The following is a 72,089-nucleotide window of genomic DNA, read 5'->3' on the forward strand; positions in this document are numbered from 1 at the left end:
ATTTTTGCATCGTGTGTGAACAGCCGCCGCTGTGATGTTCCTGAAACGATTGAACATTTCTTCATGAATTGTAAAGACTCAGCTCTGTTCTGACATGTCTTGCAACGCACCTTTAAAAAAAAACGAATTTATTTGATTTCCCATACCATTCGATACTTCGCCGCAGGGCAACGTGTAGATGAACCTCTTGATATGTTTTTTTTTTTACTGATTGGACTACGCGGTTAATGTAAAACTAGAATGATGGACCGGGATGGTGAATCGGTTGTTTCGACGAAACCTTCATTCTGCCAAATGATTCTTCATCTGAGGGAACTGTGTGAACAGAACGATTTTAGACCGTAGTGGCACTCCCTCTTAGTGACGTGCTCAGCCTTACTTCCTGTCTAGTGCTCTGGTCATCTGTCTTTTTGAGATGTCTTTCATGGCCTTCCGGAAAGTTTTTGTAAATAGTTCATGTAAATACAACATAATTTCAGTGTAATAAATGCCATGTTTGAAAGAAGTAGAAGTGCGTGTCGCTGCACCTTCGGAAGAAATTTTATTTTCCTTTGGCACCACGGTGACGTCATCTGGATTTTTTCACACTACTTTTGCGGTCAACGACGACAACGCCGGGTTTCTTTGCTGGCGACCCATGTAATGCTTTCGCATTGATAACGGCACAAGGGGGCGCACAAACAAAATAAAATAAAACCCGCTGTTCGTGGTCGAAGTAAATAGGTATAAATTGGATGCCTCGGGCGAAGCGTGTTTGCTCACTGGACAAGGAATCTGGGTTCCAAACTTACCAAGGAGCAGTGGAAGCGCTGTACGAAAGAGGCGCATGAAGAGAAGGCTGTCGCTGGGGCAGATAAACGCTATCGAATTCATTCCTTCACCACGGGCGAAGGTGACAAGTCTGGCAATATTGGCGTATCGAACTTTATCTCTCCGCAGTCACCGTCAGTTTGGTGGCTCTCAAGCACTGTCCACCTCAATTCTGCGCTCACCTGCATGAGGGTTGAGCACAACCCAAGCGGGCTCTCTTTAGAAGTTTGCCCGAAGACAGCCGCTACATTTCGGCCGGCCAAAAAATTTCGTATAGTCGTACACAATTGAAGCCTGAAGTCAAGCTCCATCCTATTACGTGACCATGAGCCCTTTTTTCCTTTGCGATGCGCAAATAGTCCCTCAATAAAGGGTTCGTTGTCATCTGAAAAGAAGGCCTTCACCATGGTGATAAAATTATAAGTGCGAAAAATTACAATACTTATCTAAGAGATTAAAACACTAGAACGTTGATCTCGTTGACTGCTGGGCTACTGATGTGTTACTGCTGTGCTGTGCTGTGCTGTGCTGTGCTGTGTGTGTGTGTGTGTGCTGTGCTGCGCTATGCTGTGCCGATGTTATTGGTCAGTGGAGTAAAGCAGCTCACTTCTGTGCGTGGATTATTTCTGGTAGCTGGCGGTTTTCTCTGTTCAGCTTGCGCTTTTAATACACTGTACAGCGCACGGTTACCGCAGCCTTGGCAGCGAAATCCGCGTCGTGCCTCGGCATGCGAGACCTTCGACGCGTGCTCGTTCGTTGAAAAATGCTCGTGCTCGACGCGACACCCTCCCGCTATCTCCCGTGTCATCGAATCCGGTCGGTCACCGCTGGGAGGCAGGGCGCCCCACCCTACATTTGTGCCGGGTGCAGCGCGCCGTATCGCGTAGGCAGAGACAAACCGCTGAAAACACGGCATTCCCGCGGCGCTTACCCGCGGCTGCTAGCGGTTATCCATGCCTGTCACCTGGGTTGCTGGGTGGCCTGCAAGCGCCGAGCTGCGTTTGCTCAGCGCCGGGCCGCCCGCCGAAACCTCGGACAGATTGCGGGCAAGAGTAACGGGGGGGTTATTCCTGGAGCGCGCGTTCGCGATCGGCTTAAATCAGCGGGGAACGAAAGGAGGCGGAAACACTTTACCACACGACTTGTGGTAACGAAACCACCCTCCCAGCAACACGTGTTAAGCAGCGATAAAAGCAAACACGGAAGCAAAAATATCGATTGCGAAGGAGTGGACGCTATACATGAAGGAGAAACAGCCTGCAGAGAAAACGTTACGGATATTTCACACAGACTATCCCATAAAAGTATCGCGCACGAAAAGCAACGTAACAAGTAAATGTATAAGGTGCAAGCATGTTGCATGAGGAAAGTATTTGAGGGAAAAATTAGCGCTAAAAACCAATACAGATGAGCGTGAGAAATGGTTTAGTCACTACGCAGAGAGACAGAAATTAATGACAAGCTTCGAACACGTTTGGTTTAGTTTGGTTTGGTTTGGTTTAACGTTCCATAGCGACTGAGGCTATGAGGAACGCCTTAGTGAAGGGCTCCGGAAATTTCGACCACCTGGGGTAACGGAGTGGATTCCAAGAGAAGGCAAGCCTAGCAGAAGGTGGCAGAAAGTTACGTGGCTGAATGAAATTAAGAAGTTTGCAGGAATAGGGTGGGCGCAGCTGGCAAAGGACAGGGTTAATTGAAGACATGGGAGAGGCCTTTGCCCTGCAGTGGGTGTAATCAGGCTGATGATGATGATGATGGTGGCGGTGGTGGTGGTGGTAATGATGATGATGAGGATGATGATGAATGAAATTTCAATTAACCCTTTCCTTTTCCAGCTGCGTCCAACCTATGCCTGCGAACTTCTTAATCTCCTCTGTCCACCTAACTTTCTGTCGCCCCCTGCTACGCTTGCCTTCTCTCAGAATCCACTCCGTTACCCTTAAGGACCAGCGGTTATCTTGCCTTCGCATTACATGCCCTGCCCAAGCCCATTTCTCCCTCTTGATTTCGACTAGGATGTCATTAACACGCGTTTGTTCCCTCGCCCACTCTGCCCGCTTCCGGTCTCCTAACGTTGCACCTACCATTTTTCTTTCCATGGCTCGCTGCGTTGTCCTTAACTTACGCTGAACTCTTTCCGTTTCTGCCCCGTAGGTAAGTACTGGTAAGATACAGCTGTTCTACACTTTTCTCTTGAGGGATATTGGTAAACTGCCATTAATAATCTGAGACAACCTGCCATATACGCTCCACCCTATTCTTATTCTTCTAGTTATTTCTCATTGATCCGGATCAGTGGTCACGACCTGCCCTAATTATATATATATTCCTTTACCACTTCCAGCACCTCGCTACCAAGTGTGAACTGTTGTTCCCTTGCTAGTCTGTTGAACATTACTTCGGTTTTCTGGATGTTAATTTTAAGACCTACCGTTCTGCTCTGCCTGTCTAAATCATCGATCATGCTTTGCAATTCATATTCATTCTTCTTGCTTGAAACTTATACATTACTTCCATCAAGATCGCTCGCAACAAAATGAAGCTAATAAATGTGCTGTGTACGCAGTGACGTCTAGTCCGTGACGTCAGATTTAATTTCTCTAATATAAACTCTCATAAATGTTGCGGGGAATACTTGGAACGCTATGCTAATAACACGAAAATAAATAACTTTTTAAATTCTGAAACTATAAAAAGTTACGTGTTTTATTGCACAAAGAGCCTCAAAGTTTTGAATGGTCTTAAAAACTTGGGTGTGCAAAAAAAAATCATTGTTTCTTCTTAGAAAAAAGCTATTTCTTGGAAGTTTTAGAAAAGCTTTGTTTTTTCGAAATATTTCTTGAATACGCTACAAATAACAAACATGTAAGCTAAAGGAAATGCACTTCATAATTACAGGCACATAAAGAGCAAGCGTGGAATTGTAATGCTCAATAATAATTGCAAAATACAAAAAGGGTCCGCCTAAAAGTGAGTTTGGCACTCTCGTTAAGAAAAGTTGCTCATTCCACTCTTCCATCACGTACCTAAAGTCGCCGGTTACTAGCGAAGTCACCAATTACTTCAGAACCTAAACATTTTTCTTGGGCTCGTTAACCGATGACCTAGCAAGTCGGAAAGTGCAGCGGTAGCTTTGAAATAGCACGTGGTATGCATGAGTCAGAGACCCGTGTTGAACTGGCACGTTGCATGCGATAATAGTAAGACTTCAGGCAGCGTCAGTTCTTTACAATCGGTGCTCCCTCCGTCTTCGAACGCTTTTACATTCGTACGCACACTCCCCGCAGAGTAGTAGACGCTTACGTACGCTTGTGCCCACTGATGCATGCTGCCGGACGTCCAGCCTTGTGGAGCAGTTCTCCATCACTGACGAGTTTCTGGCATACGTCCACATCCAAATTACGTGGGCTAGTCCCCGAGTTTTATTGACCGCACCGTCCACGAGCCAGCATTGGTTGACAGCTGACGCACGAGTGTGAGCACACCTGCGGCCTTGGCGGTGAAGAGAGCGGAACAATGCACGGCCAGACGAGTCTCTTTGTTGGCGCTGCTAATGGAGATGGAGCATCGCTGGGGGAGCGAGAGACACGTGACCCCCCGCCCCTCTCTCCACTTGATGACGCTCGGCGGGCCGAGCGCTGCAGCTTGGCGGGCCGGGACTGAGCTGCTGGAAGCACTAATCGATGCGCGAATCACACTGCGCGTGCGCCAGATATCGGTCGAGAGCTGACTTCTGAAGAAGCCACAGAAGCTGCAACTTTTATGGTGATGGTAGTAGGAAGAGTTGCGAACAGCTACGCGACGCGGTCGCATCATCAAATGCTTAAGAGAGCACGTTTAACAACAAAAAGAAATATACACATTAGCAACTATTTCTCCGTAATCTGTAATTTCTCGGGCGAAAACAGGCGGTAAAGTAAAACAGCATTCATCCTCCCAGTGGTACATGTGGAGGACCGCTTGAGATGAGTAAGCTCATTCTGGCACTTGTTGGTTAGTGACAATAGACAGATAACAGGGGCCAAAAGAGAAAAGAAAGAAAATACACGCTCACAAATTGGTCTGCACTGGACGCCGATAAACTAAAAACTGCAATATTTTGTAAAAAAAAAAGGCTCCGCGCTCGCTCTATCCGATCTGCTTACTTCACAGTGCTTAAACAATAAGCCTTATAATACACGCGCTGGGTTAGTGAATTCGCTGGAACTTGTCTAAGCAACCCTGAGTTTTTAATCTATCAGCGTCAAACTCACTCGCGCGCGCGCGCACGTGTGTGTGTGTGTGTGTGTGTGTGTGTGTGTGTGTGTGTGTGTGTGTGTGTGTGTGTGTGTGTGTGTGTGTGTGTGTGTGTGTGTGTGTGTGTGTGTGTGTGTGTGTGTGTGTGTGTGTGTGTGTGTGTGTGTGTGTGTGTGTGTGTGTGTGTGTGTGTGTGTGTGTGTGTGTGTGTGCGTGCGTGTGTGTGTGTGTGCGCGTGTGTGTGTGTGTGTGTGTGTGCGCGCGCGCGTGTGTGTGTGTGTGTGTGTGTGTGTGTGTGTGTGTGTGTGTGTGTGTGTGTGTGTGTGTGTGTGTGTGTGTGTGTGTGTGTGTGTGTGTGTGTGTGTGTGTGTGTGTGTGTGTGTGTGTGTGTGTGTGTGTGTGTGTGTGTGTGTGTGTGTGTGTGTGTGTGTGTGTGTGTGTGTGTGTGTGTGTGTTTGCTTTGCCTTCTTTCCTGAGGGGTGCGAGGTTAATAACTGTTCTTGGTGCTTAAACGTACAGCAGGCGTTAACTACTAACGGCGGGCAGGTTGGCTAAGAAAGCAGCAGAACCATGACTAATGACCCTAAAATTGCCGTACGACTAATGGCCCCAAAATAGTCGCTATGTCTTCGAAGTGCCCCACAGACATTCCTTTTCCGCAACAGCGAACACCTATCTTTACCTTTTCTTTCAGGGCATCTCCCTGTCTGTGGCAGTTGAGAGAACAGTACAGCAGGTGTTGGTCGTTTAGTTAGGTCGAAAAGAGAAATAAAAAGCTGTTACTCAGCGTTACCGGTACGAGAAATGCACCCCAGCGGGTGGCTTGAAGCGATACTTTGCACGGCGCGAATAATTCTGCTGAATTTATAACTACACATCCTATGGAAGTGAGCGAAGCGGCTTCATTGCTAGTGCTCTCTTAGTGCATGACATAGCATGACATGGCTTATAATGCGACGTTCATCGCTCCGAAACTGGACGCTATGAGAGATGGCGAAGCGGAGGACTGCGAATTTGTATCGACACGCACACCGCTCAGCACACGGGCGTTTGTGTCCTTCCCTTCCATCGGCATGCAGCCGCTGCGATTGCAGTTCAACCCCACTGCCTCATCCTCAGCAGTGGAACGCCTCAGACGCTGTACCAACCACTGTACCAAATTGTATACCAACTGTACCAACTTCAGTGTACCGAGCACTGACGGTTGTTACACTTAACTCACATCACAGTAGTATCGTCAGACTAACTTGAAGCCCCTATATATTTTTGCGGACTTAGATTTGCGACAGCACTACATTTTGGTGAAGGGATCCTAAGACTCGAGGCTACTATGGCTGTCATAATATCTTTGCAGGCCATGCGTTCAAGGACTTTTTTTTCTTGCAACGGCAGAGGACCCTTCTTACACTAATGAGCTGCTAGCTGAGAATGTTGACGATGGTGTTGATGATAATTAGGGAAAGGGTAGTTTAGTGCTCTATCCATGTATAGCAGTGATGGAGGACAAGTGGGGCGCAAATTGAGAAATACACCTTCCCTAAGACTGCGTTACATGACAATACTCCAAAGAAAATGGTGCACAGTTTGCTCGCTTGCTCAGTTAATTCATTCATTCATTCACTTCCATGAAGTGGAAATGCGCCAGCGGTACACATAACCATTTCACCGCGGGCACACACCGGTTTTCCCCAGGGGTTCCGTCGCCCTCGCCAGTGAAAATAACTGCTTATTATACCAGTTATTTTTCTTTTTTTCCGACTACGAGAAGAAGCGACCTCATGCCCTCACGAAAGTCTGATTCCCAGTTTAAGACGAGTAGGTATAGATTGCGACGATTGAAATCCTATTTGGCACAAATCCATCCACAAGGTGCCAGCTTTGGTTGCGTGAGGCGGTGGTACGCATTTCTGGTAGGAAACTGAAAATGAGAAGACGCTGAGAGATGAATAGGAGCTGGCAACTAGTTAACGATATAGATGCATCTGCAGGGATTATGGCCTGTGTGGACATTTAGCGTTTTTTTTTTCTCTAGAAGCAGCCGCGCTGTCTGCTTGCTCACAAATGAGCATAGAGTCGCGTTAAAATGACAGCCTCCACAATGCAACCAACCTGATGCTTGCAACGTGAACCACCCGTCGGCACTCAAACTGTTGTTAACTGCTGATGATGGCGAAATGCGAGTCCAGCCACTCACATTTCCAAACACCTTTCACTGATGGTACCTCCAGAGGGCGGAGAGACATTGGAACCCTGGTGCAGAGGCCGAAACATAGTGTTGAGTGTATATCATGCCGCGTATTCGAGGCCCTTGTCTCTGAAACCGGAAGTATCTTTCAGTCGCGGGCTCCAGAACCAACACCTGCAGCAGAAACACTACGCGCATGTTAATTATCATCCCTCCTGTACCCTCCATCATTTCTGTCTGGGCAGACACAGGGACGTAGGGCGGACACCTCGACCAGAATAGCCACGAGGCGGAGAAGCTTAGCGTCTCCATGGTATTAGTGTTCCTACCAGCGTTACCAGTGGCGCCGGAACGCCCGCACCTCTCTCCTCCGTTCCCACCGGAGCTTCAGCCATGCGGGACGTGCTCGGCATCCACGCATCTGCGCGTGTGCCTCCTTCACGTGACCCGCTCGCCCGACTCGGCGTGCGCGGAGCGGCGGCGGCGGCGGCCTGATTTCACTTTTCGCGCAATTTGCTCGCGCAACGCTGCCCCGTAAATGCTCGTTCGGCCATTACGCACGCGCTCACACGCTCGAGCACCTATACAAAGGCAATACGGAAGTCCCTTCCCCCGCCACCCTCTTCGAGAGGCGGCGAAAGCGAAAGGCAGCGCTTTGTGCCCTTCCGCCGGTTATGAATGCGACGGGTGCACCAAAGGAAAGCCCGGTGCGCGCATGGGGGGCCCATTCTATACACGCTAAGCGTTCTTTTCACCAGTGTCCATCGGCCAGAAGTAGCCCTCGGTGCAGCGCATTTATACAGGACACCTTTCGTCCGCACGGGCATCATCTCCCTTGACCGCCTCTTTTTCCGTATAAACAGGACCTTCGGGCATCGCAGCGGGAGGCGGGTGCCTCTTATGGCTCGCCAGGAACGGAAAACAGGGCTGTTTTGATAACCCACCGTGCTGCTGCGTAGCCGCCCAGGTCGTTCGGCTACTGAGCCAGATCCGCAGGCAGAATCCCGCTAAGCAGTACTTCGCCAAGGGTCAAATGCCAAAAAAGGGCCTCGCGTTGTGCGAACAGTTCTTGGCAGGCTGAGGAACCTTTCCTCTTGGACGTGCGACGAAACCGCCGGGAACCTTGATTCCCACTGTCCTCGGTTCGGCAACGAATTACCGCTTTTCGGTGCAGCACTGCGCTGATTGAACTTTCGGCCCTTGACGGAAACTAGGATTCTGAGACGGCGACTTCATCTTCCATTGGACCGTATACAATAAGGGCGAAAGCTCCTACATAATCTCCACAGTCATTTACCTGGTCACCCTGCAACGACTTTCTCGTTTCCTCCTACTACCACATCGTCTTCGATATCTTGTGCGGAGTAATTTATCAACCTGTACGAAGAGGAATTAGGCACTAACATTAAGATGGCTGTTAAAATTAGCCACGTCATACATGGTACTACGCTAAATGTATTATTCCTCGCGGCCACATCAGGCAATGCGCCGCGGTTCATTAGAATGACGGAAAGCATAAGCCACCAGAGCTTGTCGAATATGGCCACCTCCTTGGAAGCGTGCTCAAGAGAGTAGCAGCGTTCGGTCATTTGTTTTCAGACAGGTGCGCATGAAAAGCCAGTTTAATACTTATATTCATCGAAGAATAGAGTCGCAGTTTCGGAACGCCTGTCTGCCGCTTCAGTAGGTTTACGAGTGGCCCATAAAGTTTAAATGCGAAGCTTCAAAGCTGGCTGTCGCAAGATGATCCTGATTTCCGCGTGCTGAGACTACGCGGGTCGTTTTACTTCTATGGAAGCAACGATCCATGACAGATGATCGACAACTAGACGGGAGGGAGAGCTGAGTACAGATTAGTCATGACCCACCGCACCAGATCATTTGCGATGACTTGCACCGTCATGAAGTTTACGCTAGATGCGCATGGAAGCAGCTGCCTCTCGAATTGAAGCAACGCCGTGTGGACGCATGCTTGGCGCTATTACGGAGTTTGGAGCCGAAGGAGATGGCTTCCTACAGCGTATAATCCCCGAAGACGAATGCTGGGTGTATTACTTCTAAACAGGGAATAATAGAGTCATCAAGGACTGAGAGCATTTGTCATCGTCAAAACAAAAGAAGATTCGAAGGTCGTCAGTCGACACATACACCTTTTTCCAGCAGTGTGGCCCTCTAGCGGCCCCTAGTGCCAATTACAAACTTTCCCTGCGTAAAAGAGATGCAAGGGGGCGTAGTCGTTATTAATGCCGATGCAACGGCTTCTTGGGATCTCTTTAACGCAATAGTTCTGAACAGTGCTGGACTCTTCTATTCAGGGCTAATTTCCACGCACACCTACCACGCAGTACCTTGTCAGCGCTGTGCTTTGTCTGTTTAATTCCCTACTCAGTGACACTTGCAGAGCCGACCGCATGTCTCGCCTGGAGCTGGTGCGTGCAGGACCCATGAGCGCATCTGCGTGGGCTTAGAAGATGCTAGCACTGCACCCAATTATTATACCGCAATTCGTCGCGTCGGAAAAGAGGTACTTCATGGCAACGAATGTCAACGCCACAGCACGCATCTTTAGGCATCGCTGATGCGACGCAGTCGTTTAGCATCGTATATTGGAGAGGAAGTTGGAATCTATTTTGTAGCAGTTCTGATACTTTTTTTGCTCTTCAGTGCTTAAAGCTAGCAGCTTGCCACTCATTCACGATTTCCGCCAGGTGTGCGACACGTTTTAAGCTCCACCATGAGATGCAGCAACACGGCGCAAGCACGACGGCACCCTAAACAACTAGCCATCTGAGCCTATGTATGGCCGTCAAACAAGCAGTGGGGCTATGTGGCTGTACTGGCTGCATTTGACGAGTACGCAGCAGGATATTTCGGTTCTGAGACCGCGTGACAGGACGGAATGACATCTGTAGCCAGGCTCATTACAGGCTAGCAGCAAAGCGACTCCTGTTTTTCTTTTTTTCTTATTTTAATAGAGCTACTATAGTAATACGGCGGTAATCCCTGTCCGTAATCCATCGCAGGGACGTCTGCAGCGTGCAAGTACCCTTTTGTGTTGCCACACTGCAGACGAGAGCGAATGCAGAATGAACCGACACATCCAATCGTGCTCGAGGCCGTAGTAGTTTCCTCCTCTGCGCTCTCTCCTTCTTTCGTCGCCATTCTCTCACCTTCACCCATCCCCTCACGGCCTGATAGAGGTGTCCACGCCGTTTACGGGACAATAAGCGGGTATTTTCATTTTTTTTACAACATATCTTCAGTAATCGCTCAGGTATTTTACTTTTCGAACCGAACAAAAACACAATACTAGCAATATATTTCGTGACCGCTGGCTTCTCTAGTATAACAATAGCAAATATTTAACCAAGCTGCCTCAGCAGGTGGCACTCCAACATGGCTTAAGTATATCATTTCTAGCCGGTCGGCATCAGTGGCAAATAGTTCTTTGTAAAACGGAGATGCCAGGGGAAACAAGCCAAAAGGTTGATGGAAGATAACGAGGGATTATAGGATGATGATGACGATGATACTTCTATGTGTTAAGTATCTGTCAAGGTGCAGTGGTAACTGCACCAAATTGTTACAGACATCGTCCACAAGCCACGTGGCGAGTATCACTACGCAGCTCTGATGGGGTAGTCACTAAACATGAGCCTAAAATTTATTAATCGGAAAGAAAGTAGACGCAAAAGGTTCCCCAAAGAAAATGCAGCAATACTACAGCACCAGTTGTCGCCGCGTACTCTGCGCCACGCCCCACAAGCCTTCCAACCGCTTTCTGTTCATGTGAATTCTGAGAAAAAGCTGCATGATCTTTCCGAGAGCAGTCCTTTCTGTAGACGGCTTGCAACAACCGATGCACCCGTTGGTTGAAACAGGCACACCAATTGAACCGTGAGGCAGCAACGAAAAAACAACAATAAAATGGTAGCGCCCAAATTGTACGCGCTTCACCTATATTCCCCACGGAGCCAACAGCGTCCAACTATAGGCCAAAGCATCATAAGCACAATGCATTTTTTCCTCGGCGGTAATTACGAGACACGACTATTCCTCTATGCCATTCTCTAGATCCATCGGCGCTTTTTAACGTGCCGACATGCGCCTTTCAATGGACTTGAAAATGTATGTATCTGATCAGGAGAGCAACTGCCGGGCCAGTTGGTGATGCATGTTGTTTATGAGGAAGCGCAAAAAAATGGACGAGGGACGGAGTAGGGCACACAAAAAGCGCTCGTGAACGTGTTTTTGTGTCGCCTATATATTCCGTCCCTCGTCCGTTTTTTTTTTTTTGCGCCTCCTCGTAAACAATATGTAACTGAGGTGTCTTGGGTGTGAAACACTATTTTCGTGCTCCTGAAAGCACCTGGACCTGGCTTTCGATCGCAGCTTGAATCGTTCTTCCGTTACCTGAATACGCATATCGGGGTTTTCGCCCTGGACATCAAGGCGGGTTTCCGTAACGTTTCTGTCCTCACCGAAGTTTTCTTTATTTTCCTTTAGCGTTTCGCATTTGTTTGGTACTAATGGCTGCATCAATGTACTTTTTGTTTCTTTTGCATAGGGCGAAAATGTTTTCTAGTCATGTTCCATAAATTATTTGTATTTCGTCCCCTCACCTGTTTCATTTCGTTTCTCTATTCTGCCTGCTATCCTTTATTTCCGCTGCCCCAGCTCAGGTGCTTCAGTATCGATGGCAGATGCGGGGGCTAGCAAAAATCTTTTCCTTCATTTTTATTATTATTTTAATAAAAACCACTTACTACTACTACTACATTTCGTATTCTTTTACTTTGCACTTGAGAGCTAGGATTGCATGTGCGATTGCCACTCTTATTGCGTGCAGCCGAAAAGTTCGTGCTTGTGTTTATTTCCTTAATCGACACCGAAGCAGTGGCCAAGTGCGTGGTTGAGCATCCGCCTCGCATGCGGGAGGTGCGGGGTTCGATCCCCAGTGCCACCGGGTACCCACCGGAGATACAGTAGGTACAAGCTTTCCCTTGGCCTGGTGCTCGGCTTATCTGGGGCGAAATGCTTGGAAAATGGTTCTTTGACCCCACCTTGAGTAGTCGAAAACACCTTGTGCTATGGCACTCTTTGACCCTAGCGCCAAGAGAATCCATAATCATCATAACTATTTCCTTAATCACGTTTACTGCCATAATGCTATGTTGCTGCTTCTTGTACCATGCTTATCTCCCGACCATATTCATTTATTGGATCGGCAGTATCTGCAATGAATAAAGAAATCTGGGGTGGCGGGCGCATCAAGTTTCTGCTAAAAATTTTTTGCGTGCCTTTCCGTGCGTAATTTATGCTTTAATGAAATTGATTAAAACTAAATACGTGACGTACAGACCTGAAAGCAGGGCAAACCCCATTTTCCTGCCTGTACCCTCTCTACAAATCCAAAATCCCTTCTGTCCGTAATCTACGGCGGACTGCGTCGAGCGTTAACACCAAGCACCTGAGTGTTCCAAGCCAGCACAGTTTTTCTTTTACTCGGAGACTTGGCATGCGGCATATGTTGAATTACCTGTGTAATATAGGCATACTATTGTTACCGCATAATATAAGCAGCAGTGAAGGTTAATGTCGTGCACGAGCCTGAGCACGTTCCAGCGTTTCCTACACTCCCGACACCAAGAGGTTCGCGTGAGTAACGTCTCGCCTACCGCGCCCTGCACTTAGCTATAAGCAGCGGCGTACAGAATGGTACAACCCGGCTGTAACCGTAACCACCGCCATCATCGCGCCCTGCTCATCGGTGCGCATTAACCGCTCTCCAGGCAGATATCATGACGCGCGAATATACGCCTCCGTCGCGGTCGTGCCGGGATTCTCAGCTCGTAATTGCCGCATCCGAGTGCGCGTGCTCGCGACGGCGGGGAGACCAACAGGCTGAAGAAACGAGCGGAAGACGATGAGGCAGACGAGTTGCGCACGCCGTCACGAGGAGTGGTGACGCCCCCCCCCCCCCCCCCCCCCCCCCCCCCCACTCTCTATCTTTTCAATTGCGCTGTTTTGTACAGAAAGACGACCACGATGCCCGTCTGCTCATATACAATGCCTCTAAATGCTGTTTTGATGTGGAAACCTTACGGCTTGCACTGAGAATGCTCTCGCCTGCGCATGCGCAGACTTAACGACAACGCACGGCGCAACTCCCTGAACGAAACGCGTCGAGTTTCATTTTTTCTCTCTCTTTTTTTTGTTAGCTGCTTCTTTGGAATCGTTTCCGTTTTCAATTTGGCGTTCTCGAAAGTATCACCACATTGCAGACGGGCGTCAAGATTGCGCCATGCGATAGGCTCGCTGGTATACGCCTAGTACGACGAACCTGGCTGATTCATAAAATCATCTTTTTTCAGTTATTCAAGCATCTTACTCATCTCTCATTTCATAGGTTCTATGCTCCTGGGCAATAAATATCGCTAAAAAAGACCTAAATAAATCAAGATAAATTTAGTTTTTTTTTTATTACGCTCCTTTTGATTTCATTTCTCCTTGCTGGTTAGTGTTACAAACAGGCCTCTGAAAGCTCACCAGTACTCGCGCTTGATGCTGTTACCTTGAACGATTTGTAGTGTCTTTTAGTGTCTATTTAGTGCGAGATCACTATCGGTTTCCTAACGAGGAAGACGCCGATGTGTTGTGAAGCCTCTGAACTTAGTCACGTCATGCAGGAAATGGCAGAAAATAAAGGGGACTTTGAATGAGGCTGACCTCGGGCAACCTGGAGAAATAAAATAAATGACAGAGAACTTTTGTCTAAATTTTATAAACGGGCGAAAGCAGAATTGCATGAACTATAATGACCACGATGCAGACTGTGAATTCACTGTCTGTGTCTTCGCTGAAGATGGTTACTAGCGCTAAATAGTCATATACGACACACGACACCCCACAAGTCAACCCTGCCGATGTAACTATAGTGTGCTGAAGCTGGGCTGTACTATAAAGCGGTTACTCTAAGCACCTGGCTACATACCATCACGACTTGTTACAGAATGTCAGAAAGTATACGGTGCAATACCAAGCGCCTTGACAAGTGCGTCGGAAATTTCGGGTACCGTTCAATCGCAATTTCGCTAATGCTTTATTCGCGTAAATAAAGCGAAAATGGCTATGTTCTTCACGGCGCCTGGACTTGTTTCAAGTCCAACATTCTCGAACAAAAATTTTGAAAACTGGAAAATTGTAATACACTCTTTCCTAGTACTGAAGGTAATGGTGCATTCTTCTGATATGTGGCGCACTATTTCTTTTAAATATTTTCATCGATCGCATCAAACAGTTAAACCTGCCATAAAAAACCAATGGGGAACGCTTTTGGCGATAGCAAAAACGTTAATACAAAAAAAAAGTTGAAGACTGCCCTCGGGAGACCTGCGGAAGTATTGATTGTTATAGTGAAATCTTACATTATATGAAAAAAAAAGATGGAATTCATCAACCGCTTGCGGCTCATAAATGCTTTTGTCCAGAATTGTTGGATATGATCATAATTGTTTTACACTGACATCGAGTGTGATGCTTTCACCTTTTTCATCAGGTTTGCTTGCGGTTGCACTTTGCTCATAGTCTTCTTTCTTCAATTTCTCTTTCTTTCGACTTCGTTGCGAGCGTAAGGCCTCATTTCTTTCAGCGCAGCTTCATTATTCATGATAAAACCGCGAGCTCCTCTTTCTTTCTTTTTCCGCTTATTGCCTATGGCTTCCTGCGCACCGAAGCGCTTCCATCCCGTGTTACGTCATGGGCCCGTTCCGAGAGAGAAACAAACCAATCAAGTTGCGCCTTTGCCATTTCCTCGTTCATGTGCTTACGTAAGATTTTTTGGAGCAGCTTCCAGCAGCGACCGGGTGGCGGTACAAACCTTGCCCTGAGCTAACGCACGCCGGAAACTTTTCCACGCTTCATCCGCCGTCATTCGGCGGATTCCAAACCGTTGCGCCACACCGCAGCGACAGTAGGCCTCCAGGCTGCTCATCGCTGCTGGGTCGGTCGTCTCGCCGGGCGCTCTATTCTTTGTGTTTTCCACTCAAAGGATTGCGTACAGCATATTCGTCTGATTAGTGTCTTCGCCGCGAAGCCTAATTCATGAAGCGCAAGCGTAAGAAACCTTGGGCTAAGCCAGCCATGTAAACAAAACGTAAAAACATCCAATAAGGCTAATTAATATATACTGTGTCAGGAAATCGTGGCTAAAACCAAAGTCCTTCAATACTCCGCTGTTGACGGAATCTGAATATACTTACGAATGCGCCATGTCTGCAAAAAATAGAGCATATTGAAAACTTTCCTCTTCTTTCGCACCGACTGTGTGGCCTGCTCGTGCCCCCCCCCCCCCCCCCCCTCTGCCACCGGATACGGGCCGGTGTAGTTTCGGCTACTAGGCTTTGTTCCGGTGCAACGCCAGCGGTGGGGATGGGCTTGCCGGGGCCCGTCCTCTGGGGATGCAAAACCCCATGGGAGTGGCAGCGACTCCCAAGCGACTGAGTGGGCCAGTCGCGCACGTGAGGTCCGATGCCTGTGCGGAGGCAGGCCTGGTTTTATAACCAGGTTGGACTCACGGAATTGGGCTCGAAAAGTGCTCGAAAATCAAAAGGCCTCTGCACGCGGGGGCGTGCGTGGCTACCGGCTGGCGCGTCGGTTTCTGGCCATGGAGAGGCCAGGTCCGCGCGGGGGTTTCCAGCAGAAGGGCTCCTTGGGAGCGATGTCCTCGGGGAAGCAGCCAGGGATGGCTGACAGCGGGGCCGTGAGGCTAGAGCGCGGAACGCCGAGGAAGGGGGGGCCCCAGTACGACCGATGCGAAAACCGTCGATGTTGTGGAGTAGCGGTGGAGTAGGCCCGGGTTATCTCACTCTCGGCCAGGTTCTTGGCTTGTGGCCCGGTCAGCCCAGCCCTGAACACTCCCTCCTCAGTAGGTGTGGAGCAAGCTAGGGGAGGAAATAAGTGCAAGGCTGGTTGGTTGGAAGCACAGGTGGGTCCCCGGGAGTCTAATTCCATTGGCTGGATCCACCACACATACTTCCGGAGTCTGAAAAACCGCGAAAAACACTTGACGGTTAGTAGCTGGGCAGCGATTCGCAAGTCCGAACCGGACCCCTAAATGTCGTGGAGGAGCCCGAGGCAGCTGCCCCGGGTTAGGATTTCCTGTCTCCGAGTCGAAGCTATTGCGTCGTTGGGTGGTCGGGCATCCCGTGAGTGGAGCCGCACCATTGGTCAACATCGACGCCCTCCCTGCCCTGGCCAGACAGGAGTCGAGCAATGATAAAATGAGGGTCAATGTCTCGCTGTCCCCATTCCCATCACATTACCCATAACCCTTCCCTCAGTCCCATTCCCACAACCTACGTCCCACCCCCTCCGCTACGTCCCAGGGGAGATCAGGGGAGTCTCCCACGGCCCGCTCCCCCGGCTGTGGGTCGCTTAGTAGCATTACCCCATTTTTTTATTTTCCCACCTACGGGTGGCAAAAGCACAACATTGCCTTCGGGCCTTTTCATTTATATTACGATTGGGTTAAGCCTGTTATACTTAAGTGGCACAGGCAGGGGCCTATTGGTTTACATTCCTTTTCTGGTTGCCCCACCATACTTATGTCCCTCCCCTCCTCTCCCCCGAAGGAGAGATTCGTCTCCTTGCCTTCGAATGAAGGTGCCGGCGTCAGCCGTGCTGACGCATCCCGAGTCCCGTTTATCAGAGAGAGTGAGTGAGTGAGTGAGTGAGTGAGTGAGTGAGTGAGTGAGTGAGTGAGTGAGTGAGTGAGTGAGTGAGTGAGTGAGTGAGTGAGTGTGTGTGTGTGTGTGTGTGTGTGTGTGTGTGTGTGTGTGTGTGTGTGTGTGTGTGTGTGTGTGTGTGTGTGTGTGTGTGTGTGTGTGTGTGTGTGTACCAGCAGCAAGACATCTGGGTTGTTCCTGGGCGCCAAAAATAAGCATTAATAATTAATTAATAATTAATTAATTAATTGATTGATTCGAAGCGCTCTACCATGCCCCATGCGCGCGCTGGCTGGAGGCGACGACCAACATTTCCGTTGTAAATGATGTCGCTATAACCTGCTGTCGCCAATAAAAGGCTGTGCGTAAACGGAGTTACTAAAAGGGCAACTTCTCATGGAGCAAGAAAGAATGGCGGGAGAAAAAGAAACGATTGCGCGCGAGTTCCGGTAAATGGGAAACGGAAGCGTATTAATGATCTTCCAAACCATCAAAGGGGGAAACCAAATCAAGTTTGTAACAATGGCTCAATTACGGTTATGTCCAGTTAACTCTGAGCACCGAGATGACAGGAAACTGGCGTAGGTATGTTAGACGTCATGGATGTTTTTAGTTCTTCTTAACGGTGTTTTATTAACAGGAAGATGACGATTTCAAAAACAAACTAACAGTTATTGCTCAAAAGCGATCACGTAATAAATCCATCAGCAAACTGACAATTAATGCTGAAAAGCGGTCATGTAATCCCTGCATCAAAAATATCAATGACATAATTACACCATGAAAAAACTCGCTGTTCATGATAAATGGCTATCATGTATTCACTCCATCAACAAACTCACAGCCAATGCTGAAGAGCGCTCATGTAATAACTTGGTCCCGAATGTTTGCTAGTTTCCTTGCTTCCAAGCAACACAAAAAGCGGGTCGGGCATCGTGCCTTTCGCTCGGTCTGCCATAAACATTCCATTCTCCCTTTCTGCAGGCGTTAAAAGCGCTGCGCGATGAAACGAAGAAAAAGAAAGAAAGGAGGGGGTCGTGGAAACTAGAAAAGGACAAGCAACGCAAACGCATCGTCTCGCAGAGAGCGGAGGTAGAAGCTGTCGCCTCTACCTAACCTGCAAAGCACGAGGAAGCAGCTCTCCAATCCGACTTTTCACGCATGGCCGGCCGTAGGGGGGTTAGTTAGCTTCGCTGGCGCCTCCTCGAGATTGCCAGCCAGGCAGCCCTCGGAAGCCGTTCTAGCCGGTCCTTTAACCGAGCGCAGTCTTCCGACCGTGTTTGTGTACTACCCTTCCGAAAATTCCGGCCACGCGAGATGCGCAGCCCTCGGGACGCGGCTAAACTGGTTTCCATCTCTCCAGCCTGTCTGCCTGCCCAGCACCCCACTCTGACGCGGCTGGCAGGCAGCTCATTTTCTCGCGCAAAGCCAGGCCACGAGGTATCCAGGAGTCACTTGCACTCGGGGTCGTCCCGTTTCCTTTTATAACCTAGCTCTAGCGGCTCGCGCAAAGTTGGCTAACGCCAATTTAGAAAGCGTGCCGGAGGCGCGGGGGGGGGGAGCGCTCATTAAGCGCATGCGCTTCGTCGCGTGTCTGACACACACTCTCTGGGAGTGGGGAAGTCGCTTCGCTCGTCTATTTCCGGGCGCTCGCCCGACCTGCCCGATCTTCTGGTGAGGTTAGTAGAAGGAAGTGGACTCTCGTCAAATGCGGGACAAGCGTGAACGCCGGGAAACCCACTGATGTTGACACTCGTTAAAGCGACTGCTACCGTGTCTGTATGTGCTGTCAAGCACAATTTTCGACCGGCCGAGTTAAGCTCACAACGAGCGCGATGAGCCGTAAAGCGCAGAGATTCGCGAGCGAAATCGGGTAGAACGGTAGAAAGCTGGAAAACAGAAACAGAAGAATGGATAAAGAAAGAGAGAGGAGGTGGAACGACATGGATAAAACGGCAGTAGAAAAAAAAGGCATCTAAACTTTTACATTCTAGAAAGCAACGCACATGTATCGATTGGCTGCTCATCACAAGCGCAGATTGGACATAGTGGGCGTCAAAAAGTTCAACACGACAGTCAATTTAGACGTGTTGCCATGAGATAGTAAGCAGGATAGCTAACGAACCTTATTGCTGTGCAGAGTGCATGCATATATTTCACGACGTATTGCTGCTGCCTTTTTATAACTTTCCTGCACAATCTGTATAGGAGGTCCCCCGACGGTTCTCGGACGTTGAGACCTTCTCCTGTATTTTTTTAAATCAATATACTTAAAGCTGAACTGAAAATGTCTGTGTTTGCACATGCAAGAACTGTGTTGTATAAACTAAAGCTGAAGTGAAGCGGTAGGAGCGTTTACTTATTTGCGAAAAAACTACGTCAGTTTACGAACTTGACAAGGACCATTTGCTCCATGTTCACAATTCTGGAGATTTGCCATTGTTACCTGAAAGTGACTCCTGACTGCAATGAAGGCGCGTATGCGTGGCTTCATGTTGACCTCTTGTAGTTATTTTGTTAGCCGAGGAAGTCCGAAAAAAAAAAAAGCCCATGGCTCAAAGCACAGGAATCCGTCCTATTAATAGCGCTCTCCGAACAGTAAACACAGCAAACAAAACAAGTCTGTCCACGAAGCAAAACGGTGAAAAGTAGCAAAGCCTTGGCTACATGGCAACGCACTCTTTCATACCAGTCACCGCGCTGTTTCTCGCTCGCGGAGACGAGCATGAAAAAGGGCAGACGAACATCGGCGAAGGTCCTTTCTTTGGTTTCGTAACGCATGTTGCGTTTTCTTCGATGTCCGATTGCCATGGCCTGAATGGCCTTTGGATTACTCGAATTGCATCGGTGATTAGTGCCAAGCATAGACGAGAACGCACTAAATGAATAGTTAGCAAAGGTGATGCAAGACGCACTTTAATTTTTGTTGCCTGTACTAAGCGCTCAACGTCACCTGCAGTTATCTTCCTGTATCCTCCTACTGGCCTGAGCAAAGGCTCGGCCTGTCAGTACGCAGCAAATTGTACGTATATTTATAAAATCCGGGTGTTCCTATAAAAGTGAACAAAAAATTGGCAGTGGCTCAGCTCAGCTAAGCCAGGACATACGTAGCTACCGCTGCAGTTCCCCCTGGTCTAATCGCGTGGTAACTTATACACTCATACGACGAGCCTTTACATCCTCCTCTTCAATTTTTGTGGATGATGAAGTTGTTGTCATTGCAAGCTGCTATGCGCCGCTTGTTACGCTCCGCCTCCTAGAGTCTCCACTTGGCAAGACGTTCTTCTCTTTGCTCAGGCGTCTCCGTGGCTCGTTTAGCCTTCTGATTTTCATTCTTTCTCTGCAGAGCGGCCAAGTGCCAAGCGACGACTTCTGGGTCCAAAGAATTTATCTTCTCCTGACGATACCGCCGCATAGCGGCGACTGGTGTCTCTTTTTCGTCACCCATACGAAGCGATTGTGATACACGAAGTCGTATCACCTCAGCTTTTATAAGCACAGCCCCACATAAACAGTTTATCCACACGACCCCACACGCGCGGCCGAGCTCTGATGTCGTGCGCCGCGAACCCGCTGCCCTTCTCCTATTGCCGCGCGTGCGCATTCACGCGCGATGCCGGCGGGCGTAGTCGGGCCGGCATCGCGCGTCGCGGGCCGGCATCGCGGCGGCGAACTCTGACGTCATGCGCCGCGCACCTGCTGCTCCTGTCTGGTTTCGCGCATGCGCACTATCGGTCTCCCAGACTCGCGGCGAAATTCTCGACTGGGTAGCGTATGTGTACAAAATTTACTGATGTAGCCCGTGTGCTGTGCGATGTCAGTGCACGTTGAAGATCCCCAGGTGGTCGAAATGGTTCCAGGGCCCTCCACTACGGCACCTCTTTCTTCCTTTATTCTCCAAGTCCCTTCTTTTTTCCTTCCCTTACGGCGCGGTTCAGTTGTCCACCGAGATGTGAGACAGATACTGCGCCATTTCCTTTCCCCAACAACCAATTTAATTTTAATTTAGGTTCAACCGTTCTTTCGGCACGACCGTTCACGTGCCCTGTGTTATCTCTACAACACCACAGATGCGCAGCAACATCGTACGATGCATATTCTGTTCAATACACATTTAAATCTAAATTACAATATAATATCTTAGGGCTGCGCCAGAAATTGAGGAGGTTATTTGGCCTCCGGAAGCCGGTTTAGACGCAGGATCAACTTGGAACGCTGCTCCGGGCGTCCCCATTTCTACACAATTCTTGAAAAAGTGACTGCACCGAAGCGAAATGACGACTCCCTGGCTTTCCATAGCACTTAACTGAAAACTGAAAATTGGTTTTTGGAGAAAGCAAGTGGCTCAGTATCTGTCTCACATCTCGGCAGACACCTGAACCGCCCCGTAAGGGAAAGGATAAAGGAGGGAGTGAAAGAAGAAACGAAGAAAAAGGTGCAGTAGTGGAGGACTCTGAGATAATTTCGACCAGCTAGGCATCTTTAACATGCATCGCACGGCACACAAGCGCCTTTGCGTTTCGGCTCCATCGAAACGCTGCCGCCGCGGTCGGGTTCGAACCAGGGTACTCCGGCTCAGTAGCCGGGCGCCCTGACCACTGAGTCACTGCGGCAGGTGCACTTAACTGCAAGCTGCTGAGTATTTGTTTTAAAGCTATAAAAGACAGATACGGGAATTTTACCCGCCGCGGTTTCGGTGTCCGCCGAGATATGAGACAGATACTGAGCAATTTCCTTTCCCCGAAAACGAATTTTTTCGCACAAACTTCCCCGCCGTGGTGGCTCAGTGGTTAGGGCGCTCGACTACTGATCCGGAGTTCCCGGGTTCGAATCCGACCGCGGCGGCTGCGTTTTTATGGAGGAAAGACGCTAAGGCGCCCGTGTGCTGTGCGATGTAAGTGCACGTTAAAGATCCCCAGGTGGTCGAAATTATTCCGGAGCCCTCCACTACGGCGCCTATTCTTCCTTTCTTCTTTCACTCCCTCCTTTATGAGATTCTTCGGCGGGCGTTCGAAGCGAGCGGACGTGTTTTTTAGCTCTCTGCTCCTTCGGACGCTGGGCCTAAGGCTTCGCGGCGTTGCGGGGTCTCCCCATGGAGGCCACAGACACCGTGAACGAGCGAAGGCCTGTGTTCGGCGGTGACAATCAGCAACGCAGGGCAGGCCGCTCACGCTCACGATCACGGAGACGAACGCCGTCCAGAGGAAGGTCGTCCAGCACCATTCGGCGAATGCAGGCCGAGATCGCTGATCTGCGGGACACGGTGAGGTGCCTGACGGCGGCGCTCATCACCACCTCGGAGAACCTTGAGTCCGTCATCGGGACCTTGGACGTGTCGCCGGCGGACCCACGCGTTCTAGCCTTGAGGGACGCCATGGCGCTCGCTCACCAGACGCAGAACTCCATGGCGGCTCCCTCCCCGCCATTTCTGGCCACCCCTGCGCTTCCTGCCGCCATTGCTACTCCGGGGGAACCGGCTGTGATGCCCTCTCCCCCTGATGCTGCTGCTGCGGGCTCACCGCGGACACCTGCAGCCGAGGAGAGCATGTGCACCCCAATGGACGAGTCTGCTCTCCGGAAACGGCGACGCTCAACGGGGTCCGAGGAGGAGAGGGACTCGGAAACCAAAAGGGACATCGCGGTGGCCAAGCGGGAAGCTCGAAGGCCCCCCACCGTCACTGTTCCCTCTCCCTCCACACTCGAAGGAGCAGGGCCTTCCCAGCAGGAGCCCCATGGAGCCCACCTCCAGCCTGCTGCTGATGCTGCTGCTGTTGCTGGTGGGGCGACGGCGCCCGGAAGAAAAACGGGTGCGACCTCACCAAATCCCGCCGCACGAGACCAGGCTGCAGCTGGGGTTTCGTCTGCTGGCAGCGAGCGCGCCCAACTCCGCGGCGCGCCGCAGCAAAGCCCCGCAGGCAGCGGCGACGCTGATGCTGGGGCCAGCCTGGTCCCGTGGCGCATTATCACTACCAAGGCGCAGCGGCGTCGGAGAGCTGCCCTGGAGCGAGCCGCGGCTGCCGTGGAGGTCCCGTCCAGCCTAGTGGGGACGGTGCTGTTTCGGCCGGCGAACCGGGGCACCGCCTTCACCCGGGAACAGGGCTGGGAGTTGGCCGAGGAGATCGGATCCCGCCCGGGCGTCCTCGCCGTCCGGGTAAACATGCGGCGGAATGTGGTGGCAGTGGACGCGGGGAGCAGCGATGCTCTCCAGGCCCTGCTAGCCACGGCCGTCATCCGCGGCGTGCCGGTCTGCGCCAAGGAGCCTCCTCCTCGGAATCAAAGCTCCGGCCTGGTCTTCGGTGTGGACGGGCGCAGGACGGCGGAGGAGCTGCTAGCGGCGGCGGAGTCAACGGTACCGATGGTGTCGGCGTCTCTGTCGGGCAGCACACTCGCTCTCCGTTTTGCGGCGCCGACACCCCCGGCGTTCATCACCATATTCAAGCGCAGGCTCGCGGTCCGCCCCTGCCGTCCCCGGCCGCTCCAGTGTGCCAAGTGCGCCAGCCTGGGGCATGCCACTGAGGTGTGTCGTGCTCCTGCCCGATGCACGCGCTGCGGCGGGCCACACGAGCCTGGTACCTGCGCGAGCAAGCCCCACTGCATTAACTGCGGGGGGCGGCACGCAGCCATTGACCCAGCGTGCCCGCACTGGCAGCGAGAGCGTCACGTGGCCACTTTAATGGCCACATCCATGGCCCCGATGTCCAGGCGGGTTGTCCGAGCCGTCGTCCAGGCTGAGACAGCGGCCCCAGCCCAGCAACATCAGCAGACGCCGCGCGCTCTTTCTTATGCGCAGGTCGTCAGGGGAACACCCCAGCAGCAGCAGCAGCAGCAGCAGCAGCAGCAGACACAGAAGCAACGGCAGCGCCGGCAGCGGCAGCAGCGATCCGGTTGCCCGGCGTCCCGTACAGCGCGGCCCGAGCCTGCGACCGCTTCTCACGGCCAGCCCCCTGACGCACGGGACGCGGAGATCGCGCGCCTAAAGCTGGCGTTGCGCGCCCTCAGCGCATTTTTCCCGGAGGGCACCGATGGACACCGGGCTTGCTTAGAAGCAGCGGGTGCTCCCGCACAGATAAGCCAGCATGATGGCTAGCCGCCGGGCTCCCTCCCGCATACCATCCACCCTGCAGTGGAACGTGCGCTCACTTGCGGTGCGGTACGCCGAAATGCGAGTTCGCATCGCACAGGATTCGCCGGAAGTTATCGCGCTGCAGGAGACGTACGTACGTTCACATGACGGGGAGCCCCAGATGCGGCTACCTGGCTACATTCGCTACCACTCAGCCACCACGTGCGAGGAACCCACCTGTGCTGCAGTGCCCTGTTGTGTCACATCTCATCGCCCCGGGAAATCAAGGTGCGCGATATACATGCGGCAGGACGTCCAGCACACCCTCGTCGGCTCGGCGGCGGCGACATCTGACGCCCAGGAGTGCGTGGTGGTGACAGTGCGCGTCGGTGGTGTTGACACGTCGGTGGCCAGTGTTTATGTGCGTCCAGCTGTCGCGTGGAACGCGCTGTGTTTTCGTGCTGTGTCTTCGTGCTGTGCCCCGCGCCAAATCATCTGTGGTGATTTTAACGCCCACCATAGTGCGTGGGGCAGTGCGCGCCACTCCGCGCGGGGAGACGACCTGCACGACGCAGCAACGCAGCTGGGACTCACCCCCTTGAACACCGGCGAGCCCACCTTTCGACGACGCGGAACAACCGGCTCCTGCATCGACGTTGCCTTCGCATCCAGAGGCATCGAGGCGACATGGCGCCGATCACCATCTCTCTGGGGCTCGGATCATTACTCCATCCTAATTGAACCCACTGCGATGGAGGCGCGCCCCAAACGTGCCTACTTCATTACCAACTGGAGTGCGTTCAGGCGGGCGGTCGACGAGGCGGCGGCCACTGGCGCAGATTTCTTTTCAAGTCTAGTTCGAAGCGCTCTCGCAGCCACCCAACGAGCAGAGGTAAGGGCAGGGCAGCCCACACCTGATATGAAGCTGCTCAATCTGCGCGAAAAGAGAGATCGCGCAGAGCGTCGGGCGCGACGGACTGACAGAGCCGCCGACAGGACTGTCTACAACCGCTTGGACGCAGCAGCGCGCCGCCACGCCAACAAGCTATACCGCCGGCAGTGGGCTTCACTATGCCAAAGGATGGAGGAAGATGTCAGCTCGCGGAGACTGTTTGACACCCTGCGGCGCATCATCGAACCACAGGCAAACCGTCAACCGCTGGCCGCCCTCGCAATCTCCAGCGGGCTCAGCTTTGTAGAATTGGCACAGCGATTTGCCGATCGTTTCGCGCCGCCCAGCCCCGCAAACGCCGCTAACACAGCTGCTCCTGAGAGCCCCAGAAGCGACGCCAGTCCCTCGCCCGTCGCCTCGGAAGGTCCATGTGATGCGCCGTTCACCGCGGCGGAATTGAACAATGCGCTGCAGCGCTGCCGCCGCCGCTCGGCGCCCGGACCGGACGGGGTGACATACCAAATGCTGCGAAACCTGGATGCGCAGCAACGACAGATCCTCCTGCAGCAGATCAACCTGGTGTGGGAACGCGGGGAGCTACCGGAGGATTGGCGAACCGCGGTCGTTTGTCCCATCCGAAAGGCAGGGCGCCCACCTACGGAGCTGAGCGGGTACCGGCCAGTGGCATTAACATCGGCGGCAGGTAAGCTCATGGAGCATATGGCGTTGCAGCGTCTGAACGAGCGGGCTGCGGAGGCTGATTTGTTTGACGAGCGGCAGACGGGTTTCCGTGGGATGCGGTGCACGGCTGATTCTATATCGGACGTTGTTACAGCGCTGGAGCATGCCAGGGCAGCAGGCCAGGTTGCGCTGCTGCTGCTACTGGACGTCTCGGGCGCTTTTGACAACGTTCACCGCGCACCAATTCTCGCGGTGCTTGAGGGGGCCGGTGTGAGCGGGCGCCTTTTGCGATACGTTCATGGCTTCCTGAGCGGGTGCACCATGCGCGTACGAGTAGAGGGTAAGCTCTCCAAGCCTCGCCCGGTCGACATGGGCGTGCCGCAGGGCTCTGTCCTATCACCATTTCTGTTTAATGTGGCCATGTCGGTGGTGCCGGCCTCCCTCCCCACGAGCGGCCGACACCATGTGTACATGTCCATATATGCAGACGACATAGCTCTGTGGTGCCGGTGACCACCGGGCGAGGCGTTCCGCGTGCGGGGGTGCCTTCAGGGTGCCCTGACCACAATCGATGCCGGCTTTCGCGGCCTTGGTCTGTCGCTGAGCGCGGACAAATCGGTGGCCATGGCCTGCGTTTCGCGCTCGCGCGCGCACCTTGCGCCACTGTCACTGGACAGGACTCCGATTCCTTGGCGTAAATCGGTGCGGTACCTTGGCCTGGACATCGACTGGCGCCTTTCCTTCCGCCCCGCGGCGACCAAGGCCTGTCTGCAGATGAAGAGGATCACCGCCGCCGTGCACAAGCTCACCGCTCGAGGCCAGGGCATCTCCCAGCAAGCCGCGCTGCGTCTATACAATGCCGCAGCTTTGGGGGCGGTGCTCTATGCGCTGCCGCTCGTCACGGTGCGCAAGCCGTGCTGGAAGAAGCTCGAGCTTCAGCACCGCAAGTCCCTGCGCGTGTGCCTAGGCCTGCCCAAAAACTCGCAGTGCGCCGCAACGTTGGCCGAGGCAGGAGCGTGGCCCCTTGAGCTCCAAGCAGCGCGCAGGGCACTGAATCACATCGACCGGCTTCACCGCGCACCGGACGGCGGCTCGCTGCTGCAGCGTATGCGCTCGCACCCGCGCTCACGAATGGGCGCGGCGCTGCTCGAGTATGAGCAATTGACCCAAGGCCCACCCCCCTACGGCTCCTGCGCGCCCTGGCCTGCTGCCTCGGAGGTACAGCGAGAGATCGTCGGCATCGCGGGAAAGCGGAGCACACCCCTCTGCGCTGTGCAGCAGCTGGCCAGAGCCGTCATACACGAGGAGCTCCAGGACCACCTCCTCGTGTACACCGACGGCTCAGTGGCCCGCGACAGCTGCTCCCTTGCTGCGGCGGCCACCATCCCCGCCCTGCGACTGCACAGCCAGCAACACGCAACCTTCCTGGGCTCCTCCACCACGGCGGAGTTGATGGGGATCCGGCTCGGGCTGGACCTGCTGCTCACCCTCGGCCCTCCGCCGCCCAGGAGTGCTCTGCTGTGCGACTCCCGCGCCGCCCTCAGCCGCCTGCAATCTAACGGCCGCGGTACCCCACTAGTGCGGGAAATTCGCTCGCGCATCGAGCGCCTCGCGCAGAGAGGTTGTGCCGTGCGTGCACAGTGGGTGCCCGGTCACTGCGGCATCGCCGGCAACGAAGAAGCTGACGACCTCGCAACCGCTGCACACCAACTACCTACCAGCGATCTGCCCCTTGCGCTGGAGGACGTGCGTGCGGCCATTCACGACCATCTCCGAAAGCAGCACCCCGACCCACGCATCGCGGGAGGTGAGCGCATCGACAGTGTCACCGGCTGTCGCGCACTTACACGGTCGCAACGTGCAATGATCCTCCGCGCGCGCATTGGCTGCGTGTGGCCCGGGAAACGACGGGTGCGTCACGGAATCGCGACGAGTGATGTGTGTGACGGATGCGGTGCAGTGGAAACACTAGAACATCTGCTCCTTCGCTGCTCCGCGTTCGCCGATGCTCGTCGCGATTTGCTCGCGGCCTATAATGCGCAGGGCATACTACCAGACTCCATCAAGACGCTATTGTGGCCGCAGGGCAGTGCGCGCACTCGTGAGCGAACTTTGGTGAGCCTCTGTGCATTCCTCGAACACACGGGCTTGACGTCCCGTCTGTTCTCCGTCAGGTAGTTACACGCAGTGACCGAACGCTCCGCGAGTTCTACCTTGAACGATTAATACCTGGACGCCCCACTCCAGTTGTAACCTACACTGTGCTGTGCGCGTGTGTGATTTAATTCCTCTTAAATGAACTAATCACGCGCACAACCTGGACACATTACTTATTGTGTAAATAGTTTGTACATATTACTTCTCCCCCTGTCCTCTATTCCTGTCCCCTCACCTCTTTCATTTCATTTCTCCATTCTGCCTGCTGTCCTTTATTTCCGCTGCCCCAGCTCAGGTGCTTCAGTATCGATGGCAGATGCCGGGGCTAGCAAAAATCTTTTCCTTCCTTTTTACTATTATTTTTAATAAAACCACTACCACCACCACCACCCTCCTTTATCTCTTCCCTTACGGCGCGGTTCAGGTGTTCTACGATATATATATGAGACGGATACTGCACCATTTCCTTTCCCCAAAAAAACAATTATTATATTCGCACAAACTGCACACACTCAGCTGCAAGCTGTTCGTATAACTATTGGCCGGCACGAGTCGAGCAAGAACTTACATATAGTTTACTTAAGCGCCACGAATCCGACTGTCGTCAGCAACGATCACGGTTCTGTTTCCGCTCCACGCAGGCATTGCTATTGAATACACAGCCGCACTACTGGTTGCACTGCCTGCGGCTTTAACTCTGGTTCACGTGAGCCGGTAGTTGACAGCGACTTGGACGCTCGAACTTCACATGAGACAAGACTGCAAGACTGCGCGAGATTCACTGTATTTACCGAGAGTAACCGATCAACGGGTTTTGCTTCTCAGCCGTCTAGCAGGGCGCTTATCACAGCCGTTATGCTATAAATATGTGTAAGGAATTGGAGAACACTGGTCCTTACCTTTCGAGACCTTTCGGTCCCTAGTAGTGCCGTAAGGGCTCCGCAATACGGTTGAGAAGCAAACCCCGTTCCTCGGTTACTGTTGGCAAAGGAGGCTCACCATATGTCAAAAGCATTGGGTTCAAAGAATCCCCTTCTGGGCCTTGCTGTGCCGTCGTTATATATCGACAGCATTCCAAATTTCCTGAAAATGAGAGCAACTCCCAACTTCCCTCCTCCTAAAGGGCATTTACACCACTTAGAAGAGAATACCTTGGCCTCTTTACTTTTGACAAAATATGTGCTTATTAGCTGCGGGCGAAGCCAGCAATAGCTTGAGATAGCTGTATACAACCACTATTGCACATATGCATATTTGCATACATGCATATGTGGATATGAAGCCATCTCTGCTAAAAAGGAATAATAAATGATGGTGATGGTGATCCCCTGCACACCTCTCATGACGAGTGCAGCGGAAGCGCTTTTTCATGCCTGGCGAAAATTTTAAAAGGTCCGACAGCCAAGTTTCCTAACGGGGCTAGTTGGTCCGATCGCATAGTGTTAGGGTTGCGCGGGCCTAAAACAACATGGCAGACTGAAGTACAACTCACACACACATGGGGGGAAGCGCGAACTTACAGCTACAGTTTACTGCGTGGTTGCGTGTTTTTATACATGTGGCTAAAAAAGAACACACACACTAAAATGTTCCCGCAAGCTTGCCCTTCACCCGTGTGTGTATGAGTACATTGTCCTTCAGTCTGTCGTGTTTATTTAAGCAAGCGAAACACTAACACCATGAGATCACACACTATGCATGCACAGACCGTGGCGAGCACCGCTTATAGTCTCGCATTCTCAGACTAGCTTAGACCTCATTTGAGTCGGAAACGACGACCTGTACTATCCTGACAAGAGCATCAAACTAGTATTTCAGCGCCCGTCCTACAAATTGAAAAGCAGCTTGAGTTCCATGTTTATCCCTCTGTATGTCAGCGTCTAATAAAAGCTTACAGGCGATCGGAGAGCCAGCCGAGCGGAAAAGCGTAGCATTAGGCTTTTATTTCCCTTTGCATGACACTACACATCACATACATTTCTTTACATCCATCTTCTTTGCACATGAAGCCCTGTTTGTGCTAGTTTACACTTAAATGACTAGCGCACTTGGTCTTCTATTCGATATCTCACCTTCACTCCCCATCGACACTAGGTTCTGGAGGTGGCTCGCAGACAACTACTTCAAAGGAAGAGGGGCACCCAGCGCTCGCGCGCCGCTCTGCGGTCTGCGTGGACGCAGCGGAATACACGCCAGGCTCCCGTATGGCCCTGGCGGTAACCTACAATCAAGCAAAGCTTCATGAGCTAACATTTTCATGACGGCGAGCAATTTCATCATTCCCAAATATATTTGCAACCTATAAAAAAGAGCTAGTGGCGGTATATATAAGGTTTCGCCCTCCGGAACAATGTCGCATCGGGCACACATTAATGACGGGAGTGGGCGAAGGCGTACCCCAGCGCGAAATCTGCCTCCACACAAGGAGGGCAACGGGACCAATTCTACCACAGAGGCAGAAGAGGCAGCCATCGCGCTTGCTCTCAATTCTACATCTGCCACAAAAATTATCTGACTCCAAATCTGCCATTTTCAACCATGTCAATGGCTACATATCCCGCCCTGCTGCTCGTTTACTGCGCTTCTGGCAGCCCCGCGCGCTATAACCCTCATCAGGACGCCATCACATGCCGGCCTCTCTGTCAACGAGGAGGCTCATTCCTTAGCGCGAGGTCTCACATTCAGGGCGGGAGTCGAGCCCCTTGTACGGGCCGGGGAGCGCCTGTTCGCCTTCCGTGATATTCTCTCGTACTACCGGGAGCAACGAAGGCAGTACGCACCCCCAGCCGCATCCCTCACCATAGCGCAGGCCGCATAGTGGCGACGACTACAAACTCGGATTGCTTCATACCCCATACTACTACATGCCCGATACCCAGACCAATTCCCCTCGTCATGCAAACTTTGCGGCAGATCGGGAGACTTTCTACACACCCTGCTCACATGCCCCTCGGCAGCTACCTCGGCAGCTAGCTCAAATCCCTAGCATCCATTTTAGCCTGTACTCCGACGACATCACGGTCTGGGCAAACCGCGGCAGTGATGCCGAAAAGAACACCTATATTTGGCCCTAACCACCATCGACACATATGTACGGGAGCGTGGCCTGACCTGCTCCCCTTCAAAAGCCGAGCTCTTTCTCTACCGCCCCAAATAACACGATTCAGTCAATCCACGCATCTACCTCACCCTAAGTACCCACCCCATCCCACTAGTAGACAAAATCCGCGTACTTGGGCTGGTTATTCACTCCCATGGCGCACACAGAGAAGTCATAAAGACACTCCAAACACACGGTAAACAGACCGCCCGACTGATTCGCCGCATAGCAAACCGCCGGGCTGGCCTCCGCGAGCGACACTTGACTCCCCTCACCCAGGCTTACGTACTGTTAGAGATGAGGGTTCCTTGAGTGAGCTGACTCTTTCAGCGCCGCAGGTCCCTGCTCCGGATGACGTTGTCGGACTTGGTTGTGAAGGAAACAGTACAGGAGGTTTATTTTACATTATTTACAAGATTTAGCAGCCCGTCCCATGTCTCGCCAGAGATAGAGGGCGCCGCTGGACAATTGCCCCCACCAGAGAGAGCGTTGTCTTCGCGTGCGAACGACAGTTCTCACGCTGTCAAGCCGGACACGTCTTCCGGGAAGTCCAAATGGGCGAGGCGCCGGCGAGACGGCACAGTAGAATGCGAGAGCTACCCCTGCTCGGGTCGGCGGTCGCTAACTGCCTCCGTACCGCACGGTCGATCTTGCGGGAACAATGTTGTTTACAAGCGGCAGCGGAGTCCTCCGCCTCGAATCCAATAACCCAAGCGGTGACTGGCCGTGGGAACCAAGATGCCTATCGCCGTGCAGTGACCCCGGCTACAGGGGTCCCAGACCGATTACCCAGCTGCACCAGACGGGCTGTCGCCAGAAACCTTACAGTACTAAGCAGCACCATATATGCCCTTCCATACCTGCCCCTCACACAGAAGGAGAGAGACCGGGTAAATGCGCTCCTGCGAAGTTGCACGAGAACGGCTCTACGTCTTCCCGTCAGCATATCAAGCGACCGACTCTTCAAACTCGGTGTCCACAACACCCTTGAGGCACTCACAGAAGCTACCTTTAAAGCACAAATATCCTAGCCTATCCAACTCAGTGGCTGGCCGCACTTTATTATCCCAATTAAACCTCACCCCAACTACACACCCTACCGAGGGGGTCCCCCATTCTCCTATACTCCGCTCTAACCTCAACGTACCCCCGTACCCAAGAACATGCACCCTGAGTGGGACAGGGACCGCAGAGTAGCAATGGCTCGGGCCCTACACAAACAGTATGGCAGTGACCATGAGGTGGTCTACGTGGACGCTGCGGAGTACAAGTCAGGCTCCCGCGATCCGACAATCAAGCAAAACTTCTGACTTCCAGCTCAATAATCATCAATTCTAAACAGAGGCAGAAGAGGCAGCCATGACGCTTGCTCTCATTTCTACATCTGCCCCAAAAATTATCTCTGACTCTAAATCTGCCATTCTCAACTATGCGAATAGCTACATATCCCGCACTTCTGCTCGTTTACTACGCTTCTGGCAGCCCTGGTGCCCTGTTACCCTTATGTGGACGCCAGCAGATGCCGGCCTCCCTGGCAACGAGGAGGCTCATTCCTTAGCACGAGGTCGCACATTCTGGGCGGGAATCGAGCCCCTTGTACGGGCCGAGGAGCGCCTGCTCTCCTTCCGTGATATTCTCCCGTACTACCGGAAACAACGAAGGGACTACGCACCCCCAGCCCCACCCATCCCTCTCCATAGCGAAGGCCGCACACTGGCGACGACTACAAACTCGGACTGTTCCATACCCCATACTACTACATGCCCGATACCCAGACCAATTCGCCTCGTCATGCAAACTTTGCGGAAAACCAGGAGACTTTCTACACACCCTGCTCACATTAACCACCTTCCCTCAACCCTCATCACCGACCGTGGCGGAGCCTTACGGGGAGACTCTTATGACCGCAACTTCTCCTCAAGACCAGCGCCGGCTCATCTCCAGCGCTCAGAGGATTGCTTTCCAAGGGCTACCCTTCGCGTTGTAGGCGTGCCTCCTCACAGTGAGGAAGCATCCAAGTGCCATGTAGGGGACCTAGCCCCCACAATTTACATCATCGTTGGCAATAAAAGTTTCCACCGCCACCACGACATGCCCCACCCTTTCTCATCCCCCATCACCGACCGTGGCAGAGTTGCTAAAAGATTCTTCTGACCAAAACCTCCTCAAGACCAGCGCCGGCTCATCTCCAGCGCTCTGAGAAGGATTGCTCTCCAAGGCCTATCCTTCGCTTCGTAGGGGTGCCTCCTCACAGTGAGAGAGCATCCAAGTGCCATATAGGGGGCTTCGCCCCAACCATTTACATCGTTGGCAATGAAAGTTTCCACCACCACCACCTCCGCTCCTCTTCCAAGCTCACCTTCCACGGTAGCCACCCGCCATGTTGGTTCCATGGTAACCACCCTCAAGTTGCGCACTCCTCTGCCCGCGTCAGAACCTCCCCTGTCCGCGGCAGCCACCCTCTCGCCTCTCTCTCCTCCACCTACAAGTGAAGAGGGGGATTTTTCTTTCTGCAGTTCTCCACCTTCCAACCGTGGGAGGCGGCAAATAGTTCCCATAGGCTTCAGAGAACATCGAACTCCATAAAGTCTTCTTTTTCTAACAGAAAGGTCAAAATGGTATCGCATTAATAAATTGCCGTATTTTCCGCAGCACAGTCCGCGCACTATATATGTTTAAAAGATGATATTTCGCGTGGTGCCGACTATCTATCGCTGCGGACTATACATGATATTTTTATAAGATCGTTTTACATATCCGAAGAGGGTTAGCGTGACTGTCGAAGCAAAAAAAAACTAAGAAATGGACCCGACTTCGGCCACGACATTTTGCCTTGCAAAAAAAAACACAGCAAAATCAACTCAGATATGCAATCAACGTGGATGTAAAAGCAAATGAAAAAAAATGAAAATTGGTTTTTCGGTAAATGAAATGGCGCAGTATCTGTCACATATAGGCGGACACCTGAAACGTGCCGTAAGGGAAGGGGTAAAGGAGCAACTAAGAAAAGAAAGGAAGAAATACGTGCCGCGAGAGAGAGACCAACTTTATTAGACACTTGAGGGCTGGGAGTTAGGGCAGGTGAGCCGAGTGTGGCAACCTGGTGGGGGCAACGTCTTGAGCCCCCGAGACTATTGCCAGTTGTGTCTTCTTGTCTGGTCTCGCAAGAAGTTGGATCCAACCCTCCGCGTAGGGAACTGGCAGTAATGTTTGTGGGGGCGGGTAACCTCCGCATCCCCAGAAGATGTGTGCCTGAGTGGTAAACACTCCGTGGTGGCAATTAGCACATACGGAGTCATATTCACCGCCAGTGATGAGGTATAGCCTAGAATGACTGAGAATGGAATTGGTCTGCAGTCTGCAAAGCACGGTGGCTTGCTCTCGGTCGGGGTCGGGGCGGGGAGGCGGGTATACGCGTCTTGTCTCCTTGTCGAAGCTGGTGATTTGCGCATAGGATAGGGCGGCCTCGGCGAGAGCATTCGGGTTCGAGGCGCCGGCTGCCCGGTTGGTCAGGCCTCGGGCAAAACCGTCGACCCCTTCATTCCCAGAGTTCCCCGCGTGCGCAGGTACCCACACTAAGCTTACAGCGCGGTCGAGAGTGCAGCCGCGGAGGATGTGTGCGGCACGTAGACAAATTGAGTTCGTCGAGGAATTTTGAATGGTTTAGTTTAAGATCACTGGGAATCATGCGTTTACAGGGTTCTACGATGACCAGCGCGATGGTGAACTCTTCGGCAGCGCTGGTGGGAGTGTGTGCGCACTGTGGCGGCGTTGATGAGCGGGGTGGTTTGCGTGGCTACGCAGGCATGTATCTGTTGGGGTCGCATTTGGTCGCGCCCACGTACTTACATGGCGTGTTCGTCTGTGGAGTACCTGTCGTCCAGAGCCTGGGCCTTGAGTTGGCGGCGCGTATCGTGGCGGCCGGGCAACACGTACTTGGCCATGGGTTTGACGATCAGCCGACTATAGACTCCAATTGGAAGGGGAAAAGTACGGTGGATGTCACCTGTAGGGTTGATGTTAAGACGGTCGAGAATGTGACGACCGTGTTTGCTGCGAGAAAGGTGGTGTATCTGGGCAGTCTTGTGTGCTTCGGTAAGCTCTGTGATGGTGCTGTATACCCCGAGCTGGAGCAGACGCTGCGTGCTGGCAAACTGGGGCAGTCCCATTGCCGCCTTGTACGCCAAACGGATGACGCTATTTACCGCCTATTCATCTTTGCGGCGCAAGTGGTAATAGGGGTTAGGAGTAGACAACCCTACTAAGAAGGAAGGCTTGTGTCGGGCGGCAGAGGTCTGTCTCTCGCATGCCTCTGCGGCGAATGGCGATGCGGCGGATGAGGCCGTTGATCTGGCGGCTGGTAGTTCGGAAGCGTTGGATGGCTTTCGATTTCTGCGTGTTGTTTTGCACCAGCATACCGAACACGTGTATGGTCTGCACGGGAGGTTTGAGGTGGGTGTCGATGTGGAGCGTGATCGGATCTTGGTGGTCGGGGATGGGTCGGCAAACCCGCCTATCCCGGATGACTAACAGTTCGGATTTGGTGGGAGAGCAAACGAGACCCTTTGCCTGCACGAAAGCGTGGACTGTGTCGATTGCCTGTTGGAGTGAGTCTTGTATCTCCCCTTCCGAGCCAGAATTGGTCCAGAGGGTGATATCGTTGGCGCACAGTAAGTATTTGATACGGGGTACAGTGTCCAGAAGTGAGAGGAGGCCTCGCTTAGTGATGCTAAAGAGAAACGGCGACAAAACAGCTTCCTGTGGTGTCCCCCGGGTGCCTATGGTGATTTTGTCGCTGCAGAGGTCTCCAATGTGGAGTTCTGCAGAGCGGTTGTGGAGAAAGTTGGCAACATAGTTGTAGGTGGCGGTGCCTGCATTCATTTGGGAGAGGTTGGTCAGTATAGATGCGTGCGACACGTTGTCGAACGCCTTACTGACGTCGAAGCCAAGAATGGTGCGTGTGGCCAGGATGGGACCCGGGTCGAGTATGACGTGTTGTATCTGTCATATGATGATGTCCTGGGTGGAGAGTCCAGCCCGGAAACCTATCATGGCGGGGGAGGAGGTCTTCCTTGTCTATCTGGGTTTGAAGTCTGTGTAGAATTACGTGCTCCATAACCTTCCCCAGGCAAGACGTGAGCGAGATGGGCCGCAGGTTGCCCAGCTCGTTTGCCTGGTTTGGGAATGAAGATTACCTTGGCATGCTTCCAGGACTCTGGAAGGCGACCTTCATGCCAGTGGTGGTGCAAAAAGGTCCGCAAGTGCTTCGACCGAATGGTCGTCGAGGTTGCGTAGCATCTTGGTGAAGCCGTCGTCGCCGGCGGCCGCAGTATTCTTGATGTGGTTGAGGGCGGCGTGGACTTCCGACGCCATGATGTCTCTGTCCATGTTTGGGTTCTTAGATTCCGTGTATTCAGATGGTATGAGAATGTCTGTGGAGGTGTTGATGTATTTGTCTCTCAAGGTAACGAGGAGTCCCTCGCTGGTGCCTTGAAACTCGTGTATGACGCGGTTGAGATTCTTGTGGGATGCAGACTTGGTTTGTGTCGGGTCAAGAAAGTGCTTGAGCAGAAACCACGTGTTCTTGCATCCAAACTGCCCGTTGAGGCGGTCTCAAGTCTAGTGACATTGCTCCTGACTGACTTTGGCATAGTAGGCGTCGATCTCTCGTTCGAGGCGAGCGAGGCGAAGCTTGAGAAGACGGTTGTGTTTTCGTCGGTGCCAGCGAGCGTGGAGGCTGCGCTTGGCCTCCCACATGTGCATGATTTTGGCGTCGTGGGTGGGGCCACCCTCCTCCTGGCCACGGAGGTGGCGTTGGCGACGTCGGGGAGGAGTGCATCTCTCCATGTGTCGAGGTCGTCTATGGGGCTCTGCGGACGCTGAGTTCGCACGTACCGGAAAGCGTCCCGTTTGGTGTGTGCGACTGTGCGACAGGAGGCCTCGCTTTGTGTGGCATCAAAGGTAGCGCTCAGAACATAGTGATCGCTACCTATGTTCATAACGAGATTTTCCCAGCGCGCGTGTGGGATATTGCGGGCGAAAGTGAGGTCCGGACAGCTGTCTTGCATGACGCTCTTGCCGATACGGTTGGGACGTTCGGGGTCGAGGAGTAGCGTGAGACCCAGTGTCTGGGCTGTCTCCCATACTTTGGCTCCTTGGCACCAGAGGCTTTGCGGGGTAGCCCCACTCAGCGTGCGGTGCGTTAAAGTCGCCCACTATAAGTAGCATCTCGTTCCGCGCGGCTACACAGGCCTTGCGGAGGAGAGTAGCTATCTTAGTGCTCTTGTCGCTTGGGGGGCTGTACACATTTAAGATGTTTAGCGGGCATTGGGTTCGGCTGTTGGGAAGGACCTGTACGAAAGTGTGCGGGACTTCGGCGCAGTCCAGTCCGAGCTGACTGGCTGTGAGGTTGCGGTGTACGAGGATGGTGGTGCCTGGGCGGAGATCGGCGCCACCGGTTGTTTGTAGGCGGTGGAGAGTTTGGTGTCGGCGTACGGCTCTTGGAGCGCGATAATGTGGGGTGTGTAAGGATGGGCCTGCAGGGTATGTGCTCCAAGGCTCTCCCCTTTTCCTTGAAGCCCCTGCAGTTCCACTGCAATACCGTGATGGGCGCTCTAGCCATCGCGTTTCGTGCAGGGAAGGGGGCGCTGCGAAAGCGCTATGGCGGTTTTGAGAATACCGCCAGCACAGGCGCGCGCGGCTGCACTCGCGGGCGCAGGAGTTGGACCAGGCGACTGAGTGCGCGCGGGGGGGTAGTGAGGTCGACCATTTGCGGCGGGCCCGTAAGGCGGTCGAGACGGATGGTGAGGGTGTGGATATTGGCTGCCATGGCGGCGCAGCCGTCAATGAGACGGTCGATAGTGGGGGTCAGCCGTTGGAGGGCGACCTCTATTTCAGAGATACGAGCGTCATATGCCTCGAATTTGGCATCACTGTTGGAGGTAGAGGGTGGGGGAGGGAGCCTTGCGCTTAGTGTGTTTGGGCTGGTCGGTGTCCGTGTTGGAGTCATTGGTATGATCGAGGTTGGGGGCGCGAGCCATCTGCTGCGGCTTCGGTTTCTGTTTTGCCTGTGCGGACTCCAAGCTGTGAATTTTGGCATTGGCCCGTGCCAACTGGAGCTGTAGTTGTTTGACCATATCTGTCAGTTCCCTTACCTGCGGGTTGGCCTGTTGCCTTGTAGCTGGTAGAGGAGTCTTCCATCCGATCTGGTTGGTGGGCTTGCTCTCCGGCCTGGTCTTGGAGCTTGTCCGGGAATCCCGAGAGCTTGATGAGAAGCGACTACGGCTGTTGTGGTTGGAGCTGCTGCTTCGCAGTGGCGGGAAAGAGTCATCTCTTACAATCAAATGCTACTGGCGTTATTTAGACTGGCTGCTTTTCAGTGCTTAGATTTGTCAACACATGCGAAAAATCTAGATGAATAACGTCAGAGGCACCGTAGAACTTCTTGATGAACGGTTCCGATAGCTATGAGAAAAGAAAGAGCCTTTTCGGCAGCATTCGAGCTGAGTGAAATGGAGTGTGCACAAGCAGTCCAGTCGAACCGACCAGGGGAGAAAGAATCTGACGTCGGCGAAAAAATTGCACAGATTTGGGCTGCTTACCCGAAACATCTGAAGAAAATCTGGGCTGCTTTGAATCATCCGCGGACAAGCTAAATATCTTATTTTCAGCCGAAATTCGTGCCCGCGAACTATACATTGGGTGCAGACTGTCTAGCAAAAACTTTTGATTTTAGGCCAAAACTTGTAGCTGCGGGATATACACCGGGTGTGGACTATAGTCCGGAAAATACAGCATTTTTTTCGTGTCAAAAGCGAGATAGGTCTGCGATAAATTCGACACATGTCCCTGGTGAGAATAATAATCATGTTTTGTTCACACGTAGTAAACCTATTACATAATAGTACTTACAGCGTGTTCAGAGGATGCATTTCGAGAACTGTATAGGGAAGAGTTCTGATTTTAAAAGCTAATATAGAATACGTAACTAATCTCCGATTTACTGATGAAATTAGCTTGCTAAGTAACTCAGGGCCAAATTTCAAACATGGTCAAGAACCTAGACCGGTGGAGCGTAGCGGTGGCTCTAAAGGTGAACATGAAGTAATCTACTGTAATGTTCAACAGTCCCAGAAGGGAACAACAGCTTGAAATATAGGCAATGGAGCACTAGACGTGTTAAGAGACTGCATCTGCTTAGGGCTGGTAGCAGTGTTGTGGGCGTTAACGGAAAAAGGTAACTAAATAAGTTACTCATTGCGCTAAAAAAAAGGAACGCGTTACCGCCCTACGTTACCTACAAAAAAGGTAACGCGTTACCGTTACCAAAACTAAAGTACCGCACGTTACTTTGCCGTTACTTCATGGCCATAAATTTTATTTATTGCGTCGTCGCATTAAGAACTGACGATACCAATTTTATTAAGCTCATATTTCACACAAAACTTCTAGCTCAAAGCTTTTACGCGAAATCCTGATATAACGAGAATACTATGCACCAATGTGCAGGAGCTTAGCAATGCTACAGTGGCCTAAAGTTTACTGTAGAGTTCAATGTGATGGCTTCTAAGTCTGTGGCACATGGTGAAGCCATTTTCTGAATGTTACATTAAACACAATATGACATTTCATCATCAATTCTGACTTCACAAAGAAAACATCGCTGAACTCTCAATAAATTTACAGTAAATCTGAAAAATGTAATGTTCCAAAATGCTCGGCATGCTTCCACTCTTTAGAGAGTTGTGCGTGTGAGTTGTTTGGGAAAGGGAGGTAGGTGAAGGCAAGTGTGTGAATGCGTGTACGTGTTTCGTAGTTTATGGCTATTCTGTCCTTTTTTTTTTGAGTTGGGGTATCCTCAAGAGCAGATGTTTTCTGTCATGCATGAGAGCCGCAACAAGGGTAGCCGAGAGAACCTTACATTTTGTTTTTGTTTTTTTTTCGATATCACTTTAGGTGCCCTGCCCTTTTTTTCTAAAAAAGGGGCTCGAGTGGCGGACAATTGGAACATAAAGTAACTAGTAACGTGACACCTCACGTTACCGAAAAATGTTAACGTAAGTACGTTCCCCGTTACAGGTCCTAAATGGCAACGAGTACGTTACTAAGTTACCGGAAAAAGTAACGCGTTACCGGTAACGCCGTAACATGAAACGCGTTACCGCCAACACTGGCTGGTAGTGACCAATGATCCAGACCACGAAATTGAGATAACCATAGGAGAAAAGGGTGAACCGCAGGCACTCTCAGGTGATGAATATCACTTTACGAATATCCCTAAAGAGAAAAGTATAAGAAAGCTCCGTCTTACGGGTACCAACCTATGGGCAGAAACGTGGAGGCCAACGAAGAGAGTAGAACTTATATTCGTAACAGCGCTACGTGCTCTGCAAAGGAAAATGGTAAATGCAACTTTTCGAGATGGGAAGAGAGCCGAATGGGTGTTAATTAAGGATATCCAAGTCTAAATGGATGCAAAATGGACATGGGCAGGGCATGTAATGCGAAGTGAGGATAACCGAGGATGATAACCGATAATCTTTCCACTCACGCTGGCGCACGGCATTTTTGCGGCCCGTAGCTTCCTCCACCTCCGTAATGGTGGGTCCGAACTCGTGATAACGAATTTTACGAATGAACCCTGGTACCTCTTCCCCGCTACGGCCATCGTGTTAGCATATGTTTCTGAACGTTTTGCGTCCGAAGCTGTGGGACTTTAGGAGACGCCTCTAGGTCGCTCTGACATCAGCTCAGGGCTATAAGAGGTTCAACATCGCAATCTACGTGCCTTACAGTTTCAGTGCACATTCTGCTTACCGTCTTCTTCAAAAATACGACAAGCGGCTATCACGGATCACCGAAACCTCACGTCCGACGATGCCCGCCCCGTACGAGAACATCTGTACCGCATTTCACCCAAAGAATTAGCGCGAGGCCGTCAAGACGCAGAGGAAGAAGATATGGGCGGCATTATTTAACCATATCAAAAGTCCTTAGTCATTGCCTGTCGTTCTAATTGAGAAGACGGATGGGACACTGCGCTTGTGCGTAGACAACAGACACCATAACTAAATGTCACGTACACTCAGTGTGCCGCATTGACCATACACACTACAGACTTCGCTGCGCCAAGTATTTTTCCTGGATTGACTTAAAGAGCGGGAGCTGGCAGATTGAGGTTGATGAACGTTCCGTTCATGAAAAAACGTCCTTCATAACACCCGACGGCCTATATGAATTTTAACTGTTGCTCTTCGGCCTATGTTCCGCGCCAGCGACGTTCCAGCGAATGATGGATATGTTCTCTCTGGCCTCGAACGGCATAGTTGTTCTTGATGACGCACATCCTCTTTAACTCCTGCCGACAGCATTAGATGCTCTGCGATCGGCCGATTTAAAGCTCAAGCCTGAAAATGTCCTTTCGGTCTGTCCAGTCCTGGAACTCCGGATCAGTAGCCGAGCGCCTTCACCACTGTTAGGGCACTCGGTTACTGATCCGGATTATTATTATCATCATCATCATTATTATTATTATTAATATTATTATTATTATTAATATTATTATTATTATTAATATTATTATTATTATTATTATTATTATTATTATTATTATTATTATTATTATTATTATTATTATTATTATTATTATTATCACGAACAGCTGAAGTTTTCGGCCACATTGTGCGCGCCAACGGTGTCCGACCCGATCCCGACCAAACTGTTGCCGTTGCCAGGTGTCTCACCCCGCGGTCAAGTTGCCCATGCCATCTTACCGCGGGTATGATGACCTCCTCAGTGCCCGGGATTTCCTCGAGTCCCTCACCCATTACCAGAGAGCTATGGGTCTCACTGATCAGGTTGTGCTTGCACACATCATCCCCTCAGCACTGACTGACACGGCAGCTAGGTGGCATCGGCTTTCCGGCCACCGGGCAGCGACTCTCGAGGAGTTCCGTGCAGCATTCTTGCGCGAATTCCTGCCCGCTGACTATAAGCGTAGGATGCGGCGAGAGTTGGAGCTCCGTACACAGGCTCCGGATGAGTCACTGCTGGAGTACGTACGTGCGATGGAGGACCTTTTCTCAATCGCCGAGCCCAGAGCCTCGAACGAGGAACGTGTGGAAAGGACGATCAGGCAGGCACATCCGACTTTTTCGGCATACCTGCGCGGAGGCCGGTTCCGAGATTTTGAGGAGCTGGCCGCCGAGGCAAAGCGCATTCAAGGCGACATTCTCGCCGCGCGCGCCTATCGTCCGCCACCGCCGGCAAGCGAGGCCCTCGAGCCACGCTGTGCATGGAGAGGGGCCATGCCCCGACCCAACCTGCGACCACCCGCACACGCTGCCTGTGCAGCCGTTAGCAGGCAAAGCGAAGTATGGGAGTTGAGCGAACGAGCTCTCGATCCCTACTCGTACAGGAGACGGACAGCCTGCGCTGCACCGTTTTCTGGACTGCCTGCCCAGGGACGCCAAGCGCCCCAACGCACAGCGGAGGGGGAAACCCGAATCAGCCAGCCCTTTGGCCGTGCAACGGGCGGAACCAAGCAGGGAAAGGCGCCATTGTTCCGCGACCAAGCTCGCGGCGGTGTGCGCTGTTTCCGCTGTAAAGAGACGGGGCACTTAGCGATAGAATGCCCCGTAACCAGGCCTCCTTTGAGGCAGGGAAATGGCGGCGCGGGTCGGTCGTAAACGGACGACCGGCCCAATCCTTGCTAATCCCCTCAGCGTACAGAGCAAGCTGCCTTGCTAATGCGCACGCGCCGTTTATTCCGGTCACCATTGCTGGCCGCGAATTTTTGGCGTTACTGTATACGGGAGCCACTGCCTCCTTGTTCGGTGAAGAGGTGTTGTCCCACTTGCAAAAGCACTCGGTGCGCTTGCGGGACCTCCGTACGACATTCAACCTTGCGAAAGGCGTAGCCCATTCGGCTGGCGCCGCGAGGCTGACTGTCAGGTGGGGAGAGCGGACGAGACGCACGCGTTTCATCCACCTCCCCGGCCTCAGTGTGCCCGTGATTCTCGGAAGGGACTTTCTCCTGAAAACCGGGATCGTGGTGGACATTGCGAATGGCGGCTATCGCGACGGACCATTTTGCCAGCTGAAGCCGTTCATCTGCCCACCGGCGTCAATAACTGCCTGCGCAGTGAAGGCGTTCGGAGAGTGCCACGCTCAGCGACCAGGGCCAAGCCCTTGTGTCGAGCGTTCCGTCGTTCACGCTCCCCTTTGGGACCGAGCGGCGAGGAACGACCAGGCACCACATCCGCTGGCCGCCTTTGCGGTAACGTTGGATGACACTCAGAAGGCTCGTTTGACAGCACTGTTGCGTCAGTACGATGAGCTCTTCACGGATCAACCTGGCTGTACTAATTTAGTGAGCCACAAGATCCACACCAGAGATGCGTTTCCTTTGAAGTGCAACCCCAGACCCATCAGCCTTGCGAAAAGGCAGGTGATCGATGGGTTGCTGGATGAGATGCTGTCGGCGGACATTATCCGTCGCTCGTCCAGCGCTTGGGCGTCTCCGGTTGTGTTGGTGCCTAAGAAAAATGGCAGCCACCGGTTGTGTGTGGATTATCGCCGTCTGAATGCGCTGACTCGAAAGGATGCCTATCCGCTCCCGACGATCAGCTCAATCGTAGGAAACCTGGGCAGTGCGCGGTACTTTTAAACGCTAGATGCCTCCAAAGGTTACCTACAGGTCCAGATGGCGGGCGCTGACCGGTCTAAGACCGCGTTCACGTGCCACAGAGGGCTGTTTGAGTTCACTCGCATGCCCTTCGGTCTCTGCAATGGTCCTGCGACTTTTCAGAGGCTCATGGACTGCGTCCTAGGGGAAGCGAAATGGTCTCACGCCATGTGCTACCTGGACGATATCGTGATTTATTCACGAACCTTCGATGAGCACTTAGGCCACATTGCCGACGTGCTCGCGAGGGTACGGGCTGCCGGGATGACTTTGAATCCTGCGAAAGCCCAAATAGCGCGGAGCCGAGTTCAGTTGCTAGGGTTCACGCTGGGCGAGGGCTCCATTGAGCCCGATGTGGACAAACTCCGAGCCATACTCGAGCTTCCCGCGCCCAAGGACGTACGCGGCCTCCGCCGTTTTCTGGGATTGGCCAATTTCTATCGGTCGTTCATCCCGTCCTGTGCCCGCGTGCAGGCACCCTTGACCAAGCTCTTAGGAAATACTGCCGCGTGGCGATGGGGGCCCGAGCAAAAGCGATCCTTTCGCCTCCTGTCTTGTGCCATTGCCAAGACAGCGCAGCTCAGGCTACCCGACCTGACCAGACAGTTCGTAGTCCAGACTGACGCGAGCGATCTAGGTTTAGGAGCAGTTCTCCTACAGGATTTCGATGGCGTGCTGCAGCCGCTGGCCTTTGCCAGCCGCTCCTTGCTGCTCTCGGAGAGGAATTATTCCGTGACCGAGGAGTGCCTCGCCATCGTGTTTGCACTGCGGAAATTCGACGTCTACCTTGACGGAACGCAATTCGTGGTGCAGACAGACCACAGTGCGCTCAGTTGGCTGATGCGGCTCCGCGAGCCTGCGGGTCGGCTGGCGCGCTGGGCTCTCCTGATACAGCATTACGACTTTTCGGTGCAGTATCGAAAGGGGAGCACGAACGTGGTAGCTGACGCGCTATCCCGTGCCCCACTCGCCAGCGGCGCCTTGACGCCAGCAGGCGGAGCGGGCGAAAAAGCGGACGAGCCGCCGGGCGGCAAGGAGGGGGAGCCCGCAAACGGGCTAACCCATTCCGATAACCAGGCAAGCAGCGCTTCGCAAAGCGGGCGAGAGGCAGAGCCCCGCGTGAGCGCCTCGGAGACGCCGTCGCGAGCGGAAATTTTGGCTGCAAACCTGAAGGGGGACGAGACCAGGCCCCCCTCTGGGGTAACTGGAATCGTTTTCAGCCGGAAAGAGCTGCTGAAAGCCCAGCAAAATGAGTCCATGTGTAGCGAGATGAGCGACGGTCTCAGGGAGACGGAGCGCCGGGACGCTACTTGTATTGTAGCGGGCGCAGGGGGTAAAAGCCAGCGTGTGTCGCGGCTAGCCCCGGGGGATTCATATTTGCTGGACCATGACGGGCTCGTGCTGAAATACATGGCCACCGATGATGAGTCCATTGACCCGTTCAAGGTGGTTATCCCCAAAAGTCTGAGAGGCGCACTGTTGCGATTTTCTCATGACGAACCACTGGCCGGTCACCTGAGTGGCTCCAAAGTTTTTGCAAAACTGAGTCAATCGGTGACGTGGCCCAGCATGAAGCGTGACATTTTCCGCTATTGCCGTTCCTGCAATGTCTGTCAAGCGGTGAAGTCAAGGGGCGGCAAGCCGCCCGGAATGTTGAAACCAATTGACAGTGTGCGTCCGTGGCAGATGGCCACCTGCGATCTGATGGGGCCTTTCCCCAGGAGTAAGCAGGGGTTCATTCACCTGATGGTAGTAGCTGACCATTTTTCCAAATGGGTCGAGTTGTACCCCCTTCGGAAAGTGTCAGCACGAGCGGTGCTGGATAAACTCCAAGAAGTGTTCTGTCGGTTCGGCTTTCCGGAAAGACTGATCACGGACAATGCGTCGTATTTCACCGCTCGGGTGTTCGGTAACACGTGCCGTTCCCTCGGAATTGAGCACTACACCACTTCACCCTACCATCCCCAGTCCAACTTGACCGAGCGAATCAACCGAACGCTCAAGCCAATGCTGGCGGCCTGTGCCGAGTGTCAAAAGGACAGGGCAGACCATTTGAGCGAATTTGCGTTCGCCATTCGAACAGCTGAGAATCGCTCAACTGGTTTCTCTCCCGCCTTCCTCAATTTCGGGAAGTAGCTGGCGAATACGATGTCAAACGTCGTGCAGAACCAGCTCGGGGATGAGCAGAAGCGAGCAGACTGCTCTGCTTATGCGTCGACACTTCGGGACCGGCTTGGTCGGGCTCTCAACGGAGCAAGGCAGAGTTTGGCGGCAGCCAGAGCCCAACAGGAGGCTCAGTATGACCGCAAGCACCGCAGCCTGACTTTTCAGGCGGGTGATCTTGTACTGAAGCGCAACCACGTTCTTAGTGATGCGAGCAAGGGGTTCTCAGCCTCGCTCGCTCCTAAGTGGCTTGGTCCGTACCGAGTGGTCAGAGTCTGGTCGCCGCTCGCCTACCTGTTGGAGGATCCCCTTACGGGGAAAACCAGCCGTGCCCACATCGCAGACCTGAAGGCCTATGCGTCACGGTTTGACGAGTTTGCGTCGGTACTCATTGGTATCACAAGCAAGCGCAAAGGCACAACCGGTGCTGCGGAACGCAACCGTACCGAGCACCGGTACAATCTTAGGCGCCGGTCACCGATGTGATTGATGCCGGATGGCGGACTCTTCCGCAACCGAAGGCACGCAGCCTCAGCTAGCTGGCGAGCTTTTTCGTCTGGCCCTACCCCAGGTGAAGCACGGCGGTTTCTTTTTTTTTGTTTTCCGCATGCTCAGTTCCAGCCTTGTGCAGTTATTTAGTCGTTTGTTTGTTTGTTTTAGTCAGTCTGTAGCATGTTTTTGTTTCCAGTTTATTCGTTGTTTCTTCTAACGTTCCGAGATCTGTACATATGTAATATACGTTTGCGTTGGAGTTCAGTTTTTTTTTAAACCAGACTTGTACATATGTAAACTTCAGCCTACTCGCGATTGCACTTTTCTTGTAGCGCAGAGATGGCCTTCTTTTGTACAGCGCGCCTTCTTTTCATTTACGTTCTGACCCCGCGGGTGCGGCTTCCTCGCGAACACGGGACCGGCTGGTACGCGGAGAAGTCGGCGAAAGTCTCCCCTTCCGGCTGGGGAGTGGTTTGCTCATTAGGGACGAGGGTCTCGCGGCATGGTTTTTGTGTGGCTATGGGGAGCGTGAAGAGTGCGTCTGTGTGTCCTTTGACCCCTGCCACGGCGCCTCGGGACGATTCCGACAAGCGGGTCGTTGTCACTGATCAATGTCCGCTTCTGTGCCGGTGCGGGCCTGGGATTATGTGCGTGTTCCAAGATCAAAGGCAATGCCGAGAGGGGGCAGGAAGGACAGCACCCTTTCCCGTTGGGGTTCCCGCCGAAGGCCGCCGGCGGGCGGAGGCCAGCCCGGCGTTCGCCGCGCGGTTGGCTCCCGGAGTGCCGGCGCCTAGCGGCGGCCGGGCAAGTGGTCCACCGGGATCGGAAACTCCAGGCGAGGAGGTGTCGGGCTGCGGGTCCTCTTCGGGATCGTCGAGCGTCGTCGACGTCCTCATGCTCAACTTTGACGACCTTGTGGTGGACATGGGACCGCCGTCAATAAATCGTCCACCGGGACCCTGAAGGCAGCAAAGGCGTGAGTTGGCCGCCGACAGGCCCAATGGGCCGCGCCACCGAACATTATGGTGCTGCAGGCCACCTGTCAGCTGGCCTTGTGTACAGTGTACAGTGTAGTTAGTTTTGTCTCCTTGAAACGTATGCAAGTGTTGTTTGTTTTCTGTTCTTGCTTTGTCTTTTGAGTTTGTGGCTGGAACTGAAGTGTGGTAGTTTTATATGGATTAATTTTTTTATTTTTTTTTATTTTGCCGCACGCTTTCGCCGATGGGTAGGAGGGCATTTAAGGAGAGGAGGATGTGGGAAGCCTGCTAGATTCCCGCCGTGACGTCTGCGCAGCATTCCGCGTCGCTCTCTTTCCCTTTCTCCCGCCTCGGGCGGCGGAGAGACGGCTGGTGGCTAATCGCTGTCATTCGGCCGCAGCTCCACCCCCGGCTTCCCAAGGGCCTTTGCCATTGGTGACTTTTGGCGGGAATTCGGGACCTGTTTTGGGTGGTCGCGCGGCGAGCGACCGTCCGAGCGGGGGCCCAGAGAGAGAGACCCCTCCGAGACTCCTTTGTGGACTTGGAGGCCTGTTTCTTGCGGCGAGCCGCTCTCCTCTCTGCAGGGGTTGAACGTCGCCGCAGCGGTGCCCCAGGGTGCGTGTGGTGACGGATGATCGGGGCCCTTGGCTCGCGCGAAGCTCGAACCCGCGGTGGGTAGTGGCCAGTGCCTACTGAGAAACCCACAACGCTCAAACGCTTCCTGGGTCTGTGCGCCTGCTACCGTCGATTTATCGCCAACTCCCAGATTGCTGTAGCCCTGACCCGTTTAACGCGCGATGATACAGTTCTTCTGGACTGCCGAGCAACAGGAGACTTCCACAAGCTGCGCTGACAACCCCCAATCTTGTTCACTTTGATGAAGACGCTGCCACCGAGATGAACGCCGACGCCAGCATCGTCGGCCTTGGTGTTCTCGTTCAACACGGAGAAGGCGTGGAACGAGTGATCGCGTATACGAGTCGAGTTCTGTCTCGCGCCTAAATCAACTACTCTACCTCGGACAATAAGTGCCTTCGTGTGGGCAAGGATGAAATTTCGGCCTTGCCACTACGATCGCCGTCGTGACAGCCCACCATTCCTTGTGCCATGGCTACCAAATATCCAGGATGCATCGGGCCGCCTAGCACAGTGGAGCCTCCGCCTACAGAAATTTTATTACACGATTGCGTATAAATCTGGACGCAAGCACAATGACGGCTACGCGCTCTCAAGCGCACCAGTCGACGTAACTGATGACAACACGGATGACGACAGTCATTTCCTTGGTGTAATCAGTTACTCCAGCTGATCACGTCACGTCACTCACGTGTTCAGTAATCACGTCACTGATCACGTCAGTTACTTCGACTGATCAAGTTCACGTCAGCGAGCTGCGGTAGGTAGGTAGGTAAACTCTTTTATTGCGCCCAAAAACAGGGGACCAGTCAAAGGACCGGTTGCGCTGACTTAGAGGAGGTCGGCGGGGATCCTTTGGGATGCCGCGGCCTCCACCGCGCGCTGGATAAGCCAGCGTTGGTCTGCTGGCTTGGAAGTACACAGGAGAGACTCCCACGTCTCTGGGGTGTTTGCGTTGTCTGTGTTGTAATGTGGACAAGTCCACACCATGTGCATGAGTGTGGCCGGAGTTGAGCAGTGTTTACACATGGGGGCTATCTGTTCCGGAAAGATCCTGCTGTATAAGAGGGGGTGTGGGAAGCTGCCAGTTTGTAGTTTGCGCCATTGGACGGCCTCGCGCCTTGTTAGATCGCGGTGTGCGGGAGGATATGTGCACCTTTGGAGTCTGTAGTGCTGGAGTATGTCCGTGTAAGTGGTGAGTAGAGATAGTGAAGCGCGTGGGATATTAGTGTCAGCGGAAGCAGGGTGGCTGATCATACTCTCGGCTCGGCAGCTGAGATCTCGAGCGAGAGTGTGTGCCTGGGCGTTTCCGCTGAGCGACTCGTGGGCTGGAGCCCAAAGAAGTAAGCGAGATGTGGAAGAGGGTGCTGTAGAACGTAGAATGTGTAACGCCTGGCAAGAGATACGGCCAGCATCGTAATTGCGAATAGCCTGTTGAGAGTCACTGATGACGACTTTGGTATTAGGGTCGGCTAGCGCGAGCGCAATGGCAACCTCCTCAGCTGCGGTGACTGTTTCTGCATTGCGAATGCTGCAGGCTGTGTACCAGCTGCGGTGAGGGGCGAGAGCTACCGCCACCATCGCTGGCCTCGATGGATGGTAAGAGGCGTCCGTATACGTGACGTCCGGACGTCCGCTGAAGCGTTTCTCGAACTGACGAGCCCGGTCGGCCCGTCTCTCGGCGTGGTGTTCCGGGTGCATCCGTTTGGGAATGGGAGGAATGCGGAGATTTAGGCGATATTCCGATGTAAGTTCAGCGTAACTTGGGGCCGATCTCGGCGGGGAGATCCCAACTTGCTGCAGTACCGCTCGGCCAGCGTGTGTGAGTGAGAGCCGCTCATACTGGGCGGTGAGGGTTGCTTCGATCAGTTCGCTCACGGTATTGGAGATTCCGAGAGCCATGAGCTTATGGGTAGCTGTGGACATGGGAAGACCTAGGGCCGTCTTGTATGCTTTTCGAAGTGACGCGTCTAGCCGTTCGCTTTCGGCACGAGTGAGACGTAAGTAGGGTCCAGAGTAGGTGATGCGGGAGCAGACGAAAGCTTGAACGAGGCGCAGGAGGTTGGACTCTCGCATGCTATGATGCTTGTTGGAGATTCGCTTAAGGAGGCGTCCGATCTGCACAACCGACTGGTCGATGCGTTGGATCGTGATGTTGTTGCTGCCGTTGGCCTGTAGATGCAAGCCCAGGATCCTGATGTTGTCTGTTCGAGGAATCGGGTTTCCTTGCACCTGGAGGTTGATGTCCGGAAGTATCTTTGAAGGGCGTCGTCCCGGGGAAGGAATGATGATATACTCGGACTTTGTCGCCGAGCACGTGAGGCCAACTGTACTTAGATAATCTCCGATCCGTTCGATCGCGGTCTGTAAAGTCTCTTCAATCTGGCCGTCACTGCCGCGCGTGATCCAAAGTGTGAGGTCGTCAGCATAAATGCTGTGATGCAGGTGGGGGATGTCGGCCAGTAGCTTCGGCAGGCCTATCAGTGCGACGTTAAAAAGCATCGGCGAAAGTACGGCGCCTTGCGGCGTGCCACGGTTTCCCGGAGAGATGATGGAAGGATCTCCCGTGCCGGCTTTAAGTTGCACTGTGCGGTCGGTGAGAAAGTTTCGGATGTACGCATACATGCGATGTCCGACACCGAGAGCTTGAAGTTGTTGAAGAATCGCTTCATGGAGGACGTTGTCGAATGCCTTGGCAACATCGAGGCCGACGATGACTTTTGTGTCTAGTGTACGTCTCATGACTACCTGATGATGGAGAAGAAGCATAATGTCCGGGGCTGCTAAATGAGGGCGGAAGCCGAACATAGTGTCTGGTAGAAGATGGTTGTCTTCAAGGTATCGTGAGAGTCTGGTCTGGATAACGTGTTCCATCAGCTTCCCAACGCAGGACGTGAGAGAGATGGGACGGAGGTTGGCCAAGGTTGGTGGTTTGCCTGGCTTGGGGATGAGGACTAGATTGGCGCATTTCCACTCTTGAGGGATGGTACCGCTGGCCCAACATTCTTGAAAATAGTCGGTAAGAGCATGAATGGATGCGTCGTCTAGATTCCTAAGCATTTTATTTGAAATGCGGTCAGGACCGGCCGCCGAAGTCGTCTTGAGGCGATTGAGTTCTGCTCGGACCTCCGCTAAAGTGATCGGAGCGTCTAGACAGAGATTTTCCGCGCCCTGATAGAAAGGGAGGTTGGTTGTTGGTTCAGGGCGGATGTAAGTATTTATAAGCTCTTGTTTAAGCTCGTCAGACGTGCCAGGATACTGGTGGAAGATTCGCTCGAGCTGTTGGCGTGTTTGGAGCTTGCCTCCTTCTGGGTCGAGTAAATGTCGAAGGAGGTTCCACGTCTTACGAGCGTTTGGAGTGTTGTTCATCTGGTCACATATGTTGTGCCAGCTCTGTCGAGTGAGTTCTATTGCATATTTCTCGATATTCGTATGTGCGCGCGCCAGTCTACGTCGGGTATTGCGGTCCCATTTCCGAGTGGCAAGTAGAGCTTCGAGCGACTTCTTGCGCTCCCACAGATGGGCGTAGTAGCGGTCGCAGTGTGGGATACTGTCCTCTAACTTGACGGTTTGAGTGGCGTCGGCCACTTGTTTGACAATTTCGGTTGTCCACGCCTTGATATCAGTTATAGCGGGAGGTATGTCCTGCTGGTTCCTGTGCTTCCGGAAGGAGTCCCAGTCAATCACCTGAGCTGGCCACGTACATTGCCTGGTGGGCTCGTGTATTACGATTTCGAGTATGAAGTGATCACTCCCAAAGTTTTCGTGAGTGTGACACCAAGTCGCTTTAACTCCGGAGGTCGTAAAGGCCAGATCCGGCGTTGTATCACGATGTAGGCCTGTACCGTGTCTAGTGGGGTAGGACACGTCCGTGATAAGAGTCAGCTGGTTCATATGCCAGTCATTCCAAAGGCGTCGACCTTTAGCGGAGTCATAGTGGTAGCCCCAAGCGCGGTGATGCGCATTAAAGTCACCGAGAATGAGGAGGGGTTGCCCCTGCGCCAGCTGCTGGGCTTTGAGGAAAAGCGGACCGAAAATATCCTTATGAGCTCGGGGAGGGCTGTAGACATTAATTATAAACAGACTAGTGCAACGTTTACGCGAGGGTCGGGGTAATATTTCTAAGAAAACGTATTCGGGGAAAGTTGGATCTAAATTGTGTTGGAGGACAGTGAGGTTACGTTTGACGAGAGTAGCTATTCGAGGTTTTACTCGTTCCGATAGGTATGTACTGTAACCGGCAAGTTTCGTGTTCTTGTCGCATTCCTGGAGAGCTATTAGTTCGGGCCGATCACTCGCGGCGAGGAACTGCTGGAGGACCGGACGCTTAAGAACATTTCACGGGCGATAGTCGCTGCAGGGAAATCTTCAGGATTCCTTACGAAGTCAAGCGCAGGAAGTGGGAGAAAATTCGAAATGCTGAGGCAGAGAAACTCAAGACCCAAGAGACCGCCAAGCGGATCACACTCCAGCGCACCAGCCGATGGGACCGGCAACGCTCCGATAGCCAGCAGCGGCAGCTCCGAGACCGCTCGAGCTCTTTTCCACCGCTAAAGTCTCCCGCTCCACGGATGGGTTCTCAGGGGACCTCCCGGACCAATCCCGGGCCACCTGCAGTCGTCCAGCAGACAGGGGACTCTCCTCATCCTTTGCAGCAGCCACCTGGGCCACTACCATCTCTACCCGATCTACGAGAACGTCAAGAACCGGTGAGTACGCAGGAAGGGACTCCCACTACTCTAGACACACACAAAGCGATTATGGAACTGACAGCAGTCATCCAACAACTTATACTCAGAGTAGAGGCTCTCGAAAGGCCAATGGCCACACTCCCTTCGTCTCCCCCGCATCCGCAGGGATCATATGAATCAGTACCTATGGATATCGCTCCTCCCAACCGATCCGCACAAAAACGCAAAGCAACGTCCGACACCGACTCACCTGCGGAGGGTTGGCAGGCGCGTTTTGCCAAAGTTGAGGAAAGCTGCAACCTCAGTCAAACTCGCATCAAAGCTTTAGAAGCACACATCGAACGCTCACTCCACACAATCGGCTCACAAGTCACGCAACAATTTGACATGCTGAACAAAGCTATAGAAGCACAGGGCAAACTCCTCGCTGCCGTGGTACCCGCGGCCCCTGCGCCGACACCCGTTGAAACCCCACAACTATCCCCGCCTAATCATGGCGAGCAGCTCGGGTAACACCACCATCTGGCAGTGGAACTGTCGTGGGTTCGCGCGTCAGCGAGCTGCGGGGAATTTACGATGCGTAAGGCTGCGTTTTTATGGAGGCAAAACGCTAAGGCGCCCGTGTGCTGTGCGATGTCAGTGCACGTTAAAGATCACCAGGTCGAAATTATTATCCGGAGACCTCCCCTATACGGCACATATCTTTCTCCCTTTCACTCCCTCCTTTATCCCTTCCTTTGCGGCGCGGTTCAGGTGTCAGCTGACATGTGAGACACACACTGCTCCATTTTCTTTCCCCCAAACCAATTATTATTATTATTAATTAAGGATTTTAGTATAGGGTGCCTCTAACCGATAGGGTCGCCTTATTCAAAAGGTCCTTATTTACCATCTGGAGGCCACGCTCAACGGAACCCGATAGTTTTCTCGGAACTTTACCTCCTTGTGTATGCGCAACGGCATGCTGTACAAGAAAAACTCGAGCAACGCTGACTAAGCCTATACCTCCTGGTCGCGTCATCAGGTGCCCGCGACGACACCCTTTTTAACGCGATAGCGTTAGAGCAGACGTTCCGACGAAACGCCGTGTGCGTTGTGACACTAGTTAAAGCTTGGTCGCAGTCATCGAGACGTCACACCACAATCAACCAGTGAGGGTTAGACGCCGCTGACCAAACGTCAATAATAATAATAATTTTTAATTGGTTTTTTGGGAAAGGAAATGGCGCAGTATCTGTCTCATATATCGTCGAACACCTGAACCGCGCCATAAGGGAATGGATAAAGGAGGGAGTGAAAGAAAGGAAGGATAGGTGCCCTAGTGGAGGGCTCCGGAATAATTTCGACCACCTGGGGATCTTTAACGTGCACTGACATCGCACAGCACACGGGCGCCTTAGCGTTTTTCCTCCATAAAAACGCAGCCGCCGCGGTCGGGTTCGAACCCGGGAACTCCGGATCAGTAGTCGAGCGCCTTAGCCACTGAGCCACCGCGGCGGGGGCAACCAAACGTCAATAATAATAATAATAATAATAATAATAATAATAATAATAATAATAATAATAATAATAATTGCTTTTTGGGGAAAGGAAATGGCGCAGTATCTGTCTCATATATCGTTGAACACCTGAACCGCGCCGTATGGGAAGGGATAAAGGAGGGAGTGAAAGAAGAAAGGAAGAATAGGTGCAGTAGTGGAGGGCTCCGGAATAATTTCGACCACCTGGGGATCTTTAACGTGCATTGACATCGCACAGCACACGGGCGCCTTTTGCGTTTTGACGCCATCCTTTATTTCCGCTGCCCCAGCTCAGGTGCTTCAGTATCGATGGCAGATGCCGGGGCTAGCAAAAATCTTTTCCTTCCTTTTTACTATTATTTTTAATAAAACCACTACCACCACCACGCCATCGAAATGCTGCCGCCGCGGTCGGGTTCGAACCCGGATACTCCGGTTCAACTGTGGGACAAGAGAGGTGATGTTCTGCAGCGGCCGCGATTTAGCACCCCCCCCCCCCCCCCCCCTCGGCCTCGGGTTCAGCAGATGAGCGCGCTAACCACCGACCTTTTTTAAAAGCAAGCATCCAGACGGAGTCCGTGGTCTCTCTTCGAATTACTGGGCGCCTGTGATTAAACCCGAAAGCCTGCTCCCTATCTTGGGATGATGAGCTGATTTCGAAAATTAGGTTAAAAGTGATGTTCATTGCGCCAAGCTTCATTCCGCCGTAAGTCACTTTTAAGCTTGCATTAGAATTAGTAAATAGATCGGAGAAAATCTCAGATCCGCAACCAGTATATCTGCGACTGTTTTGGAAGATATCATGCGTGAGGTTCTGCAAGGCTCTGTGGTCACCAGTATCATTACCATGTCGAGCCATAAATGCCTCTCTATATGCTCTCTCGCTATGTGCGTCGCTGAAGATGGACATTTGTTTTTGCTGGAACATGCGGCGTTCAGGCCGTGTGTCTGGCTGCGTGCAAATATTTCTAAGCTAAAAGTATTTTGTAGAACTATGAGGGCAGTTAGTCAAGATGGCAGCCCCATAGTAAATCGGTACATCAACCCAAGTGGTCATTGATTGGTAACGTCACTGATTTCGTGGAGTCCTAATTAAGCAGTCACTTGATTATGTTTAATCGCTTATGAGTCAGTATATAACGTGGTCATCATAAAACGAATTAAATATTTCGAATCCTCTTGATGAGTAGAACACGTGAGACACCAAAATTAACCACTGAAGTTAATAATTAGTTATGGCTAGCCTTACATTCAATTGCTTATAATTAATTAACCGATAACACCATGGTCTAGCTAATGCATATTCGTAACGGCCTCGATGAGTAACACATATAAGAAACCAATATCGCCTAATTAGGTTAATATTTAGTTATGGTTAGGCTTAACATGGCGGCCATGATGTCAGCACTCGGCAGCTCATCACGCGATAATACATCGCATGGACGATAGACTGCGCTACCAGACAGCTAACAGTCGTTACTTCAACGTCTTCCAGACGGTGGCGGCATATTTTTTTTCTATTGACTCCATGTCCAGCGAATGAGCGCGTGAACTTCATTGAACAAAAAATGATGGCCAATTTGTGTAGATAATAATTGGTTTTTGGGGAAAGGAAATGCCGCAGTGTCTGTCTCTATCTCGTTGGACTCCTAAACCGCGCCGTAACGGAAGGGAGAAAGGAGGGAGTGAAAGAACAAAGGAAGAAAGAGATGCCGTAGTGGAGGGCTGCGGAATAATTTCGACCACCTGGGGATCTTTAACGTGCACTGACATCGCACAGCACACGGACCCCTTAGCATTTTGCCTCCATCAAACGCAGCCGCCGCGGTCGGGTTCGAACCCGGGAACTCCCGATCAGTAGCCGAGCGCCCTAACCCCTGGGCCACCGCGACGGGTAAGCAAATGTAAATTAGGTGCGCAGTTTGGTTTTCACTTCGTTTTCGGTGTTCACATCCAGTGCTCACGGATAGCATTTGTTCGGATAGGGATAACGGGTCAATGCCTGTATATGCGCAATTGGTCATTCTCTATACTCTTAGGTCGCTGGGAGTCTTTCTATTACTCCTGGCGCAGTGGTGCTGCGTTCAAGCGATGCGCCACACCCCTTGTATGGTAAGTGCTCCCATCAGAGGAACTAGGACGGCTTGGGTTGGGTTGCGATGAAATGAAAAATGAAAATTGGTTTTTGAGGAAAGGAAATGGCGCAGTAATTGTCTCACATATGTCGGTGGACACCTTGGTAAAGGAAAGGAGGAAGGTGGGAATGAAAGAAGGGAGACAAAGAGGTGCCGTAGTGGAGGTCTCCGGCATAACTTCGAACATCTGAGGATCTTCAACCTGCACTGACATCGCACCGCACACGGGCGCCTTAGCGTTTCGGCTCCATCGAAGCGTGGCCGCCGTGGTCGGGTTCGAAACCTAGCACGAACCCCGGCGTCTTAACCACTGAGCCACCATGGCGGATCTGGGTTGCGATAATAATAATAATAATCGGTTCTGGGGGAAAGGAAATGGCGCAGTATCTGTCTCATATATCGTTGGACACCTGAACCGCGCCGTAGGGGAAGGGATAAAGGAGGGAGTGAAAGAAGAAAGGAAGAAGAGGTGCGGTAGTGGAGGGCTCCGGAATAATTTCGACCACCTGGGGATCTGTGACGTGCACTGACATCGCACAGCACACGGGCGCCTTAGCGTTTTTCCTCCATAAAAACGCAGCCGCCGCGGTCGGGTTCGAACCCGGGAACTCCGGATCAGTCCGTAGTCGAGCGCCCTAACCACTGAGCCACCGCGGCGGGGCGGATTGCGATCCAGGTTGCACTTCTGAAACAACCTCTCACGATTGACTGAGCTGCTGACTGACATGGTGGGCAGGCTTCTCACCTGCCCACCGAGTGGTGGGCAACCTGCCTAGGTATATGGTGTATATAATAATAATAATAATAATAATAATAATAATAATAATAATAATAATAATAATAATAATAATAATAATAATAATAATAATAATAATAATAATAATAATAATAATAATCAATCTTTATTTTTCGGTGCCCAGGAACAACCCAAAGGTCTTGGTGCTGGTACACCATTCACACGCACAAAATGTAAATTTATTTCACCACAAAGGAAGACACTCAGGGGAGGCAATCCAGCAGTCAAGGCGATAGAAAAAAAAGACAAACTATGCCTGACAGCAAGCATGAAGCAAAAAAGCGAAAACAAGAAAACAGCGAGGGCAGCGGTAAATGAAAACAGCTAGAACAGGCAACGGACATATAAATCACTAATGAAACAATAAACAAAGAGAATGAACACAAGAACGACCGATAACAGCCAAGTACAGCATATAGCAAAATACAAACAAGAATAAAGCCAATAGTAGTATGAACGAATAACAAACCTCTGAAATACAAGCTAGAAATACAATCATACACAATAAGAAATTTAATTAGTGAACGCGTTACAGACAATCAGGCGTGAGTACACAGTAATAAAGAAACAATATTAATGAAAACAAATAGACGTGATGAACAATTAGGGAGAAAAGACAATATAATACCGGTGCAAATGCACAAGTGTAGTAAAGACAAAATACATGAAAGGGGAAGTTATGTATGAGAAAAAGAGTACTCAAAGTGGAACGTCACGGACATCCAATATAAAGGAAGGGAGAGAATTTTCGAATATATCAAGGTGAGGACAAAGAGAATTAAACAACTTTTGCATTCTGTCCAGAGGGAAGAGGGAGTGCAGGAGCGCAGAAATTTGGAATGGTCTGAATTCCCTTATGCTCTTTCGCGGTACATGCAAAAGGATACGCGCTAGGAGCTGAGGGCATAGAATGTGACCATGAAGAAGTTTATACAAGAAAATTATATCTGCCCTCTCGCAACGGCAGTTAAGAGAAGGAAGCTGCAGTGAGTTACTCCGTCTGGGACGAGAGCTGGAAGTTTTGCAAGAAAACCGATGTTGAAATATGTGTAAAAACTTAAGCTGAACTCTGTCGATTTTTTCACAGTTCGGCTGGTAAGTGCCGTTCCAAACAGCAGACGCATATTCCAAAAGCGGCAGGCACATGTAGAGGTAGAGCTTTAAGAAGGGAAGTGGGGCTCGAAACTCTCCAAAGCCTGCAGATGAAGCCGAGTGTACGCATAGCCCGTAGAGCAATGCGTTTTGTATGAGAGGAGAAGCTGAGGCTAAGGTCGAAAAGTACGCCGAGGTCACTAATTTCATCAACCCTGGGCAGCGGCCTACCATTCACGGAATAAGAGTAGAGAAGACTGTGCGTTTTACGCGCAAATGAGACAACCTTGGTTAAATAATAATAATAATAATAATAATAATAATAATAATAATAATAATAATAATAATAATAATAATAATAATAATAATAATAATAATAATAATAATAATAATAATGCCTTTATTTGTGACGTGAGCTGCCTGCCACAAAACAGGCTTCAGACAGGCGCACAACACACAAATTCAGGGAATGGCCACTACAAGTGCTAGCGCACTGAAAGACAGCTCCGGTTTCCGGGTCCCCAGTCCACCACCTAAGCGCTAGCCGTCAGCTAACGATGCCTGTCCAGGGTCCAGCAGGTGGGCCGTGCACCCCATTATGCGGCATCAGATTAATAATAATAATAATAATAATAATTGGTTTTGGGGGAAAGGAAATGGCGCAGTATCTGTCTCATATATCGTTGTACACCTGAACCGCGCCGTAATGGAAGGGATAAAGGAGGGAGTGAAAGAAGAAAGGAAGAAAGAGGTGCAGTAGTGGTGGGCTCCGGAATAATTTGGATCACCTGGGGATCTTTAACGTGCACTGACATCGCATAGCACGCGGGCGCCCCTGCGTTTTTCCTCCATAAAAAACACAGCCGCCGCGGTCGGGTTCGAACGCGGGAACTCCGGATCAGTAGTCGAGCGCCCTAACCACTGAGCCACCACGGCGGGGGGATCAGATTGGCAGAGACTCTATGCAGTGCAGGGGACCACCACCCTGTGGTTTGGCCACGGCCCTATTTGCGTGTCCAAAGGTGGGTATAACCCTACATGAGAGGCAGTGGCTGGAGCAGAGCGTGAGGAGAGAGTATGCCCAGCACAAGTGCAGGCAGAACCTAGTTTCAAGTTGCTCCACGAGATGGCCTTAAACAAATGGTTTTGGGGGAAAGGAAATGGCGCAGTATCTGTCACATCTCGGCGGACACCTGAAGCGCGCTGTAATTGAAGGGACAAATGAGGGACTGAGAGAAGAAAAGAAGAGGTGCCGAAGTGGAGGGCTCCGGAATAATTTCGACCACTTGGGGATCTTTAATGTGCACTGACATCCCACAGCACACGGGCGCCTTCTGCGTTTCGCCTCCATCGAAACGCAGCCGCCGCGGTCGGGTTCGAACCCGCGAACTCCGGTTCAGCAGACGAGCGCCCCGCCGCGGTGGCTCAGTGGTTAGGCGCTCGACTACTGATCCGGAGTTCCCGGGTTCGAACCCGACCGCGGCGGCTGCGTTTTTATGGAGGAAAAACGCTAAGGCGCCCGTGTGCTGTGCGATGTCAGTGCACGTTAAAGATCCCCAGGTGGTCGAAATTATTCCGGAGCCCTCCACTACGGCACCTATTCTTCCTTTCTTCTTTCACTCCCTCCTTTATCCCTTCCATACGGCGCGGTTCAGGTGTCCAAAGATATATGAGACAGATACTGCGCCATTTCCTTTCCCCAATAATAATAATAATTGGTTTTTTTGGGGAATGGAAATGGAGCAGTATCTGTCTCATATATCTTTGGACACCTGAACCGCGCCGTAAGGGAAGGGATAAGGGAGGGAGTGAAAGAGGAAAGGAAGAAGGAGGTGCCGTAGTGGAGGGCTCCGGAAGAATTTCGACCACCTGGGGATCTTTAACGTGCACTGACATCGCGCAGCACACGGGCGCCTTAGCGTTTTTCCTCCATAAATTCCTTTCCCCAAAAAACCAATTATAATTATACAGACGAGCGCCTTAACCACTGAGCCACCGCCGCGGGTTATTTGTTGCTTCGTTGTTGTTGCTTTTGTTAGCACCCGTTCTCACGTTATGAGCGTTAATAAACGTAAGGCTTAGTGAACCACTTCACTCCATTAACCTTTCTATAGCCATCTCGGTGGATGATGATGATGATACCAACTTTGTTTTCCGCCAGATAAGGAGGCCCCCTACTTCCCGTCACGAGCACGCAGGGCTGGGTGACGGGGGCCGGGACCTCCGCGATTAGAAGCAGGCAAAGAAGTTTTGACTTACCCGCCGCGGTGGCTCTGTGGTTAGGGCGCTCGACTACTGATCCGAAGTTCCCGGGCTCGAACCCGACCGCGGCTGCTGCATTTTTATGGAGGAAAAACGCTAAGGCGCCCGTGTGCTGTGCGATGTCAGTGCACGTTAAAGATCCCCAGGTGGTCGAAATTATCCTGGAGCCCTCCACTACGGCACCTCTTCCTTTCTTTTTTCACTCCCTCCTTGCCCCCTTCCCTTACGGCGTGGTTCAGGTGGTTCAGATACTGCGCCATTTCCTTTCCCCGAAAACCAATTATTATTATTACTCCTCGCGGCTTCTTCCCCCAAGTGAATGGCATGTTGCTGTGGGGCAGGGACCTCGCTCCGCAGCGGGGCTTCCCAGGTTTCTCTACAATTTATATTTGCTTCGGCCCCTGGAGAGCTACAGAGGATGTGGCGTCGCAGTGCCACTGAGCCAGCTGTAGCTATCGCGTCACTCAACGTTTAACCAGAGCTAAACCACCGCCAATTTTTTCCTCTCTTCTTTCTTTAACTGGTGGTGTCGATCACTGGGAAATATATAGTGTAATCATTTTATGGCTGGAAGATAAGTTGTTAGAAGTAGAAAAAAATGTAGTAGTTCTCTCCGTTAAAGTACCCTTTTTAACCGCTGAAGTATATCCTTATCAGACCTGAGGGAGAGTTCGGTTTGTATACGTTAATAAAAAAATTACTATGGGTCTTCCCACGAAAGGATTTTCCATTCGTATGCCTAACAGTGCTATAATACCTTCCAGTGAGGTGCTGGAGGTGGTAAAGTAATATCTACTTAGGGCAGGTAGTGACCGCTGATCCGGATCATGAGAGGGAAACTATAGAAGAATAAGAATGAGATGGAGCACATATGGCAGGTTCTCTCAGATCATGAATGGAAGTTTACCAATGTCCCTCAATAGGAAGGTATACAACAGCTGTATTTTACCAGTACTCACCTGCGGGCAGAAACCTGGAGGCTAACGAAAAGGGTTCAGCTCAAGTTAAGGACGACCAGCGAGCTATGGAAAGAAAAATGATAGGTGTAACGTTAAGAGACCGGAAGCGGGCAGCGCGGGTGAGGGAACAAACGCTGGTTAATTGCATCCTAGTTGAAATCAAGAGGAAGAAATGGGCTTGGGCAGGGCATGTAATGCGAAGGCAAGATAACCGCTGGTCCTTAAGGGTAACGGAGTGGATTCCAAGAAAAGGCAAGCGTAGCAGGGGGCGGCAGAAAGTGAGGTGGACGGACGAGATCAAGAAGTTTGCGGGCATACGGTGGGCGCAGATGACAAAGAACATGGTTAATTGGAGAGGCATGGGAGAGGCCTTTGCCCTGCAGTGGGTGTAGTCAGGCTGACGCTGATGATAATGATGCATATTTAATTAAATGCATGGATGACAGAGTGCATACTCAAATGAAAGTTACAAATAATCTCGTGGTGAAACGTATCAAACGCGAGAAAAAAAAAACGTTATACCCCTCTCATATAGCCATTTCGAAGGCCTTCGAACGTATAGACTATTGACTCAAAGGCTACTGAGCACTGCTACACGGGCAGTTTCAATGGTGATCAGTCAATACTCTGTCGCGTCAACGGAGCAACATGAAGCTCTATCGAGATATCCAAGGCCTTCGAGCCTTGCCCAAGGTTCTTACGTTGCTTTGAGCGGCGCCGACGCGCACTTTTGTGCACGATACGGCCGTGGTACAATAGCATGAACAAACATTATTCTCTAAACTTTAATTCCAGCAGTAAAATACAAGTTTCCATAATAATTTAAAAGTTGTAGCTGTCTGATTTAAAGCGCATTAATTTTATACTCCCCAACACAGAAGAAGCTGAGTTATCTGTAGTCAAAATCTTAATTTCCATGTCTTCGCGCTTTTCACTCTTCTCTCGTCAGTTTTTGCACGCTGGAAGGTGGACGCACCTCCGCCAGCCCCACCTCCGGGGGCAGAGCGTCCTGACCCACCGGATCTACGCGGCTTACCGGCCGCGGCCATGGTAGCTGCCTGACGCCTGAAAGAATATAACCAATAGCCGCCTTTTCAACTTGTATACGCAGGTGTGAGCGATGGAGGGGGAGTGCGAGCATGAAAAAGTCGCCGGGAAGGGCTCGCCAACTTTCTTGCGTGATTGTGGGTCCTCTGCTGCTTGTATATGTCTATTGTTTGGCTCAGGATATCATAACAACATATTGGAGTTATTGAGCGAGTTGATGTGCTCCCCTCGGAAGGTGTTTCAGAGCCCCCTTAACACTCATCTGGCTGCTTACATAATTCCTTCAGCATACGGTGTTTCCACGGTTCCCCTCATGCCTTCAGCAAATCTGTCCATCTCATTGCAATAGAACAATGGCTGCTATTTAGACTAATAGTTCCAGATTTACGCGGCTATTAAATGAACACTTAGTTATTAGTAGGAAATGGCGCAGTAACTGCAGTGACTCACTTCTCGGTAGACAACTCAACCGCGCCGTAAGGGAAGGGATAAAGGAAGGAGTGAAAGAATAAATAAAGAAAGAGGTGCCGTAGCGGAGGGCTCCGGATGAATTTTGACCACCTGGGGACCTTTAACATGCACTGACATGGCGCAGCACACGGGCGCCTTTTGCGTTTCGCCGCGGTCGGTTTAGAACCCGGGTGCCCCGGCTCAGTAGCCGAGAGCGCTAATCACTGAGTCACCGCTGTGGGTTCAACCTACATAGGCTAATTTCCGTCGCGTTCCTCTCCAAGCAGTCCGATCTGCTTGCATAACTACGTTATTTCCAATTTTAACGCGATAGCGTTAAGGTCCCCGTGTCGCAGAAAAGCCGGTGTCGTCGTCGGCAGCATCGGCAGTGAGCGAGAAATTCCAGAAGCATTAATAAATCAAACCAAGTAGGAAATCGGTCTAGTTGTAAAGTAGAACCAGGGCCTCCGGAGAGCGAGACGAGCACGCTAACCACTCCGCCACGCCAGCTCGATGGTATGGAATGAATAAAGGCGCATCTAGTGAATACGGTGTTGTCTTAAAAGGGTGCTTTAGAGACATGTACTGCGGTGTGTATTAGTAATTATGAACATGGAAATTACAGAAGTCGCAGTTAAGCGAGTAGCAAACTCCGTATCCGCTACGTTTCCTCTTCGCTTGGCGCGCACGTAGCGCCATCAAGCGGCGCCCACTAAAACCTCTCCCTTCTCCTCCTCGCACTGTACGCCACTGCCCCAACAGATAGCGCACGACGGCAGCGCCTCCCGCTCGTCTCGTTCGGGTGGTGTGGTGGTGGTGAAAACATCTATTAGGAAGGGACAGGAGGTATGTTTGGATCAGCCCGTAAGGGACCGATCCTTACAAGCACTAGGGGGAAGTCCCTAATGTGGGACCCCAGTGGCGGTGGCCGCCTCCCGGGCGCGCCCAACTATAAGGTTTGTTCGGCCTGTAAGTCGTGTCAGCCGAGCAGGTTCGCCTCCCAGTCCTCCCGGGTTGGGTTGGGGATGGGAGGAATAGCCGGGTTGGAGGGGCAGGCCCACACCATGTGATAGGTGTCAGAAGACACCGCTCTACAGTGCAGGCAGCTGCCGTTAAAGGAGGGGTCAAAATGTTTAAGTGCTGCCGGGCACTACAATGTATTGGTGAGAAGGCGAAGAAGGAGCCGCTCATCCGCCTTCTTGAGGCCTTTAAATAGGCGAGGGTAAAGGTGATGACTATCTTGATAGAAGGTTGTAACAACTTTGAAGGTATAGTCCGGATTAAAATCTGGTTCATATCGGATGGGGAGGAGAAAACAGTCCGGTAAGAGAGCGCGTGGGCGGCTGCGTCTGCTGCCTCGTTTCCTGCCAACCCCTGATGAACAGGGGCCTATATAAGGTAACGGTGTGCGGGGTCCGTTTCCCGCATGCAATTTTGGTAGATTAGATAGGCTAGGAAGGGAGTACAACCTTGTTAGGCGTTCCCACAGGCCCCTCGCGAGTATGTGATTATGTATTTTGAATCAGAATGTGAGGCCGCGAATGCAATCGCGACCTCTTCTGCGTGTGTTGCAATGCGAGCTCTGAAGGTGAGACCTTTAACTGTGCTGATGCTGTGAACTACCGCGACCGTGTACCATTCCCCGTGGTGAGGGCTGGAGGCGTCCTCGTATTATGACCTGCTTTGTTGCCGTAATGTCGGGCTGGGGCTTCCGCTCGTACCAGGCGACGACCATTATGGTCTTCATGTGTCAGGTTGGCTGAAAGAGGTCGCACATGGGATGGCGCGTCTCCACAGTTCTGGGATGTGAAACCTGTCTTCCATGGGAGTGGTGTGTTGGATATGGAGTCGAGCAAGCGCGGTGGCCGCGTTTCGATGGAGGTGAAACGCAAAAGGCGCCCGAGCGCTGTGCGATGTGAGTGCACGTTAAAGATCCGCAAGTAATCGAAATTATCCCGGAGACCTCCACTACGGCACCTCTTTCTTCTTTTCTTCTTTCACTCCCTCCTTTATCCCTTCCTTTATGGCACAGTCCAGGTGTCCGTCGAGATGCGAGACAGATACTGCGCCATTTCCTTTCCCCAAAAACCAATTTTAGGAGCTCTTTTCTTACATTTCTTATCGTGTAAATAGTTTGTGTATATTACCTCTCCCCCTATATTCTCTCCCTGTCTCTTCACATCTTTCATTTCATTTCTCCATTCAGCCTGCTATCCTCTATTTCCGCTGCCCCAGCTCAGGTGCTTCAGTATCGATGGCAGATGCCGGGGCTAGCAAAAATCTTTTCCTTCCTTTTTATTATTATTTTAATAAAACCAGTTGCTACTGCGCTGTTTCCTAATGCCGTAGAAGACGGATATGGGTTGGAAAGAACGCGGCGTCCGACGAGAATATAACCACGTGTCTGCCTCTCCGCAGGACTTCTCGGCCACGTTAGTTAATTGCGCCGTCTACCCGCTCCCTTTCACGCGATCCATGAAGGTCGTCGCCGGGAAGGACGCGAAGGCAGGCGAACAACCTCCCCCCCGCGCACTCCTTGTTCCGTATGCAGCCAGGAAACGGCGCAACCAGGCATTGGCGCGTTGTCCGTGAGCACACTTTATGACTGCCCGCAACCGATCGCGCGCGTGTGCAGGTTTACAAGCGAGATAGATGCGTGCGTTTGTGCGAGTAAAGCCCTTTATGGGCTATAGAGACACGGGGCGCCCCCGCAGAGGCACGAACAGAGGCTCGTGTGTATAAATCCCAGGGCAGCGCATTGTCTCGGGGCCGTATAACAAATGGCGATCTACGCGGAGAAGGGGCACGGCCGTGCGCGGCTTATACTGAAGGCTGCCTTCCTGGCACACGCTCTGAGGCGTTTCTCCTCTGCAGCAGCTCGGGTCTATCTGGGGAGATATACGTGCCGTCCCTGATTTAATGCGGGCTCCCAGAATCTCCGGGTTTCCTGAGCTTCGCTGGCGTTGTTCCCTCGAGCCGGTAACGATGGCTGGTGGCGTTGACGGTGCGGGCGGGTCTACTGAATATTGCAGACTGTTAATCCGCTTGAAAGTGTATCCCCTCCCAGTTAATGAAACCGAGCCGCTACTGCAACTGGCGAGGCAAGCGTTTACTTTAATCTCCTGCTTTTTTTTCTCTCAAACGCTATCTTTTACTGGTGCCGTTCCAGGGCATTCTCGCTGCTAGACTTCAGGAGCGTTTTGTTTCCGCGTCGGCGCCAAGGCGCTGACCACCACAACTTCGGCACGGTGTTACACTCTAAGCACTAATACGCCTACACGAGAGTAAAAAAAAAAGAGTAAGCTGTCCTCTATCACACCTCTTTTTATAAAAGGGAGTGCACTAGAGAACAGCTCACTCCTTTTTTACTTCTTTCTGTTTATAGTGTGCAAGTGCCAAGAGATGCTGCGCGGAGCAGTGTCCTAGAAAAGTTCTGCTCTTGTATCGTGTCGTCTGCACGCTAAGAATTACCGCTAGTGGAAGCAGACTGGCCCATGAGAGATAAAGAACTTCACTGCCAAGCAGTATCATGCGTTAAGGATATTCTGCGCCAAGGTCATCAAGACCAGCTGGTCCGTCAGCTGTCCCTTGACCTCGACAACTGGACACTCCTATCCCATGATGCATGTCCCGCTGCTCCGGAGCACGTACACTGCGGCGGCGATGTGTGAACGTTTATAAAACAAAAAAAGGCCGCTAGGTCGAAAGGGAGTAACGAAACCCAGAGTGCCAAAAACAAAACAAACAAAAGGGCCAGGGCTTCCAGCCAGCCAGACTGGCACTTAGGATACCAGCTAGGACGATGTGGACCCATTACCGGAGTTGTACAAGGCCTTTACTTTTATTCAACACAGATATTAAAATGATATAATTGCTATAAATCACCGCTTTTCTCGTTGGGCCTTCTGGACAAGCGGATGACCCCAGAGTATCTGTGAACATTATTACCTGATTTAATTAGTTTGCATTCTGTGAAGTGAAACCTCCCGTACCCTGTGTACGATTTTTAAGCACACTCGCCCTGTTACACTCACATTGTACGAGTACAAGCGGGAGCAATATGAGAGGGAACCAATTTTTTGCACATAACTGTGAATTTCTTATTTCTCCAAGAAATCTGAGAGTGACTTTTCCATTTTGTGCACCAAGAGGAACTAGCTAGAAAATTGGGAAACCTGTGTTTGTCGCATATAAATACGGAGTGATCAATAAATTAATACCCAAACATTGTTAGCTTTTACACTGCTCAGGATTGCACATGGCTGTGCGTACGTCGCACATCCCTGCAGCATGTGCTGCTGACACTGCACATCTCCTGTCTCTCATTCGTCTGAAATTACATATTAAAATTCTCCCGATTAATTTATTAGCCCCATATAGTTAAGGAGCTCGTATCGCAGAAAATCCGGCGTCGTAGTTGATTGTCAGCGAAAAATTAATGAAAAATCCCCATAGAAGCAACCTAGGACCTACGTGGGACACCTAGGTCACGTGACCTTGTGGCGTCATCATAACGTGCCTATTGGATTGTGAGCAAAGAGCCTACCGTGGTAGGTGGCAGTTTGATAATAATGATTGGTTACTCGGGGAAGAGCAACCTTGGCCGCACAAGCCCCACTGGTGCCAGCGCCTACTATCCCAGTGCAGTGGCGCATCGCTTAACCGCTGCACCACTGGAACCAGAAGGGGTATGAGTATCCCCAGGGATCTAGTAATGTAAAATAGGCAATGGCCAATTCTGCATATGTGGGAATTCACACATTACGCTACCGCGTCATACCCTTAAGGCGGAGCTTAAGCTGAAGGCGGAGTCATCATACCACACCTGGCGCAGTGGTGCAGCAGTCAAGCGATGCGCCACTGCACTGCGATGGCAGGTGCTGCCACTGGTGGAACTTGTGCAACCCAGGTTTGTCTTCCCGAGCAACCTCTCGCGACCAGTCAATAGTTCAACTGCCGCCTACCACGGTGGGAAGCTTGCCCACAATCGGGCGGGCAGGTTATGATGACGCCATAAGGTCACGTGACCCAGGTGGCCCAACTAGGTTGCTTCTTCGGGAATATTTCGCTCACAACGCCGACTACGACGCCACGACGCCACGGCTTCTGCAGAAGGGGAGCCTTAACGCTGTCACTTCAAAATGAGCCTAACAGGCCAATGTTTCAACGATAAATTGCAGCAGCATGATTACGGTTTATGGTTTATGGGGGTTTAACGTCCCAAAGCACCTCAGACTATGAGAGACGCCGCAGTGGAGGGCTCCGGAATAATTTCGACCACCTGTGGTTCTTTAACGTGTACTGACATTGCACAGTACACGGGCCTCTAGAATTTCGCCTCCACCGAAATTCGGCCGCCATGGCCGGGATCGAACCCGCGTCTTTCGGGTCAGTAGCCGAGCGCCATAACCACTGAGCCACCGCGTGGGTCAGCAGCATGATTACATCGCCACACGTGTCCCTATCTCAGGTCATGCAGAAAAACACTTGAGACTGCGCAGGTGACACCGACGCCTGCGGGCCAAAGTTTCCAAAACGCACCGTGATAGCGAGAAACCACGACTGCTTGACAAGAAAAATAATGGAAGCCCAAGGCTACACGACAACTGTATCGGAGCACCCTCTGGAGCATTCTCGCAAAATGAAAAAGGCTACCTTGAATGCCAATGCAGGCACGTACCAGTTGTCCTTTCGCTTTTCACGCATGACATGTGTGTATTATTGTTCCGTTTGGCTCGTCAGTGTGGTATATAATAACGGTTGGCCAGCCTACAAGATTTCAGTTGCGAGTCAGCGCTATGTTGTGTCTTCATTGTTGAGCCTGTCCCGCGTGTTGCGCTGTAGGCTTGGAGTACAGGAACCAACACGCCCATTAAGGTGTCTTGATGGACGTTCCAAAAAACAACACACGACATGTTGCTGCTGTTGTTGTTGTTGTTAGCCTTTCAAAAGATGGCACATACCCACACTGGCGGGATCGGCCAAGAATCGGGAGGCAGAGGTGTCTATTCTCCTGTATTCAGTAAAGGCAAAAGAAAAGCATGCGGGAAATCAACACCGATGCATTCTACCTCAAGAAGGGCATGAGCCAAAAATATATGAGTTTTTTATTTTAAAAAAAGAGGGGATAAGAAAAGGGTAAATAATTAAGCGAAATAATGCATAGAAAAGAAAACATTGTAACAATTAGCAAGGCAGTCGAGATTCTAGCAAGAAATTTTGAACAGCGGTACAAACAGATCTGTGGCCGAACACAAGTTGCTGCTGTTGTTGTTGTCTCAAAAGCAATGGCACAAACCCATGTTGAGGGATTGGCCAGGTTTTGGTGCAGATCCAAACAGGAGAAAATTCATCCAGGTTTATTTCTTCCAGCGGCAGATAAATATAAATAGAAGAATCTGTGAATACAAATGGCGAATTCTGAGAAGATCTTGAGAAAATCGGTATAGAAATCGAGCAAACAATGCGGAAATAAATGTGCTGGAATGAACGCCTTATTCAACGTCTTCGTTCTCGCTTGCTTCTTTGCACGAACACATCTTTATTGCGGTGGAAATGAAAATGCCAGCCAAGCTTGTCGGCGGCCTCTCTAGAACCGTGAACTGTCAAATAACTGACAAAATGTAACAATAAATGGTAATAAAAGTAACGCTAATGGTGATGATGATGATGTAAACAATTTATTGAAACTAAAATTGGCTGCCGTTTGTCTATTCCGGTAGCCCATTGGATCCTGCAGCCGCTCTACTCCTTTCGGTCAGCTCCTGCTGAACTTGCGGAACTGAGCTCCACTGCATTTACTCCCACCGCTCAATCGTTTTTCTTTCCGTTTATATGTTGTTTTGGCAGGGCCATACCATATGGTATAAGTCCGCCTTTATTCCACAATGTGTGCATTGTGGCTCGTAGTCTTCTGGATAGCATGCGTGAAGTATGTGTTTGTATGTATTCTTATCACAGTTACTTCCTGTTCCTTGTATAGTTCTTCATCCGGTGGCACGTATTCCCTTCTGTCAGGCGAATAGTGTTGTAGATTTTGTGAGTATGTGGTTAGCATGTTTCAGTATTTGTGCTCGTCCGTGTGTCGGCTGCGGCGTATGCGCCTTCATTCCCCCTTACGTGCTGATGCGCTGGTGTCTATATGAGTTTTGCTTGCTTTCCGGCCTCCTTTATGTCCTTCAGGACCCTAATGGTTGCCTGCCCTATGCTGTCCCTGATGTAATTCCAGCAAGCGTCTAGTGAATCCGTGAATATATTGCTTTTTTTTCTGTGTATTATTGAGAGAGCAATGGCTGCCTCCTCCACTTGGGTGGGGTCTCTGTATCTGATTGATGCGCTATTTCTGAGGTTGCCATCAGAACTGCCCCCCCTGCGTATAGTGGGTTTGCGTTGTTCTTTCATTGTTTTTCTATGGCTTGAGCTCTGGCCACTCTTCCTCCTGCTTGGTGTACCTGGCGCATGTTCCTTGGTATAGGGTTTACGTCTAAGATGTTGTTCAACTCTACGGAGGCTTCATGTCGGTATTGAGTGTTGTGCTTATGTATGGCAGCTTGAGTCTGTCAAGCACTGCTCTGCCTATCCTACTGTCGGCTAGGCGGTATCGCTGTGATGTAAGGTGGGCTGTTGTGAGTTTCCAGTTTCAGCAGTTTTTCTATTGAAACGCTGTTTGGAATACCAATGGCTGCCTTATATGTCCTCATTATCAGACCGTTAATTTTCTCCTCGTCTGCTTGTTTTAATCTAAGGTATGGCGCGACGTAAGCTATTCTTCGCAATATGAAAAGCCTGTACTAACTGCAAGGTGCCTTTATCTTTCATGCCTCTTCTCCTCTTCTCCTATTTCCTGCCAATCATTCTTGCTATTTGTTCTGTCGTCTCTACCTTTTGAATATTATTGTTATTTGAGATAGTCAGCCCAAAGATTTTGGCTCGTGAGACTTCCTGAGATCTGGTTACGTTAAGCCCCACCTCGATGGGGTGGCCGCTTCTCTTTCCTGAACATTAGGAGCTCTGAGTTTATGATTTTTTCGGGCCGCACGTTAGACCGAATTTTTCTGCAAGTGCTTGTGCTGTTTTCCCAGCTTCCTGCAGTTGATGTTGTATTTCTCCTTCATTGTTGCTGTTAGTCCATATTGTAATGTCGTCAGCGTAGAGGGCGTGATTGATGCTCTCTATGGCGTGGATTTTCTGTGGGAGCCCCAGCATGGGTATGTTAAAAAGCATTAGGGATCATACGGCACCTTGTGGGGCCACCCTGTCGCCCATGCTTTGGGTTCTGGTTTGGTCTCGCATACGTTCAGAATGACCATGCGTTTAAACAGGAAGTCTTTAATTTGTCTGTACGTCCTTTCATCGCAGTTCGTGTTCTGTAGGTTGTTTAGTATGGTGCTGAGCTTAACAGTGTCAAATACCTCCTTGAGATCTAATGCTAGTATAGCTTTGGTTTGTGGGCCTCTCGCTTACCTATTATTTCCTCTTTTAGCTGGTGAAGGATGTCATGGGTTGATAGGTTTGTTCTGAAGCCCAGCAATGTGTTTGGGTTTCTGCCTTCTCTTTCCATGTGTTTGTATAGCATTTTGTAGATTACTTTCTCAAAAAGTTTCCCCGACCACGATGTGAGGGAGATCGGTACCAGATTCGCTATGCTGATTTCTTCCCCCGGCTTAAGCATAAAGTGTGCCTCTGCCGTCTTCCAGGCCTGGGGTATTTTTCCTTCGGCCCCGCAGTTATTAAATAATTCTGTTAGTCATGTTAGTGAGCCTTCATAGAAGTTGGCCAGCATCTTGACTGTGACTCCGTCCTCACCCGGACTCGCATTTCCTCTGACTTCCAGAACTGCTGCTGCTACCTCCGTGATCGTTATTTCTCGGCCCACTTCCGGATTCTGCTCTCCTCTGCACTATGGCTGTGGCCTGTTGTTTTCACCGATCTGAATGTATTTGTGCGTTAGCTCCTCTATTACTTCCTTTACGCTGCCCTTGTAGCCATGTAGGGCTCAAGTCAGGTTCGACCTCTGCTCCCCCTTGCTTTTTTGCGGGGTCGATTAAGCACCTTAAAAGGATCCATATTTTCTTTTTAAATTTAATTTTCCGTTTAATGAGTCGCGTAGTCGATGCCAGTTGGCCTTGGCTAGCCCCGATGCATATTCTTCCGCTGTTCTGGCGAGTTCCGTTAATCGTTTCTTGAGGTTTTTGTTGAGCCCCTGCTTCTTCCACCTCTTCGTAAGACTGCTTCTGGACCCCATACGTGCAGCAAGTGTGCGTCGACTGCTGAGGTTTTATCGGTTGTGTTTATGCATTTCCTGTGTCGCCTGATTTCGCCCAGGAATTGTTCGG

The sequence above is a fragment of the Amblyomma americanum genome, chromosome 6, assembly GCF_052857255.1.
Source record: "Amblyomma americanum isolate KBUSLIRL-KWMA chromosome 6, ASM5285725v1, whole genome shotgun sequence".
NCBI lineage: Eukaryota > Metazoa > Arthropoda > Arachnida > Ixodida > Ixodidae > Amblyomma > Amblyomma americanum.